Below are 60,948 nucleotides of genomic sequence, written 5' to 3'. Positions count from 1 at the left end.
GACAGTTCAGATCCCTCTGTCAGTTTTTCAGGCAGATCTGAACAGATGCCCTATGCATCTCTATGGGGCATCGGATGTCAGCGGAGACATGGCCGCTGACATCCAATCCTGTCCGTCAAATCCGGACGGATGGAAACCCTATTTTCCATCCGTCTGGCAGGTCGGATGAGAACGGACAAGGCAGTCTGTTCTTATCCGATTCCCCCATAGAGAAGAGCGGGGACCTGACAGCTCTGTCTCCGCACACAGCACGGAGACAGAGCTGCCATCCACCTGCTCAGCGGGGGGGGGGGGGATCAGCGGATCGATCCCCCGCTAAGAAAATTGGAGTCCGCCGACGGAGCAACAAGTGTGAAAAGGGCCTTACAGTTCAGAAAAGCAGCTACTGCTTCCTGGTGTTCCTCACTGGTAAGTGGGGCATCCAGCCTCCATTTCTGGGCAGCTGTTAAGGCTGGGAAGGATTGTGCCTTGTAAGTAGGCTTCACGTTCCCCCCCTGGGGAGAAAAGTACCAGGGAGGTAAAGAGTTCCATAAAAACAGGCCAGTTTCTGCATGTTCATGTCTGGTAAGTGAAATTACTTTCACTTTCAATAATAGTAAAGAGGACAAATAAAAGGGTGAATCTCCCTAATAAGGTCACAAAACGCAATCAAAACTGAAGGGGTTCTAATCCTTCTGCGGTCTATTCAAAAACAGAAACATTTTTTGGCTTTAGTTATACTTTAAGTCTCATTTCTCACTGAAGTCGTGTGGGATTCAAGATTCCTGTGTGCTTCCTGCACCGCATCACAATCAAATTTAGTACATGCTAACTGCTGCGGGTGTCAATGTTAAGGACAACCAAAAAACAAGTTGAAAAACAGTGCGATTGGCTGAATCGGATCGCACGAATGAACACCTGTGTGATCAGATTGCGGTGTGGCAAAAAAAAAAAAGTGCATGAACCTTTTTGAGGGCACAGTGTGATTTGAGCCATGCAAAATGAATGGGCTCAAATCACAATGCAGAGAATCAAATGTGATTTAAACAGGAATGCAGTGCAATTCCTCTCCAAATCACATGTGGTTCCCCGCACTGCTTCAGTGTGAACCAGCACTAAAGCAGAACTAAGGCCTTATTTTTAAAGTGCAAGGTAACATTTTCAGGAAAAGGTAACACCTTACACCACAATGTCTCTTCTCCAAGATGGCAGCAATAATCCTGATATAACTCCTCTAGGATAGATATATATATATATATATATATATATATATATATATATATATATATATATATATATATATATATATATATATATACACACACACACACACACACATATACATACGCTGGACGGGAAGTGTTTGGAGCAGAATTATAAAGTCCTGCTTCTGGAGACTGCAAGCAGACAGGCTTTTTATTGCAGGAAAAGGAGTTTCTCTTAACCACTTGCCGACTGCCGCACGACTATTTACGTCGGCAGTCAGCCCCTCACAGGCAGAGTAACGTAGGGCTACGTCGCTAGCCTGTGAGGGTTTTGGGAGCGAGCGTGTGCCACGGGAGGCGCGGTCATGGACCCCCCTGCAGGTGTGCCCGGCGGACCCGATGTCCTCCGGGCACTCGCGATCGTCCGTGACAGCGGGAGAAAGGCAGGCGGCTAATGTAAAACAAAGCCGCCTGTCAGTTCTCCCTGTGTAAGAATGATGATCAAACGGTTCTGCTATGTAGGACCGTTGATCACTGTTCTTACACATCAAGCCACAGCCAATCACAATTAGAAGCACACCCCTAGGACACACTTAACCCCTCCCTCGCCAATACAGTTAACTCCTTCACTGCCAGTGTCATTTTTACAGTAACAGTGCATATATATATATATATATATATATATATATATAGCACTGATTATTGTAGTAATGTCACTGATAACCCCAAAAGTGTCAAAAATGTCAGTCAAGGGTCCAATCTGTCCGCCGCAATTTCTCAGTCCTGGGAAAAAAAAAAAAAACACTCGCAGATCGCCGCCATTACGCGCTAAAAAAAAAAAAAAAAAAAAAACACAAAAATGACAAAAATCTTTCCCTTGGTTAGTAAACGCAATAACTTTTGCGCAAACCAATCAAAATACGCTTTTTGCGATTTTTTTTACCAAACATATGGTAAAAAAAAATTGGCCTAAAATGTTAAAAAAATTTAGATTTTTACATTTTTTTTGGGGAAATGCATATAAAAAAATGTGAAAAATAGTTATTTTTGCAAAATTGACGCTTTTTTTGTTTATAGCGCATGATAAAAAAAAAAAATAAATAAATAAAAGGGTCGCACAGGTGATCAAATACCACCAAAAGAAAGCTGTTTGTGGGAAAAAAAGGATGCCAAATTCGTTTGGGTACAGCGTTGCATGATTGCGCAATTGTCCGTTAAAGTCACGCAGTGCCGAATCGCAAAAAATAGGCCCTGATCAGGAAGGGGGTAAAATCTTCCGGGGCTTAAGTGGTTAAAGACTTACTATTACCAGTGGGAAGAAAAAAAAAAAAAAAAAACACATACACACTATGACAACACAGAAGCCAATCTGAATTGTTTTCATGTTTTATTGACATAGAAATAAAAGTTACTGGATGCTCCTCCATTGAATTACAACAGAAGCAAAATTTATGTGGACAAAACCAGCTGAAACATCAGGTCCGGTGTGAATACCATTCAAGATTACAGGAATCAACTTCACAAGTCCAACTTAGACCCTTCAGATTTTTGCTGGAAATGTGCCCGCTTCTCTTTGATCATCCCATCTCTCCACCTGCAACAAAATACACCGCAAAAGATTAGGAAACAGACACTGCTTTACAGGACCAGGAAATGCATGAATGTTAAAAGGATAAGTTCACCTTTTGGGAAAAAAAATTACAAATGCACAAATTTTTGCAGGAAAAAAAAAATGTGCATTTATTAGTTTTTGCCCTAAGGAGCCTGGAAGGCATTGACACCCGTGATCAATGGCTCAGTGGTGCAATGTCACTCCAGCAAACAAGACCTGCATACAGACTGTTTTTCATGCTGCATGGCTACTAAAATGAACTACAAGGCCGCTCATCAGCGACCTCACATTCCACTCAGAATTACAAGTAGTCAGCCACCACAAAGGCTGACGGAAGTTGAAGTTCGTGCATTCACAGGAAACTGAATAAATAATGCAGCCGAGTGGGCGGAGCCCTGCACAGCCACAATTTTCAAATAGGGAGTAGAAACCCTGCTCTCTGCCACAGGGATTTTTGGAGGGGAGGCTGCAGCTACTGGATAAAGTTACATCCTAAATATGGGTGGAACATAAGTTCCAAAAAGGGGACTTCTTAAAGCTTTTAATAAGGCTTACCTCTAGGTACTGTAAATATCTCCTAAACTTGCACCGTTTAGGAGATATTTACTTTTAATGCAGCCGATGACCTCATCGGAGCATGCGCTCTGAAGGAACGGCCACCCGTGCTGTTCCTTCAGAGCCCTGTGCCGTGAACGGTGGCTCCCGCGCGAGTGATGTAATCGCGTCTCCGGCCAATCAGATGGCCGGAGGACGCGAACCAGGGCGGCCGAACAGGTCGGCCTTCCTGTCGCTGAGTGGGCTTCGTTCTAAAGAATCTCATAATGAGCTAGTATGAGTACACGTATCAGTTTATTGTTACAAAGGAGGTAATGCTCTCCCTCCGGTGTGCGTGGCGATATGCAACATGTGTATCGCAATCAATGTTTTCATGCGTAGGCACCTCGACGCGTGAGTTTACGTTTGTATATAGGGGTACCCCAAATAAAAAAATTTGGAGAGTGGGGGTTTTATGTGCTCGGGTGCATGTCTCCCCTGTGCTCCACTGAATGTTTTGCAATCTAGATCGCATTGCAAAACCATTTCCCGGCTAAGCGAATCAGGGACACCGAGAGCTTGACCCAGAAACGACAGACAGCGCTTTCTGGGTCACAACAAGGGAAGGAGAGCAGATGCCGAGTACCAGGGGTGTGTGCGAGCAATCGGGCGGCAGTGGAGCCGCCCGAATGCTCTCACTTGACAGGCAGGAGTCTGCCTGTCAGTTTCACACATAATCCCAGTGAATGTATCGCATAAAGTCACCAGCTACAAAAACTAACTGCTGACTTACCACCTAGGGATCTAGCACTAGTCACCTGGGCCAAATCTTCACTGGTCTTTAGGTCCCTGGCGCCACCTTCTTGCTTGTGGTAAGCTGGCTATGACTTCAGCCCTCCACCATGCATGCAGAAGTCATGCAGCACTTGCTAAATGGACCTGCAATGTGTCCCAGGAGGTTGCGGGCAGGAAGAAGGGGATAGATACTTCTACTCTTCTGAGGTAGTTGACATTCCCCACCCAAGGGCCATGCATGACTGCACAGGGATGCACAGGTGTCCCATGCATTCCTGTGGAGGCAGTTGCATTCAATTTCACTCACACAGCTGTCAAATTGTGAGCAGCGTGTCTGTGCAGCTGCTGCGTCCCTATTGACATGAATGGGACTGCCTGCATGGGGATGCACGAACCACTATTGAATCCCTGAGAGGGTAAACACAGATCTTGCATGGGCATATGTTAAAGTTATCCCTTTGTGTACAAGGCCTGGGCCTGCTTCATTGATCCAAAGCTAAAGTCTCGTACACACGCAACGACTGTTGGCCGTAAATTTTCGGCCAACGTCCGATTGGCCGATTGTCGGCTTGTTAGTATAATTCCGACAACCGACTGCGACTTTTCGGCCAAACAAAATCTGGTGTGCAGGCTATAAAATTTTTGTTGGCCGTCAACAGAACGGCCGATTTTCCGTCAGTCAGTACAGATTTCGGCAGACAAAAATCAGATGAGCAAGACTGGGCATGCTCAGAGAAGAAAAAACACAGGGAAAGTAAACCAGCACATGACATCACTTCTGAAGTTGGTTGTTGTTGGCCGAGAAAATTTGTGTGCAGTCTAGACCACATTTCAACCAACACAACAACATTGGACAAAAGTCGACTGATCGGTCGGCCGATAATCGTTGCGTGTGTACGAGGCTTAAAAGTAGCCAGGAGAAAATCCAGGGACTTACCCAGGAGTTGGGGCACATGGACTTGTATACTTTTGAATACCACTGACATGGGTAGGGATCCTGTCCTTTGGAAGTCAAAGACTTCTCACATCGATGGAAATCTACAAAGAAAAAGGATCAAATTCAATATACAGATAAAAATTGCAGGTCCTCTTACTTGCAATGCAAAGATGAGCAAAAACAGCAAATGCAATACAATAGCATAAAAGAGCAACCAGACAGCAAACAGACCTGTATTGTGACCAATAACATTCCTGATTGGTTGCTGGTGTTACAGTGCTTTAGTGCAGGTCTCATTCATGCAGTGGAGCCATATGCACTAACTCCTCCCATGTGTCTGCGCTTTCACCCACTGCGTATGCGCAGACACACCATGTACCCTGCCAGTAAACTGGAAGAGATCTCATGCTGTGTCTGCCCATGTGCGAGATACTGCAAGATGCCTCCTGGGTTGAGTGAAGTAGAAAACCAAGGAGGCGGTTTGCAGGACTGTGTGCATGCGCAGGAAAGGAAAGTGTGATCAGTGCAGTCTTCAGCCAGCTTGGAGAAAGAAGAAGCAGTGGGGCATCATGCCATCCTAGGCAAAGATGCTGCGTTTCTCTAATAATGCACACAGTATAGGGAGACCCAAATCTAGTCCCTGAATAAAAGGGTGACTCCATAGGATGCTGCAAGAGTAAGGAGCCACCCTGAAACTGGAAACCCAGTTCAAAGATCACGGCACCAGCTTAACCTGGAAAATATTAAAAGATAAAAGGAAGCTGCATACTCAGTAAGTAATAAAATCAGCTGCTGAAAGTGCTTATAAATCTGAAGGGTTTAACCACTTAAGCCCCGGAAGATTTTACCCCCTTCCTGACCAGGGGGTATTTTGCGATTCGGCACTGCGTGAATTTAACGGACAATTGCGCAGTCGTGCGACGCTGTACCTAAACGAATTAGACGCCCTTTATTTCCCACAGAGCTTTCTTTTGGTGGTATTTGATCACCTGTGCGATTTTTTGATCATGCGCGATAAACAAAAAAAATAGCGTAAATTTTGCAAAAACAACAATATTATTCACATTTTTTTTTTATATGAAATTCCTCCCCAAAAAAAAAAAAAAATGTACAGATCAATTTTTTTTAACATTTTCGGTCAATTTGTTTTATGCTACACATGTTGGTAAAAATCGCAAAAAGCGTATTTTGATTGGTTTGCGCAAAAGTTATCGCGTTTACTAACAAAGGGAAAGATTTGTCATTTTTTTTTTTTTAACGCGTAATGGCGGCGATCTGCGATTTTTTTTGCGGTACTGCGACATTGGGGCGGACAGATCGAACCCTTGACTGACATTTTTGACACTTTTGGGGTTACCAGAGACATTACTACAGTAATCAGTGCTATACATATGCACTGTATGTAAAATGACACTGGCAGTGAAGGGGTTAACTTTTTTTGAGAGGGAGGGGTTATGTGTGTCCCTAGGGGCGTGATTCTAACTGTGATTGGCTGTGGCTTGAGGTGTAGGAACAGTGATCAACGGTCCTACATAGTAGAACCGTATGATCACTGTTCATACACAGGGGAGAATGACAGGCGGCTTGTTTACATCAGCCGCCTGACTTTCTTCCTCTCCACTCGACGATCGCGAGTGACCAGCGGACATCGGGTCCGCCGGTCACACGCGCGGGGGAGTCCGTGACCGCGCCTCCGGCGGCGCGCGCGCTCCCTAGACCCTCACAGGCTAGTGACGTAGTACTACGTCGCTTTGCCTGTGAGGGGCTGACCGCCGCGGTAAATAGTCGTGCGGCGGTCGGCAAGTGGTTAATATCACTTTAATTTTAAGACCCAGAACACAGTCGCCAATTCTTATCAAGTAGGAGAAGAAAATTACCCAGGTAGTTCTGGAAACAATGTTTTGTCTGGTTCTGATTAGGAAAACGGGCATCAAATGGTGCGGTCTTGTAGTTGTCAATCTTTGTACGAATGTTGTCTGCCATTTTGCCTGCTGAAACAGAGTAACAAATAATTAGACATCTGAAATCGAAAAGATTACTAACAGATCACTGTATACAAAAGCAGTATTAAACCCAAAACCAAACACGTCAAATTGCAGCTTACCAATCATTGGACGTGGTGGCTGCATTCGTTTTCTTTGCTTCCCCCCCCCCCCCCCCCATTTTCACTGTCCAGTTACACACCTCCTGTATTAGAGCCCCCACATCCTGTATTCGAGCCCCCACATTCGGGATGAAGGAGCATAGGGGGGGCACCCATGGACAGCAGCATTGCCAGTTTTGGGGGGAGGAGAAGTGTGTTAGATGTACTAGCAGAGTTACATACAATAACTCACAAACTAAACTCTAGCTCAGCTATGGCCAAACTATGGCCCTCCAGCTGTTCAGGAACTACAATTCCCATCATGCCTAGTTATGCCTGTAAATGTCAGATATTTACAATTTCTCATGGCAAATGTAGTTCCTGAACAGCTGGATGGCCATAGTTTGGACACCTCTGCGTCTAGCTAATACTTTCTAATCAATTACAGCAAACTGTTTTTTTATCCTTTTCGGATAAAGATTTTGCATAAAAAAAAAAAAAACCTGATGATTATAAGCACCCCTGGCAGTGGTAAATGGTTTGTCTCATCCCTGTAAAATGATACACTCTGCTGGAGAGCGTGTACCTCTGAAAAACAAGAGACTTACTTGTTGGATAACCCAAAAAAAAAAAAAAAAACACATGCCGGGATGTTACAACAAGCAAGTGTTGGAGATTGCCAATAACTCCTCTACCTTACATTCCCTAAAGTGCTTGTAAACCTCAGACATGAAATATGAACAAAGCATATCCCTCTATAGTGTGTACGTGTCTCAATCCAGAACACTAAAGCCCCGTACACACGTACCGATTGTCGGCCGTAAATATTCGGCCGCCGACAGATCGGCCGATTGTAGGCTTGTTAGTATGATGCTTCCGACAGCCGACAGCGCATTTTCAGCCGAACAGAATCTGTCGTGCAGACTTTAAAATTTTTGTTGGCCGTCACTAGAACGGCCGATTGTTCGCCAGTCAGTACAGATTTCGGCCGACAAACAGCAGATTAGCAAGACTGGGCATGCTCAGAAAAGAAAAAACACAAGGAAAGTTAACCATCACATGACATCACTTCTGCAGTCGGCTGTTGTTGGCCGACAAAATTCGTGTGCAGTCTTTTGCACTTTTCAACCGACAGGACAGCACCGGACAAAAGACGGCCGAATGTTCGGCCGACAATCGGTGCGTGTGTACGGGGCTTAAGTGTAATTTCTGTCTGCTGCCAGCATGAGTCACTTCTGACAAGTTATTCTGACACCAAGACAAAAAAAGGGGACTGAGGGATCTCCAGCTGATTGCCAGTCTTCGCTCTGTTCCTGTGTGAAGGGGGGTGCATCTCTTCCCCTCCAATCAGCTATGCAGAGTGCACCTTCAGCTCTCCGACCCTCCTTTTTCAGACCGCTCAGACAAGCTTTATAAAATTCTGGACTTTGATCGGATGTAGAGAAGACTTCAGATAAACAGGTACAACTTACATGTATATGATTGATTTCATCTCTGTATCACCTGAGGCCAGTTATGGCACTTTTCCACTGCAAGTACCGGCTCGGCTCCACTCGGCCCTGCTTGGTTTTCCACTGCATGGAACCGCACGGTACGGTGTTGGAACGGTTCGCTTTTCCACTAAAGTAAAGTGGGTGGGATAACAACGATTCTCTGACCAATCAGTGGCTAGTAGTGACAAACAGTCAAGGCTTCATGCAAAGGATTGTGGGATATGGTACCGGTACGGCCCTCTTGGAACCACAATGGAGGTGGTACTGTTTAAGTGAGCCGTACCGTTCGGTTCCATGCAGTGGAAAAGCACCGCCGTACCGTTCCAACACCGTACCACGCGCAAAAGTGTGCCGAACCGTTTGCAGTCGAAAAGCACCACCATTCCAGTACCAAACCGTTCCAACACTGTACCATGCAGTGGAAAAGCGAGCCGAACCGTTCGGTTCCATGTAGTGGAAAAGCGCTGCCGTACCCTTCCAACACCGTACCATGCGCAAAAGTGAGCCGAACCGTTCGGTTCCATGCAGTGGAAAAGTGCCACCGTACCGTACCAAACCGTTCCTACACCGTACCATGCAGTGGAAAAGCAGAAAAGCGAGCAAAACTGTTTGGTTCCACGCAGTGGAAAAGTGCCATTAGTTCACTGGGTATATGGAACGGTTTACAACCACTTTAAGGATAAACTTTTTATATAGCTGGATAGAAGTGTTAAGAGGTTAAAGTCTCTGCCATCGTGGAATTAATTGTGCATTACCAGGGGTGGCAACCTGAAGAGCCTCTGTCAGGTTTTTATTGCGGTGTCTCCATTAGGCAGATTCACTCTCCCCCAACTGTCTGGATCACCAATGTCACTAGGAATGAGGGTTAAATCCAACATTTTTGCCACTTGGAACGGGAGGCAATAAGATCTTTTATTGGGAACAACGGTCTAAGAAGGGGGGGGGGGGGGGGGTTCCCTCACTTGTCAGATATCCTCACTTCCTGGTGAGTCTACAGGACAGGAAGTGAAGAGAAGTCTCCCTAATGAGACACTGCAAACAAATAAAATCCTGACAGTAGTTTTGACCCCCCTCCTACCCTATGAAAAAAAAAAAAAAAAAAAAAAAAGGTTTTAGCTTTAGATCATCTTCCATCTTGATGGACAGCCTTGTTGGCCAATAGAAAATGTGCAAGAAGCTGAAAAAGGACAGGTACACTTTGGCACTTCCAAGTGAAGCTTTGTTTCAGAATGGCCTGGGGTCTGCTGCTAAAAGGCGGCTATTACAAAGCCATCCATAATTTAGCCCCCAGCTACATCACCAGCCAGCCTAGTCTCAAAATACCAACCTAATCACTCTTCATTCCTCTCTAGCTCCCTCATCACCTCCTCCCATGCTCGCCTCCAGGACTTTTCCAGAGCCTCTCCAATCCTATGGAACTCCTTACCTCAATCTGTCTGATTATCTCCTACTCTATTAGCTTTTAGACGATCGCTGAAAACCCTCCTCTTCAGAGAAGCCTATCCTACCAACCCCTAACAACTATACTTCCATTTTCTCCATCAGTTCATCCCCCACAGTTATTGCCTTCCGTTTCACTTGACCCTCCCTTCTAGATTGTAAGCTCTAAGGAGCAGGGCCCTCTAAATCCTCCTGTATTGAATTGTATTGTAACTGTATTGTCTTCCCTCATATCATGTAAAGCACTGCGCAAACTGTTGGCGCTATATAAACCCTGTATAATAATAATAGTATTAGAAGCTGCTCTAGATATGTGCACCTGTAGGCGTTATACCTGCTCTAGTTTTGTTGATATGACAGGTTCCCTTTAATAAGAATTTTTGCCCAAAACAAATAACAGCAGCGCTTATGACATTACCACGTTATCAAATGAAAGCCAACATCTGGTTGTGAAGTTGCCTTAGGACACCACAGATGGTTCCCATTGCAAGTGATCACATTATCCGCAGCAATGAGCAGGTCACCTGAGGTGACAGTCCGCATCGGGTCATGAGCAACATGGAAAACGACTCCAGTGAATTTGTCACTTTTCCTATATAGGGCAAGAGGGATGGGCCATCCTGACAGGAGACAGGCCCCCTTCCCGACAGGAGTAAGGCCCCCATCCCCATTGCAGGCTGTCCCCTCCCCAACAGGAGTAAGGCCCCCTTCCCCATTGGAGACAGCTTTTATCCCCCCAGAAGGGACACATCCCCTCTCCAGGAGACAGGCCACTCAAGACTCCTCCCCCCATCATGAGACAGCCCCCTTCCCCCTATAGCCACAAGACAGCCCCCTATCCCCCCCCCCCCAAAGACAAGCTACTCCTGGAATTCCCCTGCTCATCCCCACCCTTCCTTTCTTGGAGCCAGCCCCCCATCCCCCTAGAAGGACACAGGTTTACCCCTCCCCCTCCCCCTCATAGAATACAGGGTACTCCTCAGACACTTCTCCCATCAATAGACAGACCCTTTCCCCAGATAGGGGACAGGTCCACATCCCCCTTTACTGGCAGAGACCAGCCAAACCACCACTGCGCCTCCCCTCTTCATCCTCCTCCATTGGGTACAGCCCCTTTCCCTCAATAGGAGACAGGTCCCCGACAGCAACAGGCTTCCCCCCAGACTCCTCCCCCATGAAACAGGCCTCTCCCCCCCATAATGAGACAGTCCCCTTCCCTCATATAGCAATAGGCCACTCCCCAGATCCCTGCCCCATAGGACAGCCACATTCCCTCTTACAGCAACAGGCCTCTCCCCAGACTCTACCCCCCACAATAAGACAGCCCTCTTCCCCCATATAAGAATAAGCCACTCCCCAGACTCCTGCCCAATAAGACAGCCCCGTTCCCCCTCATTGCAACAGGCTTTTCCTCAGAGTCTTGCCCTCTGAGACAGCCCCCTTCCCATATAGCAATAGGCCACTCCCCAGACCCCTCCTCCAAAATAACAGCCCCCTTCCCATATAGAAATATGCCACTCCCCAGACTCCTCCTCCAAAATAACAGCCCCCTTACCATATAGCAATAGGCCACTCCCCAGACTCCTCCTCCAAAATAACAGCCCCCTTCCCATATAGCAATATGCCACTCCCCAGACGACTCCTCCAAAATAACAGCCCCCTTCTCCCTATAGCAACAGGCCACTCCCCAGACACCTCCTCCATAACAGCCCCCACCAACCTATAGCAACAGGCCACTCCCCAGACACCTCCTCCATAACAGCCCCCACCAACCTATAGCAACAGGCCACTCCCCAGTCTTCTCCTCCAAAAAGAGACAGCCCACATATAGCAACAGGCCTCTCCCCAATAATGAGACATCCCCCTTCCCCCTATAGCAACAGGCCACTCCCAAGACTCCTCCTCCATAACAGCCCCGACAAACCTATAGCAACAGGCCACTCCCAAGCCTACTCTGTAATAACAGCCCCCATCCCACTATAGCAACAGGCCACTCCCCAGACTCCTCCTCCATAACAGCTTCAACCAACCTATAGCAACAGGCCACTCCCCAGCCTACTCCATAATAACAGCCCCCATCCCACTATAGCAGCAGGCCTCTCCCCCAAAAAGAGACAGCCTACGTATAGCAACAGGCCCCTCCCCAATAATGAGACATCCCCCTTCCCCCTATAGCAAAAGGCCACTCCCAGACTCCTCCCCCCCCCACCAAGGCACAGCCACCTTCCCCCCACAAACAGGCTATTCCTGGGACACTGCCCCCCCCCCCCTTTTATCAGAGCAAGCCCCACTTTCTTACCCCTCATAGAACACAGGCTACTCCCTGGCCTCCTCCCACCCCATCAGAAAAATCCCCCTGCCCCCAATAAGTGACAGGTGACCCCCCCCCCTCCCAAGGTTGTCCCTCCCCCTCAAAGGCAGCAGGCTACATCCCAAACTCCAACACCATAGGAGACAGCCCCCTTCTCACAATAGACCCCCCCCCCCCAAAAAAAAAAGAGACAGCCCCCTCCTACCCATTCTCAGCATCCTAGGAAGGAGCAGAAGGTCACATGCTCTCCCATACCCGGAAGTACCGGCTATTTCCTGACCTCCAACAAACCCTCCACCACCAGGGGGCACTATGAAGAGAACGTCACTTCCTCCTGGATGGAAACCATGACAGCTCCATTATAATTTACACATTTCCTCTAATAAGCAAATCAATTGACTCCTCACTGACCCGGTGGGAGGGGGAAATCGGACGCCCTGCCTTCACTTGCAGCATGCTTGTCCAGGGTGAGTGTCTGGAGAACCAGCATGTGACACAGAAGTCTCCCTCAGTGGGGGGGGGGGGGGTGTTCTGTATAAAATGTCACCTGCCTGGTTGCTATGACAGCACAGCTAGTCAGGAATGGCAGCCCACCATAGACCTCCCTGTATACACACCATTATGTTAGTGACGAATATAAATATATTCGTAACGTATTCCCTCCCTACTATAGGCCTCAGTCCCCGTCCCTTCCTTCTATATTCCCCTCACAGCCCTCCACCTCCCCCGGCCTCTCACCTCAGCCTCACAGTCCGCACACCCCGCTTCAATGTCACTTCTCACAGAGACCGGAAGTGCAGCTAGAGCCCGCCGGAAAAGCGTCACGCTAAGCTAAGGGCACGGTAGAAGGGCACCGCACTTTACGTACGGACGTCCCTTACGTTACCCGTCTTGAACGTCCTCCCTCAGCTTGATCTGCAGTCAGAGCGTGCGCACGCGCGCCCCCGTGGTTTCTGATAGGCTGCGCGTCCGAGCTGGAGGCGGGGTTTGGCGCGGGCGGCGGCTCCTATTGGCCCGGGCGGGCTCTGTTACTAGGGCGAATAGATCAGGCGCCATTTTGTATGTGTGGAAAGTCACATCTTCTCTGAGGGCGAGGAGGGGCCGTGAGGGGAATGTCGGCCTCGGGCACTCCCCTGAGTGATTCCTCCGAGCCTCCTGGCTCCACACTGAAAGCAGGGGAATTATTTCCTGCAACGTTATAGGGGCAGGAGACATTTTTTTTAAGTCTAATAAAGATATTATTAAATGAAGTAAAGAAAAAAAATAAAGAGTTTAAAAAAAATAAAAGTTTTTTAAAAATAAAAATGTTAAAAGACCCCCAAACTCACTCACAAATCACACACAGGGTGCGCCTACGTAAAATAAATGTGCAACATGTCAGGTCTCATGCAGGCGGATGTAAAAATAATGCGTCTTTATCAGCCATTTATATTATTGATGTGAATGCGAGCGTATTCATGACAGAACAATAGATAAATGATATAGTATGTGCCGTACCTATAGTGCCAGGGGTGGGCAACCCGAACCCCTTCAATACCGGGCACCTTCACCCCCTTCCTCACCAGGCCTCACCATTTCCAGCTTTCAGCGCTGTCATACTTTGAATGACAATTACTGCGGTCATGCAACGCTACTCATATGACATTTTTATCATTTGTTTTCCACACAAATAGAGCTTTTTTTTTTTTGGTGGTATTTAACCACCGCTGGGGTTTTTATATTTCGCTAAACAAATCAAAAAAGACCAAAAATTCCGAAAAAAAAAAGTTTTTATTTTGTTTCTGTTAAAAAATTTTGTAAATAGGTAATTTTTCTCATTCACTGATGTGCGCTGATGAGGTGGCGCTGTTATGCAGCACTTATGGACACTGATAGGCGGCACGATGGGCACCTATAGTTAGCACTGATGGGCACTGATTGGCGGCACTAAAATGCAGCACTGATGGCCACTGATAGGCACTAGTATGCAGCACGGATCAGCACTGATAGACGGCACTAATATGCAGCACTGATAGGCAGCATTGATGAGCACTGATAGGTAGCACTATAATATGCAGCACTGAAGGACACTGATAGGCGGCACTAATATGCAGCACTAATGGGCACTGATAGGCGGCATCAATATGCAGCACTGATGGGCACTGATAGGCGGCATCAATATGCAGCACTGATGGGCACTGATAGGTGGCACTAATATGCAGCACTGAAGCGCATTAATAGGCAGCACTGATATGCAGAATTGATGGGCACTGATAGGCGGCATCAATATGCAGCACTGATGGGCGCTGATAAGCGGCATCAATATGCAGCACTGATGGGCACTGATAGGCGGCACTAATAGGCAGCACTGAAGGCCACTGATAGGTGGCACTAATATGCAGCACTAATGGGCACTGATAGGCGGCACTAATATGCAGCACTGAAGGGCACTGATAGGCCGCATTAATATGCAGCACTGAAGGGCACTGATAGGCGGCACTAATATGCAGCACTGAAGGGCACTGATAGGCCGCATTAATATGCAGCACTGAAGGGCACTGATAGGCGGCACTAATATGCAGCACTGAAGGGCACTGATAGGCGGCAATAATATGCAGCACTAATGGGCACTGATAGGCGGCTTCAATATGCAGCATGATGGGCACTGATAGGCGGCACTAATATGCAGCACTGAAAGGCACTGATAGACGGTACTAATATGCAGCACTGGAGCGCACTAATAGGCAGCACTGATATGCAGCATTGATGGGCACTGATCAGTGGCATTGATAGGCGGCACTCATGAGGAGACTCTGACAGGCATCATTGATGGGCACTGAAAGGCATCACTAATTGGAATCACTGGTAGGCACTAGTGGGCATCACTGGTGGGAATTAGGCCCCCTTTTGTTTTCGGTGGGTGCTGCTGACTGCCAATAGTGACCCATTTAAGTAAATAGGGCTCTTCTGCAACTGCATGCTTCTGCAGGGTCCAAGGGGTGAAATCAGGTGGTGAGAAAGCAACACAACGCTGCCTGCTTTAACCCCTTGTTTGCTGTTCTGCACAAGGTTGCAGTGCACTTGCAGGGCGGCCTTTATCACTTGCATGGGGCATGCTTGGCAGGTGCTACATCCACCAACTATGACAGGGCGTATAACTCCGGCTGCAGCATGTGTATACCCCTGGCCACTGCAGCTAAAGGGGGTGTGGTTGGGGTGGGGGTGATAAAAACACATCTTAACTATGGGCTTTTACCACCCCCCCAAAATGTACCCCTACTGTTCTGAGCCCCCTATAAGGCTGCTTTCACACTGATGTGCTGCAGTTTTCCTGGAGGAGGCATCGGCCTATGCGGCTCTTGCTCCCTACTACAGCTCTAACTTTTTCAAGCAGTCCCTCTGCATTCACATAAAAAAGCAGCGCTCAAAGTATAATACTCCAACAGTGTTCCTCCAGTGAGATGTAACAGACACTGTGAAAGGAATTCAGTAGGTCCACCACCAAGAGAAGCCACACATACAGCCTCTTACCAGATGTATATGGATAACAAAGCCTTCAAACAAGCATGTTTCAATCGTCTGGTCAGTGGATCCAGCCTCAAAGTATGTCCCAAGAAAAGTGAAAGAACAATCATTGCTCAGACATCCTTTAAAAACATTTATTATAACACCAGAAAAGCTGCAAACAAGGTACGTACTCACATTTTCTCTAGCAAATTGAGCATAAAAACATGGCAGGGATTTGATGTGGACTTGTTTCCAACCAAGAAAATGGCCGACCTCCAATGGTACCGAGCACCAGCATCGTGTGGCTCAGCTCCTCCCAACGCGTTTCGTCATATCTGACATCATCAGGGGCATCTGCATTGCACTCTGATGCTCTGGGATGGCGGATCAGCAAGCTCAGACAGCGATCTACCAGTCACCTGTCCGTGATCTACTGGTAGATGGCGATCTACAGGTTGCTGACCCCCCGCAATAGTGCAATGCAAATATATCAAATTATTATGTGTCACCACAAATTCAAAAAAATAAAATAAACAAAGAAATCCAAATATGAAGCCAAAAACTGTAAATTCAGCGATCCTTCAATTATGAAGGAATGACAGATGTGGATACCAAACGCCACCAAACTTTTTATTGATAAAGCACACAGCACCTCAGTGTGCAAAAGAGGGAGGCTTACCAAAATCATATGACCCCCCCAATTAAGAATGGTCAACCAGCGCTTGTGTATCAATCCAAGATATCCAGCTTTCCTCAAAACCGCATGTCAAACGATGGTACTGCTGTTGTTGTAATAGATCGCTGTGCATATATACTCAGTTGGACATAATATCATGAAAAAGAAAAAGACACGCTCTCCATAGTGTAATCCCAATTAAAACACTCACTTAATGTGGTAAATGCACTTACACTGAAGGGATGATAAACAGGCTCTTCATATCATATAAACAACTCATATTCCAGAATCCAATATGGCCATGGCAGGATCGCATATGCGTAGTGATGTGTGTTCCGTCTTTGCCCTACTAGTTTCGTCAAAGATGACGTTATCAGGAGCACGGGACACATGCTGCAACTCTTCCCTTTTATGGAGCTGTTCTGTATAAAAGGGAAGAGTGGCAGCATGTGTTGCGTGCTCCTGATGATGTCATCTTTTTTTTTTTAAGATTCTTTTTATTTAGGTTTAAGGGGTTGATAACATACAAAACAGAGCCTAAATGGGCATACCCATGCTCGCTAAACATTACAATAAAATAAGAACAGTGAAGAAACAAAACAAACAGTACACTCGGGCCATACAAGCAGAACAAATCACAGTACTCATAAAATAAGACTCAAGGTGGCAATATTCTAAAGGGAAGATTTACAGTATATCCATGCCACTACCCTAAAACTCAGCACCAGTCTAAGTTAGGGCATGTACAGAAAGCAAAAAGGCATATTTGCCATCATTACACCAACTACACAGGAAATTGACCATCGGCAAATGGGCATGGCAGAGTCACTGTTCTTATGTGGAGAATCTATCCATATATCCAAAGCTTTATGAAACTTTGTAGCACAGCCACAAGCTAAATAAGCTTTGTATAATGGTAAGGCTGAATTAACTAGGTGCTTCCAAAAATTCAATGAGGGGGCTGAGGGAGACTTTCATTTTAGAACAATTGCTTAGAAGACCCAAAAGAGCCCTTGGAGACCTACGATAAGCTAGGGAATCTACCAGACCCAACAGACACACATCAATCGTCAATGGCACCTGAATAGTAGTGACCAAGAAGATAGTACAGTCGTCCAGAAAGTCTGGATTAATGGACACTACTTGAAAATATGAATGAAGTCAGCTGAGTTTGATAAACACCTCCAGCGGGTAGCAGGGACTGATGGATAGAGTCTATGTAGTCGCACAAACTTGGTGCTGACTCTTAAATTGGATGAGTCTATCTCTAGCAGACACCAACTGGGAAAAGGAGTATTCCCACAAGGAATGACAACCAGGCACTTCATATCTTATAAACAACTCACATTCCAGAATCCAAGATGGCCAGGGCAGGATCGCATATGCGTAGTGGCGTGTGTTCCGTCTCTGTCCTACTAGTTTCGTCAAAGATGACGTCATCCACTGAGGGGCATACAATACTTAGACCTGATTTGTTTAGAGGGACAATTGCAGACCTTTGACAGCTTAAAGCAAGCCTCGATATGCCTAACGCATATCTATTTAGGTATCTCCAGCTCAGACATTCAAACACCTTCCAAACACAATTTGACGAACAGCCGGTTGCTCTATATACCTCGGACCTTGAAAATTTACTTAGGGATGAGTCCATGACTTAGCCCCTAATCACTATTTATACTATTTACTTCCCTCCATTCATATTGGGCTTGACTCCCTTAAGGCTAAGTTGCTCTCTAAACCTCTCTGAGCTGGATAAAGAAGACTGGGAGGGAATGTGGGAATACTCCTTTTCCCAGATGGTGTCTGCTAGAGATGGACTCATCCAATTTAAGAGTCAGCACCAAGTTTGTGCGACTACATAGACTCTATCCATCAGTCCCTGCTACCTGCTGGAGGTGTTTATCGAGCTCAGCTGACTTCATTCATATTTTCAAGTAGCGTCCATTAATCCAGACTTTCTGGACGTCTGTACTATCCTCTCGGTCACTACTATTCAAGTGCCATTGACGATTGATGTGTGTCTGTTGGGTCTGGTAGATTTCCTAGCTTATCGTAGGGCTCCAAGGGCTCTTTTGGGTCTTCTATTCTTTTATGCACGTAAAGCAGTTGTTTCTAAAATGAAAGTCTTCCTCAGCCCCCTCAATGAATTTTTGGAAGCACTTAGTTAATTTAGCCTTACCATTATACAAAGCTTATTTAGCTTGTGGCTGTGCTACAACGTTTCATAAAGCTTTGGATATATGGATAGATTCTCCACATACGAACAGTGACTCTGCCATGCCCATTTGCTGATGGTCAATTTCCTGTGTAGTTGGTGTAATGATGGCAAATATGCCTTTTTGTTTTCTGTACATGCCCTAACTTAGACTGGTGCTGAGTTTTAGGGTAGTGGCATGGATATACTGTAAATCTTCCCTTTAGAATATTGCCGCCCTGAGTCTTATTTTATGAGTACTGTGATTTGTTCTGCTTTTATGGTCTGAATGTACTGTTTGTTTTGTTTCTTCACTGTTCTTATTTTATTGTAATGTTTAGCGAGCATGGGTATGCCCATTTAGGCTCTGTTTTGTATGTTATCAACCCCTTAAACCTAAATAAAAAGAATCTTAAAAAAAAAAAAAGATGACATCATCAGGAGCACGGAACACATGCTGCCACTCTTCCCTTTTATACAGAACAGCTCCATAAAAGGGAAGAGTTGCAGCATGGTCCCGTGCTCCTGATGACGTCATCTTTGACGAAACTAGTAGGGCAGAGACGGAACACACATCACTACGCATATGCGATCCTGCCATGGCCATATTAGATTCTGGAATATGAGTTGTTTATACGATATGAAGTGCCTGTTTATCATCCCTTCAGTTGAAGTGCATTTACCACATTAAGTGAGTGTTTTAATTGGGATTACACTATGGAGAGCGTGCCTTTTTCTTTTTCATGATATTATGTCCAACTGAGTATATATGCACAGCGATCTATTACAACAACAGCAGTACCGTCGTTTGACATTCGGTTTTGAGGAAAGCTGGATATCTTAGATTGATACACAAGCGCTGGTTGACCACTCATAATTGGGGGTCATATGATTTTAAAAGCCATCCTCTGTTGCACACTGAGGTGCTGTGTGGTTTATCATTAGGAAGTTTGATGGTGTTTGGTATCCACATCTGTCATTTCCCTCATAATCGAAGAATCACTAAATTTACAGTTTTTGGCTTCACATTTGGATTTCTTTGTTTTATTTTTTTCAATTTGTGGTGACACATAATAATTTGATATATTTGCATTGCACTATTGTATTGAACATACTACTGAATTTATCTTAGCGCCGCACTATTGTTTTGTGAGGTTTATTATGCTATGTATTATGGTATTGGGCTAGCTGTTATGTTTTTAATATCCAATAGAACCCTAGTGCATTTGTTTAGCTCTTTTCAAGGTATTTTCATGCACTGTGTTCAGATCTACAAAAATATGAGAAAAAAATCCTTATTTGAGGTCCTCTGTGTGAACCATATTTTACACTATACGCATGTAAACATTTGTGCAAGAGTTGCCTGCGTCCTAGCAATGGAGGATGCCTGGTGGCAATGGCCGCCTGCTGTCAGGGTGCCAGGAAACAAGACCACACGAAGATGCAAGTAAAATAAAGCAATTTATTAGAGCAACAACAATAGACGCACAGCAAGAGTGATTAGCGAAATCAGGAACAGGCGGGGTCAAGTCATCCAAGCCGGCATCGAGAAGTGGGTAGTCCTTCAACGCCGGGGTTGAGTCTAGAGGCGAGTAGTCTGCTGATGCCGGGTTGACTGCCGATGCGGAATCGAGAGCCAGGAAAGTCGTCAGCCAAGCCAGGTCATGCACGGAAGAACACGGAGAACAGAAGACTGCTAGCAGTGATGCACCTTGGAGCACAAACACAAGGGCAAAGGACTGCAGGCCAACAGGTGATATATTTAGTCAGGTGTGCAACATCATCACTGAGCGATGCCCAGGCAGCAGGCAAGTGATGAAGCAAACAGAGTTTATAAAAGACAGCAGTATGCACATGTCCAAGATGGCTGCCAACAGGAAGGCAAGGTAAAGACCTTGACACCTGCATCCTAGCAACAGAAAATACCAGGCAGCAATAACTCTGGGGTCCTAGCAATGGAAGATGCCAGAAAGGAATAGCAATGGAGAACACTCGGCAGAAATATCTGTCCTAGCAATAGAAGATGCTAGACGGCAATAGCAACAGAAGGCATTGAGCGGCAACAGCAATGGAGGACACTAGGCATCAATAACAACAGAGGACGCTAGACAGCAATATAAACTGAGTCCAAGCAATGGAAGATTCTAGATGGCAATAGCAAAAAGGCATGCTAAGTGGCAATGGAGAACCCTAAATGGGAAAATCAATGGATGCTAGGCGCCAATAGCAACAGAGGACCCTAAGCAGCAATAGCAATGGAGCACACTATGTAGCAATAGCAATGGAGGATGCTAGGTGGCAATAGCAATGGAGGACACTGGGCATCAATACCAGTGGAGGGCGCCAGGCATCAATCTCAATGGAGACGCTAGGCAGTTATAGCTACCTGTGTCCTAGCAATGAAGGATACTAGGCGATAATGGCAACATAGAATGCTAGACAGCATTAGAAGCTGAGTTAAATTAATGGAAGATGCCAAACAGCAAAAGCAATGGAGGGTGCTAGGCAGGAGCAGCAAGGGAGGACATTGGGCATCAATACCAATGGAGGACGCCAGGAAGCAATCCCAATGGGAACAGAGGATGCTAGGTGGCAATAGGAACAGGGGACGCTAGGTGGCAATAGGAACAGGGGACGCTAGGTAGTAATAGGAACAGAGGGCGCTAGGTGGCAATAGGAACAGGGGACGCTAGGTGGCAATAGGAACAGAGGACGCTAGGTGGCAATAGGAACAGAGGACGCTAGGTGGCAATAGGAACAGAGGACACTAGGTGGCAATAGGAACAGAGGATGCTGGGTGGCAATAGGAACATAGGATGCTAGGTGGCAATAGGAACAGGGGACGCTAGGTGGCAATAGGAGCAGAGGACGCTAGGTGGCAATAGGAACAGAGGACGCTAGGTGGCAATAGGAACAGGGGACGCTAGGTGGCAATAGGAACAGAGGACGCTAGGTGGCAATAGGAACAGGGGACGCTAGGTGGCAATGGGAACAGAGGGCGCTAGGTGGCAATAGGAACAGAGGATGCAAGGTGGCAAAAGGAACAGAGGATGCTAGGTGGCAATAGGAACAGAGGGCGCTTGGTGTCAATAGGAACAGAGAATGCTAGGTGGCAAAAGGGACAGAGGATGCTAGGTGGCAAAAGGAACAGAGGACGCTAGGAGGTAATAGGAACAGAGGACGCTAGGTGGCAATAGGAACAGAGGACGCTAGGTGGCAATAGGAACAGAGGACGCTAGGTGGTAATAGGAACAGAGGACGCTAGGTGGCAATAGGAACAGAGGGCGCTAGGTGGCAATGGAAACAGAGGACGCTAGGTGGTAATGGGAACTGAGGACGCTAGGTGGTAATAGGAACAGAGGACGCTAGGTGGCAATAGGAACAGAAGACGCTAGGTGGTAATAGGAACAGAAGGCGCTAGGTGGCAATAGGAACAGAGGGCGCTAGGTGGCAATAGGAACAGAGGACGCTAGGTGGCAATAGGAACAGAGGGCGCTAGGTGGCAATAGCAAAAGAGGACGCTAGATGGCAATAGAAACAGAGGGCACTAGGTGGCAATAGGAACAGAGGACGCTAGGCGGCAATGGGAACAGAGGACGCTAGGTGGCAATAGGAACAGAGGACGCTAGGTGGCAATAGGAACAGAGGACGCTAGGTGGCAATAAGAACAGAGGACGCTAGGTGGCAATAGGAACAGAGGGCGCTAGGTGGCAATAGCAAAAGAGGACGCTAGATGGCAATAGAAACAGAGGGCACTAGGTGGCAATAGGAACAGAGGACGCTAGGCGGCAATGGGAACAGAGGACGCTAGGTGGCAATAGGAACAGAGGACGCTAGGTGGCAATAGGAACAGAGGACGCTAGGTGGCAATAGGAACAGAGGACGCTAGGTGGCAATAGGAACAGAGGACGCTAGGTGGCAATGGGAACATAGGACGCTAGGTGGAAATGGGAACATAGGACCTTAGGGGGCAATAGCAACAGAGGACGCTAGGTAGCAATAGTAATAGAGGGCGCTAGGTGGCAATAGGAACAGAGGGCTCTATGTGGCAATAGCATCAGAGGAGGCTAGGTTGCAATAGCAACAGAGGACGCTAGGTGGCAATGGGAACAGAGGGCGCTAGGTGGCAATAGGAACAGAGGGCGCTAGGCGGCAATGGGAACATAGGACGCTAGGTGGCAATGGGAACATAGGACGCTAGGTGGCAATAGCAACAGAGGACACTAGGTAGCAATAGCAACAGAGGACGCTAGGTAGCAATAGCAACAGAGGACGCTAGGTAGCAATAGGAACAGAAGGCGCTAGGTGGCAATAGGAACAGAGGGCTCTAGGTGGCAATAGCAACAAAGGACGCTAGGTGGCAATAGCAACAGAGGATGCTAGGTGGCAATGGGAACAGAGGATGTTAGGTGGCAATAGGAAAAGAGGACGCTAGGTGGCAAAAGCCACCTGTGCCCCAGCAATGAAGAACATTACACAGCAATGTTGGCCTGCGTCCTAGCACCCAATAGACCACATTGACCCTGCACACATGTAAACATTGCTCAGATGTTACATTCGCACAGCCTACATAGCAATTTTAGCACTGGATCTTGCTGCCAGTCTCTGCAGTTGCAATAACAATACACAAAACAAAAAATAGTGCAGCGCTCAATCAAATGATTTAATTCCAACACACAATGAAGGGAGAGTTATAATTGAAGAGCCATTGTTTATGGTCTAACTCTAGGTTGATGAGCTATGGAGGTTTTCATTGCATTGTTTAGGGACAATTTTGGATATCATAGCGCCTGCCAGCGGCGCCTAGCTGTGGATGACATCACAATCCCAGCAAGATCCCAGGAATGATGAGGATCCAAGATGCTTCTGTGCTGTTTTGGGGGTTGATTTTTCATGTGTTTTGAGATCCTTTTCATTTTGTGGGAACTCACTGGAAGGGTCATCATATCACCCTTTGATATCATGTAGAAGCCAGGGGTAAGGTAAGTATAATTAAAAATGTTTTTTTCGTACAAGTGTTTTTTTTTTATCACCATTATATGGTGATTTTATGTTAGGTCGGGGGGGGGGGGGCTGGTGTCATCAGGAGACATTTCTCTTTTAGTCTGCTTTAACCACTTCTGGACCGGAAGGATTTTCCCCCTTAATGACCAGGCCATTTTTTGCGATTCGGCACTGCGTTACTTTAACTGACAATTGCGCGGTCGTGCGACGCTGTACCCAAATAAAATTGATGTCCTTTTTTTCCCATAAATAGAGCTTTCTTTTGGCTTTATTTGATCCCCTCTGTGATTTTTATTTTTTGCGCTATAAACAAAAAAGAGAGCGACAATTCTCTGTATTTTTACTTTATACTATATAACATTTCCAATAAAAAAAAAATTAAAAATCAAATTTTTTCATCATTTTAGGCCAATTTGTATTTTGCTACATATTTTTGGTAAAAAAAAAAAAAAAAAGTAATAAGTGTATATCGCGTCTACAAACTAAGGGAAAGATTTATGTCATTTTTATTTATTTTTTACTAGTAATGGCAGCAATCTGCGATTTTTAGCGGGACTGCGACATTGCGGCGGACGGATCGGACACCTAACTGACATTTTTGACACTTTTGGGGGGGACCAGTGACATTACTACAGTTATCAGTGTTAAAAATATGCACTGTTACTAAACTAATGAGACTGGCAGCAAAGGGGTTAATACCAGGGGCGATCAAAAGTTTAAATGTGACCCTAGGGGGTGTTTTCTAACTGTGTGGGGGATGGGCTTATGTATTGAACACAGGGACCTGTGTTCCTAAATAGGAGCATCCCTGTGTTCATTGCTGACAGAACAGTGGTCTGCCGTGTTTACAACAGCAGACTGCTATTCTGTCTCCACGGGGAGCGTTCGTGGGTGACACTGTAACGAAATACAATTGATGCCCTTTTTTTCCCCACAAATAGAAGAGAAGAGGAGAGGAGAAAAGAGGAGAGGAGAGGAGAAAACAGAAGAAAAGAGAAAAGACAAGAGAGGAAAAGAAAAGAAAAAAGACAAGAGAGGAGAGGAGAAAAGAGAAGAGAGGTGAAGAAAAGGGAAAAGACAAGAGAGAAGAGAAGAGAAGAGAAGAGAAGAGAAGAGAAGAGAAGAGAAGAGAAGAGAAGAGAAGAGAAGAGAAGAGAAGAGAAGAGAAGAAAAGTGAAAAGACAAGAGATGAGAGGAGAGGAGAAAAGATAGGAGAGGAGAGGAGAAGAGAGGTGAAGAAAAGGAAAAAGACAAGAGAGGAGAGAAGAGAAGAGAAGAGAAGAGAAGAGAAGAGAAGAGAAGAGAAGAGAAGAGAAGAGAAGAGAAGAGAAGAGAAGAGAAGAGAAGAGAAGAGAAAAGAAGAGAGGTGAAGAAAAGATAAGAGACAACAGAGGAGAGGAGAGGAGAGGAGAGGAGAGAAGAGAAGATAGGAGAAGAAAAGAGAAAAGACAAGAGAGGAGAGGAGAAAAGAGAGGAGAAGAAAAGAGAAAAGACAAGAGAGGAGAGGTGAAAAGAGAAGAGAGGAGAAGAAAAGACAAGAGAGAAGAGGAGAGGAGAGAAGAAAAGAGTAGAGGAGAAAAGGTAAGGGAAAAGAAAACATAAGAGAGGAGGCAAGTAGAGACGAGAAGAGAAAAGACAACAGAAGAGAGAAGAGAGGAGAGAAGAAAATAGGAGAGGAGTAGAGAAAAGAAAAGACAAGAGAGGAGAGACGTGAAGAGAAGAGAAATAGATTTCATACAGACCAAATAAATTCTAACTGGCAGTGTTCTACTTCTGAGACAGCAGATGGCGCACAAGCACCATGATTATTGCTGCAGAAGTTTTAAATGGTTCCAACTAGTGCGAAATACAAAATCTGCCATTGCTGATTGCCTTCCACAAATACTGTTTGCCTGGCTGTCTCTGACTTGAGTATTTTGAGAAACACCGCCCCAAAACATGTATGCTGATCAGGAAGGTCGCAGTGAAGTTAGAATTCCTAACTTTACCAGCTGCTCTTTGGGTGGTACAGGGTCCCGGTGGGTGTACAGGGTCCCGGTGGGTGTACAGGGTCCCGGTGGGTGGTACAGGGTCCCGGTGGGTAGTACAGGGTCCCGGTGGGTGGTTCAGGGTCCCAGTGGGTAGTACAGGGTCCCGGTGGGTGGTACAGTGTCCCGGTGGGTAGTAAAGGGTCCTGGTGGGTGTACAGGGTCCCGGTGGGTGGTACAGGGTCCCAGTGGGTGTACAGGGTCCTGGTGGGTGGTACAGGGTCCCGGCGGGTGTACAGGGTCCTAATGGGTGGTACAGGGTCCCGGTGGGTGTACAGGGTCCCGGTGGGTGTACAGGGTCCCGGTGGGTGGTACAGGGTCCCGGTGGGTGGTTCAGGGTCCCGGTGGGTGGTTCAGGGTCCCAGTGGGTAGTACAGGGTCCCGGTGGGTGGTACAGGGTCCCGGTGGGTGTACAGGGTCCCCGGAGGGTGTACAGGGTCCCGGTGGGTGGTACAGGGTACCGGTGGGTAGTATAGGGTCCCGGTGGTCCTTAACAAACTCTACACTCCAGCCTCCAGGCTGTGCTGGCGCTGCAATACGGAGCCTGGCACATCTTTTGATATTGCTCCAAACTAAAACAATTCTGGATAGGAGTGAAGAGTGCGGTCTGACAACTCACCTCTGTTGACCTTGGCACCGACCCCTGGGATACCTTCTACACCTCAACCAGGTGCCGCTACACCGATACAAAATAATCGCTGACAGTCCACCTACTGAATGCTGCCCGGTAGACACGTGCAGAACAAAGAAAATTTGCTTTAATTCGGTATTTACATAAATTTGTTTAGTTAAATTACTTTAATCTGTTTTCAGGATTAGTTTCTTTTATTCGAGTTTGAATCGATTTGTATTTTCCGCAATCAGAAAATTTAAATCGATTTTATTTCCATTCGAGTTGCAATCAAATTGAATTCCATTCAAAACCAAATTTATTCTATCCGAAATTAGAATTTTGGAAGATAGTTATATTCTTTCTATTCCATTCTATTCTATTGTTTTTTTTTTTCTATTCCATTCTATTCTTTTCTTTTCCGTTCTTTTCTTTTCTATTATATTCTATTCTTTTCTATTCCATTTGAATTTTAATTTATTCTATTAGAATTTCAGAAAACAGTTATATTGTTATATTTATTCTACTTTATTGTTTATTCTATTCTATTGTTTATTTTATTCTATTTATTTTCTATTCTATTATTTTATTTTCTATTCTTTTCTATTCTATTTGAATTTGAATTTTTTTCTATTGGAAATTCGAATTTCAGGAGAAGGTTATATTCTTTCTATTTTATTCTATTCTATGCTATTCTTTTTTTTTATATTTTCCATTCTATTCTTTTTTTCTATTCTATTCTTTTCTATTGTATTCAAGTTCAAATGTATTCTATTTGAAATTCAACTCTCAGGAGATGGTTATATTCTTTCTATTTTATTCTATATTCTATTCTATTCCTTTATTTTCTATTCTATTTTATTCTGTTCTTTAATTTTCTATTCTATTTTGTTCTGTTTTGCTCTATTCTTTTCTATTCTATTATATTCTTTTATTTTCTATTCTATCCCTTTAATTTCTATTAAATTTTTTTCTATTCTTTTATTTTGTATTTTGTTCTGTTTTACTCTATTCTATTCTAATTTATTCTATTAGAATTTCTGGAAAAAAGTTATATTGTTATATTTATTCTATTCTATTGTTTATTCTATTCTTTACTTTTTTAGTTATATTATTTTCTTTTCTATTCTTTTCTGAATTTCTGAACTTTCTATTCTATTTGAATTTGAATTTGAATTCATTCTATTCAAAATTCGAATTTCAGGAGAAGGTTTTATTCTATTCTATGCTATTCTTTTTTTATATTCTATGTTTTCTAGTCTATTCTTTTTCTATTCTATTTTTTTCTATTGTATTCACATTTGAAATTCAAATTTAAGAAGATGGGTTTATTTTTTCTATTTTATTCTATATTCTATTCTATTCCTTTATTTTCTATTCTATTTTATTCTGTTCTTTAATTTTCTATTCTATTTTGTTCTGTTTTACTCTATGCTTTTCTATTCTATTCTTTTATTTTCAATTTTTCCCTTATTTTCTATATAATTTTTTCTATTCTTTTATTTTGTATTCTGTTTTGTTTTACTCTAGTCTATTTTATTTTTTATTCTATTCACTCTATTCTATTCTATTATTTCTTATTATATTTCTTCATTTTCTATTCTATTTTATTCTCTTTGGAAATTCAAATTTGATTAGAAAACTATTCCAATTTGAAAACTATTCCAATTTGATTTGAAAACTATTCAAATCCGATTAGAAAACTATTAAAATTTGATTTTCGTCCGAAATTTTCAAAATTGTTTAAATTTGTTACTCTTGTAATTCAGAACTTTGGATACATCCGAATTTCCAAATAATTAAAAATGAATATGAATTTCCAGTCGGAACGAAACGAACCGCATATGTCTACGGCATGTCTACGGCCCGAGCATGCAACCCCAAATTATAGAGTCAAACCTCTCCCCTGACCCTAACCCTGACAATAAAGAAGATGAATTTAGAGATACCTGGATGCCATGGACTATGACTGGCACTCCTTCCTTTTCCCCTTGACATAGGGGCCCTGTTCTAGCACTCATACTGCATAGCATTCTGCTTTTTCTGGAATTCCAGACAAAGGGAACATTTATTAGGGTATTGCTTAGGTACAATTAACATTTCTAGGTGTTCCATATAAAAGAACCGATCTCCATTCCCAGTCGATGCCTCATCAGGGGCAACGCGTCAGGGTGAGAAGCCTGCACCATCACCACCCGTGGTTCGCGCTGCAGAGCAGCCACAATTGAATTTTCATTCGCCCATTTATTAAACTTAAAGCGGAGTTGCACCCAAAAGTGGAACTTCCGCTTTAGGGAGTCCTGACCCCCTGACATGCCACATTTGGCATGTCATTTTTTTTGGGGGGTAGCGGGTACCTAGTTTTGACAGGTACCCGCTCCCACTTCCGCTCGGAGCGCCGCGGCGCCCTGAGCGGAAGTTCTCCTCTTCCCCTCCCTCCCTGCAATCTTCTGGGACATGTCAAAGGTCCCAGAAGATTGCCGGCCAATCACGGCGCGCAGCGCAACTCGCACATGCGCAGTGGGTACCCGGCTGTGAAGCCGCAAACTGTCACAGCCGGGTGCCCACAGCAGTGATGCCGGCGCCGAGGGAGAGGATCGAGGCTTCGGGCGGCCGCATCACTGGACCGTTGGACAGGTGAGTGAATGGCTGGAACTCCGCTTTAACTGTAAGTGTTCTACCTTTTTTTAATAAAGTCGTTTAAGAGGTAATGCACTATTGCCTGTTCCATTCTTTTTTGGGCACGATCTGTCACTGAGTGTGAGTGGTATAGGAGAGAGACCAACCCCCATACAGAAACAGGAGTCAGAACAAGATTTACAAGAAAATTCACTGCCTGCTATTCTGGATAGTTTGCCTGATGATTTGGAGAACATTATCACTCACCATCTGACCTGTGAAATACTTGCCTTTGGTAAGAGTTTTGATATACCACATATCGGGTGGAAGAGTGAAAGGTTGGGACTTCATATCTATTACACTGGCTGGTGTCATCTTCTCAAGTGTTTTATTATGTTGAGTTGGTAAGGGGATTACCTCTCTTTTCTTTACACGTGAGTGCCAAGAGGGATTTGGTGTTTGCACGTCCTCTTCTTCACCATCATTCACCATCAAGAAGATTTCAGCCTTTTTTTCATTTTGGACTTGTTTTGGACTGCACATATTTCCATAGCATGTTTTTGTTCACATTGTGCGCCATTTATAATATCTGTGTATATTTATATTTATTAGGTATTTTGTTCATTGTGTTTTCCCTTTTGGTTCAACACACATTGCTCACATCTAGTGCACCCATTTTTTGCACATCACACGTTTACTTTATCAAGGTTAACCACTTGCAGACTGCCGCACGACTATCTACGTCGGCGGTCAGCCCCTCACAGGCAAAGTAACGTAGGTCTACGTCGCTAGCCTGTGAGGGTCTAGGGAGCGAGCGCGCGCCGCCAGAGGCGCGCTCCCGCTCCCGCGTGGTCACGGACCCCCCCGCGCGTGTGACCGGCGGACCCGATGTCCACCGGTCACTCTGCGATCGCCGCTGCAGAGGGAGAAAGTCAGGCAGCTTGTGTAAACAAGCCGCCTGTCATTCCCCCCTGTGTAGAAACTGTGATCACACGGTTCTACTATGTAGAACCGTTGATCACTGTTTCTACAGCTCAACAGACAGCCAATCACAGTTAGAATCACACCCCTAGGGACACACACAGCCCCTCCCTCTCAAATAAAGTTAACCCCTTCACTACCAGTGTAATTTTGCAGTAACAGTGCATATGTATAGCACTGATTACTGCAGTAATGTCACTGGTAACCCCAAAAGTGTCAAAAATGTCAGTCAAGGGTCCGATCTGTCCGCCGCAATGTCACAGTCCCGCAAAAAAAATCGCAGATCGCCGCCATTACACGTTAAAAAAAAACAACAAAAATGACAAAAATCTTTCCCTTTGTTAGTAAACGCGATAACTTTTGCGCAAACCAATCAAAATACGCTTTTTGCGATTTTTTTTACCAAACATATGTAGCATAAAACAAATTGGCCGAAAATGTTAAAAAATTTTGATTTTTACATTTTTTTTTTGGGGAATTTCATATAAAAAAATGTGAAAAATATTGTTATTTTTGCAAAATTGACGCTCTTTTTTTGTTTATAGCGCATGATCAAAAAATCGCACAGGTGATCAAATACCACCAAAAGAAAGCTCTGTTTGTGGGAAAAAAAGGACGTCAAATTAGTTTAGGTATAGCGTCGCACGACCGCGCAATTGTCCGTTAAAGTCACGCAGTGCCGAATCGCAAAATACCCCCTGGTCAGGAAGGGGGTAAAATTTTCCGGGGCTTAAGTGGTTAAAGTTTCGGTTGCTGCTGGAGATTCATTTTTTGTTTGCGCACCTCATTCTTCAACATTTATTAGGGTATTGCTTAGGTACAATTAACATTTCTAGGCGTTCAATATAAAAGACTAAATTTAGATGCTGCTCAGGTAGAGAGGTAAAGTCCAACTAGACTGCTGTGAGTGCAGGTAGGGACAGGGAGCTCGTCCTATCTGCAAGCTGCAGCAATGAAGGAAGGAAGGAAAAGGAAAAGATCCATAAGCCGCATGGGGGGGCATGCTCGTAATGAGACGATGGATGGTGTCCTGGGGTATTTCCCCCCAGATCTGCACCAGGGCATCAGTGAGCTCCTGAACAGACTGAGGTGCAACCTGGCAGGAAACATAATGTCCCAGAGTTATTCTATTTGATTTGGGTCAGGCAAGCGTGGGGGCCATTCAATGGTATCAATTCCTTCATCCTCCAGGAACTGGCTGCATACTCTGGCCACATGAGGCCGGACATTGTCACGTACCATAAGGAACCCAGGACCCGCTGCTGTCTGACAATGGGTCCAAGGATTTCATCCCAATACCTAATGGTAGTCAAGGTGCCATTGTCTAGCCTGCAGAGGTCTGTGCTTCCCTCCATGGATATTCCTCCCCATACCATCACTGACCCACCACTAAACCGGTCATGCTAAACGATGTTACAGGCAGCATAACGTTCTCCACGGCTTCTCCAGACCCTTTCACGTCTGTCACATGTGCTCAGGGTGAACCTGCTCTCATCTGTGAAAAGCACAGGGCGCCAGTGGTGGAGCTGCCAATTCTGGTGTTCAATAGCATGTGTCGGCCGCAACACACAAGCTCCACGGGCAGCGCGGGTTGAAGTGTGTGTTATGGCCGCCACACGCGCCGGCGGCGTTCAATCTGGATCCATTCCTCTCCCCACATAGGATTTTTATCCATCTATCCTAGGCAGGGGCAGACTGGCAACTTTCAGCCCAGGGGGCAAGTAGAAACCAAAGGCCCATGGTGCAGCGACTCAACCCCCACTCTTCCTCTTCCCGTCCTCCTCCTTACCCCCATTCCAAGCTGAAGCCCTGCTCCAGGTACTCTCTATTCACCGGCTGAATCTGGGTTCCCAACCTGGCCAGCAGGGGACAGTTGGGCGGGGGCTGGGGCAGCTCGGTTGGGGAGGAGAGTCTCAGGTGGGGCATGGAACCTGCCTCTGCTCAGACACTGTTTACACCATCCATGCTGGGGAGGGAGGCCTGCGCTCTTTCCTTGTCTTCATCCCGCACTCAGTAGGTCAGTGGCAGAGTCTTTTCATTTCTCTTCGCTAGGAATCCTTTAGGCATGTCTGTGGCAGAAGCGGTGCAGCCTTTTTACAGGACATCAGAGTGGCCCAGGGGGCATTTGCCCCCCTGCCCCCTTGCCCAGTCCCCTCCTGATCCTAGGGGTCCTAATATCCCACGAGAGAGAGAGAGTGACAATGGTGACTATCAGTCCATTTGATGTACTCACTGGGGACTTTATCAACGTCCTCGCTGGCAACCAGGACTATGTGGTCCCACTTGTATTTTATCCTTCAATCCTTCATTGTGAATAAACTATTTTTATTTTTACCCTTCGCTGACTGTGTATGGATGTTGGGTTCTCCCCAATAAATACCAATACTGTGCGCTATCCACGTTTTATTTACAATGTTTTGCATCTACATCCCATGCCAGGGATTGGCGGCATTGTTAGTGGTGGATTTATCATAGTGACCATTGGTTCATTTGATTATTTTTCCAAAAAAAGGGGCTTTTTGAATCCCAAGCGCCGGGATTGTATACAATTTTCTAAAAAAAAAAATGAAATCTGCATCAAGTGACGCGGGTTATCTTTTCACTTTCCAACAATCACATTCACGCTTCGCATGCTCCAGCTATATTTAGCGATGTACGGGGAGGTCAGGCAAAGGACACGGAGTTCGGTATAAGTGCGCCAACTGTCAGTCGTAGAGCTTGCTATGCAGAAAATGCCAGTCCTGCTAATATAGGCTGAGGATCAGAGCGTGTGATACAACATTGATTGCAAAGTACTTGTCACCTTCCCATGTATGGAATCCAGTGTTCCCCAGGGAAGGTGCAGCATTTTATACATTCTCTAGTTATCATCATATATGCACTTAAAAGGACTCAAAATGCAAAAAAACACTTTCGCTGCCAGAGCCGATTTTACTTTGCTTATTTTTTTTTTTTTTGCAAACGATTAGAAAAATTCTTTTAGGCCTGAAGATTAGGAAAAACCCCCAAACATTATATATTCCCTAAAAGCAGGCACCCTAGGGTATAAAATAGGTATAGTTCTAGTTTTCTGTGGTACACAATAACGACGCCTCAATGGCTTATGAAATGCAAAATTTTAGTACAAAGTAGTGATTGACCGATATCGTTTTTTCATTGCCGATACCGATATTTTGGTCATCGCGTCCGATATGGGCCGATATTTATGTACATTTAAAAACATTTTTTTTTTTTTTACTTGACAGGTACTCTTGTGGGGGGATCTGGGGGTCTAAAAGACCCCAAACCCCTCCTCTGCACTTAAAAGCATTCAAAATGCCAAGTTTGGCTGTTTTGAATGCTTAATTTCTTTTTAATCTGGCGCGGAGTACCCAGAAGTGATGTCATAACATCACTTTTGGGTTTTTGCATGGAGACCCAATCAGAGCTGAATGCGCCTTTAATCGGGTCTTCGGTGGCCGTGCAGGCTGGTTGCCCGGGTATCCCTGTGGGACAGGAGACCCGGGTGAGCCGCGGAAGGCGGCGGGAGGGAGGGGGACGTCCCTTTCCGCTCCTTGTAAGCGGCTTCTTAACTGGGGTACTGGTACCGGGGTGATGCCTCTAGCTGCAGGCATCACTCCGGTACAAGCACTTTCCCGAAATATCAGCAATATCGGTCACCTTGGTGGCCGATCCCAATATACCAGGGAAAGTGCATATCGGCCCTCGATATATCGGCTTTGCCAATAAGTCCCTAGTACAAAGTACGCAAAAAGTAAAGAGTAACTCCACTTTTGTTGAGAACAAAAACATTCCCCTCTGGGTGATCTCTGTACATTACAAGGATTTTTAACAAACTTTGTTGCAGATTCATAACTTTTATTATTCTGAAGAAATCATTGTTTGTTCCTCTGTGCTGAGTGGGTCTAATGGGAGTGGTTTCATAATTATCTATCAACTGTGGCAGCTGCAGGGCTCTAATGAGGAAATCTGCTGGGTCTGCATCCCTTTAGACGTGTTCCTATTGGGAGTATCTCACCAAAAATGACATTCTTATTGCAGGGGATGCCAGAAATCTGACTTGTATCTTAGTACAGACTTCTGGGAAAATCGGTGAGCCAATCACACAAGCAGGAAATTATGTTTCTGGGGGGTGTGGTCAGTATACATTCTGTGTACAGAACAGCTCCAGGCGGTCATATTGCATTGCATTTCCAGAAAATTTCAACAGCTGCAGATTGAACAGGAAAGGGAATTTTTAATAACATTCAATTACAATATGATTTGTGTTGCAATTGTATACGCTATATTGTTACCCTTTAATTTTAGGGCACACAAATGCAATATTTTGGCTAATTTGTTTAAAAATATAAAAAAGGTGAGGTTACGCAGAATAAACAGATACCCACAATTTAAAGGCTTAAGGTGATACTAAAGTTTTATTATTTTGTTTAAAAATAATAAACATGTTATACTTACCACCTCTGTGTAGTTGGTTTTGCATAGAGCAGCCCGATTCCTCCTGTAATCGGGTCCCTCGCTGGCACTCCTGGCCCCTCCCTCCTTCTGAGTGCCCCCACAGCAAGCAGATCGCTATGGGGGCACCCGGGCCCAGCTGCTGCTCTGTGTGTCCGCTCAGACACAGAGCCATGGCCCCGCCCCCTCTCTCTCTTTATTGGCTCACTGACTTTCATTGACACCAATGGTGCCCACTGCTGTCTCAGCCAATGAGGAGGGAGAGTCCGGGATAGCGGCGCCTCCTGTGTAACATCGCTGGACTGGAATAGGGTTCAGGCAAGTATTAGGGGGGCTGAGGGGGGCTGCTGCACACAGAAGGTTTTTTTTTATCTTAATGCAGAGAATGCATTAGTATAGAAAGCCTTCCTTCTTTAGAACCTCTTTAAAACTGCATGCACCCATAAAATGCCAACAGATTTCGATACCCTATATCAGTGATGGCGAACCTTGGCATCCCAGGTGTTTTGGAATTACATTTCCTATGATGCTAAACTACACTGCAGAGTGCATGAGCATCATGGGAAATGTAGTTCTAAAACATCTGGGGTGCCATCACTGCCCTATATTTTCCATAGGCGACGCTTTTAAAGTCCCTACAGGTCATCAGTTTAGAGTCAACCATGAACGATGGACCTGGAATTATTGCTCACACTCCAGCATGCACGGTGATATGTGACATGTGTCTCGCAATCAATACTTTCATGCATAGGTGCCCCTCATGCATGTATTTACAGTCGCCTTCTCTCCAATGATGCTAATGGAGCACAGATCATGCTCCATTAGCTTCTTCCTAGGTCACACTGGCTAGGGGGAGTGGAACCAGGACCCAGAAGTGATGTTTTACATGTCGCTTCCAGGTCATTAGTAAGAAGGGAAGATCAGAGAACAGTGGCTAGTGCTATACTGGTCCTGTCTCTGCTGATAGGTGTTTGGAGCCTGGGAAATGTAGCGGGAGCACGCTCAGGGGGCAGCAGTTAAAGCGGCATTTGGAAGAGATCCAGGCGGCTGCACAGGCTTCCATTTGATACCCCCACCCCCAGCCACCAGTAATGTTTGACCACGGCAGTGGCAGTAAAAATGTTAAAGGATGTGCCAAGGCAATACCCAGATTTACCCACAAACCTCCCACTACCCCACTAGATTTTGGATTTTTATTTCCTGTTTCAAGAAATAGGCATATCCCCAGAACTACATCTCCCAAGAGTTCTTTCTCCATACACAGTGCATAGGAAAGCTCTCAAGAGTCAAGGCAGCAGAATTGTTTTACTGAGAAAGAAAGCATTGTATAGATATTTCAGTCACCATTTTCAAACACACTTACAGTATCTCATAAAAGTGAGTACACCCCTCACATTTTTGTAAATATTTTATCATATATTTTCATGTGACAACACTGAAGAAATGACACTTTGCTACAATGTAAAGTAGTGAGTGTACAGCTTGTATAACAGTGTAAATTTGCTGTCCCCTCAAAATAACTCAACTCACAGCCATTAATGTCTAAACCGCTGGCAACAAAAGTGAGTACACCCCTAACTGATAATGTCCAAATTGGCCCAAAGTGTCAATATTTTGTGTGGCCACCATTATTTTCCAGCACTGCCTTAACCCTCTTGGGCATGGAGTTCACCAGAGCTTCACAGGTTACCACTGGAGTCCTCTTCCCCTCCTCCATGATGACATCACTGAGCTGGTGGATGTTAAGAGACCTTGCACTCCTCCACCTTCCATTTGAGGATGCCCCACAGATGCACAGGGTTTAGGTCTGGAGACATGCTTGGCCAGTCCATCACCTTAACCCTCAGCTTCTTTAGTAAGGCAGTGGTCATCTTGGAGGTGTGTTTGGGGTCGTTATCATGTTGTAATACTGCCCTGCAGCCCAGTCTCTGAAGGGAGGGGATCATGCTCTGCTTCAGTATGTCACAGTACATGTTGGCTTTCATGGTTCCTTCAATGAACTGTAGCTCCCCAGTGCCGGCAGCACTCATGCAGCCCCAGACAATGACACTCCCACCACCATGCTTGACGTTGACTATAGGCAAGACACACTTGTCTTTGTACTCCTCACCTGGTTGACACCACACACGCTCGGCTTGACACCATCTGAACCAAATACTGTAAGTTTATCTTGGTCTCATCAGACCACAGGACATGGCTCCAGTAATCCATGTCCTTAGTCTGCTTGTCTTCAGCACACTGTTTGGATTAACCCCCTCCCATCCGCGCTACAGCCTATATACGGCTGCAGCGCGGACTTGAATTTTCGGGAGGCCGTTTTTAAACGGCCTCCAGTGACACGCCCCCCGCGCGCTCCCGCGAGTGCGCATCGGGGAGAATCTGTGTCGGCCGTGTCCCTTGGACACGGCCGATCACAGATCGTGGTGAATGGCCAATCACAGCGGCCATTCACCACGTGATCAAGCCGTCCAATGAGAGATGATCTCATATGTAAACATATGAGATCATCTCTCATCGCCGGCGCTCCTTCCTCACACAGACACTGCAGTGTGAGGAAGGAGGGGGAGCCGACAGCCACTGGGGACACAGAGAAATGTAATCAGGGCACTGATCACCAGTGCCCTGATTACTGAAACACCGCCATCAGTGCCCCCATCAATGCCCACAATCAGTGCCTATAGTGCTGCCAGTCAGTGCCCATCAGTGCCTGCTCATCTAGGCACTGATGAGCACTGACTGGCAGCACTATGGGCACTGAGTGTGGGCACTGATGGTGCTGCCCATCAGTGCTCATCAGTGCTGCCCATCAGTGCTCATCAGTGTCCATCAGTGCTATCCGCCAGTGCCTATCAGTGCCGCCTATCAGTGCCCATCAGTGCCGCCCGTCAGTGCCGCCTCTCAGTGCCCAGCAGTGCCACCTCTCAGTGCCACCTCTCAGTGCCCAGCAGTGCCGCCTATCAGTGCCGCCTATCAGTGCCGCCTATCAGTGCTCATCAGTGCGGCATATTAGTACCTCCTCATCAGTGCCCATAAGTGCCACCTCATCAGTGCCCATAAGTGCCACCTCATCAGTGCCCATCAGTGCAGCCTATCAGTGCCCATCAGTGCAGCCTCATCAGCGCACATCAGTGAGGGAGAAAAATTTATTTTCAAAATTTACTCGCAGAAAATAAGAAAAACTTTTTTTTTTTCAAAATTTTCTGTCTTTTTTCTTTTTTTTTGTAAAAAATAAAAAACCCAGAGGTGATTACATACCACCAAAAGAAAGCTCTATTTGTGTGAAAAAAATGATAAAAATTTCATATGGGTACAGTGTAGCATGACCGCGCAATTGTCATTCAAAGTGTGCGAGCGCTGAAAGCTGAAAATTGGCCTGGATGGGAAGGGTGTTTAAGTGCACAGAAGGCAAGTGGTTAAAGTTGTACATTGCAGCCAAAGCAAATAATAGATGTTCTTTTATCTTTGAATATTCACAAATTTTCCCCAAAGAATAGCATTGTAAACCCAATGGGGTTGAGTTACTAAAACTGGAGAGTGCAAAATCTGGGGCAGCTGTGCATGATAGCCAATCAGCTTCTAACATCAACTAAATTAAGCTTTGACAAAAAAAAAACCTGGAAGCTGATTGGTTTCTATGCAGAGATGCATCAGATTTTGCACTCTCCAGTCTTAGTAAATCAACCCCAATATATGCAATGTGTTTGCCTTTCTTTCTTTTTTTTTTTTTTTTTTTTTTTTTTGATACTTTGGCTGTAGTAAGAGTGTGTTTGCCTGCTGCAGTCAAAAAAAAAAAGGATCTGGAGAAGAGTAATAGTTTCATCATAAATAATTTCAAGTGGAAATATAAAAGGAACTTGGGGAAAATATTAAAATGTGTCTAAGACAAACTTTATCCAAACTTTATAAAAGCCAATTAGCTTTTAAATTTCCATTTTCCAAGTTGTGTGCAAAAAAAAAAAAAAATGAAAAATAGAAGTTGATTGGGTGCTATAAGACAATGGCACAAGTTGAGATATAATTTGTCTCAGACACTTTGTATCAATTCAACCTCCCCCCCCCCCCCCCCCCATGAGTGCCAGTGTAGAAGAAGGATGCAATGACACATTTGCAGATGTAACCATGGATTATACTGTAGAGCAGCCTTTTTCAACCGGGGTGCCTTGAGATTTCTTCAGGGGTGCCTTGGCAAAATGCCTAAAAATGTATTAAAAATTGTATACAAGCCAGCAGGTGGATGAAGCCTTTTAGTTACACAAAGCCACAGGTTTTCATTATGCACCATTACGACTTTCCTAGACACTGGCATCTTAACAACCAAAGATGTCATCAGGTAAAAAGGAGGATATCTGTTGCCTCCGCAGCATCCTTGTTTGACCCTCCTGTTCCCCTCTCCCTCAGTACTGTGGTGACATTAGCTGACTGATGGAGAGAAATTGAGGGAGAAGGGAAACATTAGAATACTAGTCAGTACCAGTGTGCTAAAAGTGTATTAGCTTTGGAAGAATAAATCATCTCTAACATTGGGTGCCCTACATGTGGATGTTGCTGCAGTAAAATGGAATGTTTTTTTACATTTCAGAATGAGGTGCCTCTGGAGTGTCCATTATTTAAAAGGGTGCCTTGAGATCGCCTATATCTTTAAAGGGTGCCTCGACTGAAAAAAGGTTGAGAAACACTGCTGTAGAGCATGAAATGAACATAAGGAACACATAGTGTTCAACAATAAAATGTTCAAAAATAAAAAGGTGGGACTTTGTATGAGGTGTGGCCAGTTAACACATGATGTTCTAATGGTAGTACATATACATTTGCAGGTAAGCATAAAAAAGGCATATGATAAAATATCATGTGTTTATTAACATGTAAAACAGCAGTTAGCCTAGGTACAATAGAATCATAATGAAAAATGACAAAGGTAGACCAACAAGCATAAAGTTTGTACAACATGATAATTGGATGCATGCTAAGATGATATTGAATGTACATGGCCTCTTCAGCTCGACGCGTATCGTGAAAAACGTTTCACTTCATCAGGAGCAGGCACAATTGGACTCTACGGAAACATATAGAGTAAATGACATAGCATCCAATAAAGGGATGTAATGGGAAATATATAAGGACATTAACTTACTGTTGGGATATTAACTGTCAGTGAGGCCGTTGTGGCACCCATAAGAACGTCTGGAAGGGAACTGAGGGAGCAAGAAAAGATCTGCGCAAGGCCAGAGGCGCAAAGTCCATGGACATAGGGTGAATTGCCAAATTGGTTCTCAGGCTGGGTGGTCAAATGTGGCTCTATTAAAAGATATTAAAGTAATAGTATAAGTAGCGATCATAGGGGGTGTGTAAATGAAAATAGGCCAGAGACCACGTGTATGGAAGAGTGAACCAAGATTGTATAGCAAAACACCGAATGTGCGAGTAAGTGGGGTGTTGAGACAGTAAGGAAAACCTCACAGTCCAGAAAGATAATAACATGATATGCAATACAAAAAGAAAAGAAAAGTGACTCACCAGCAAAGTGCTGATAAAGAAAAGAAAAACCAGATGACAAGGTGACCAAGAAAATATAGAAAAATATAGAAAAAAGGGGCAAACAGGCAAATTGAATGACCAGCATGATATAATGGTGAGGATAATATAAATGAGTGCAAAAATATGGACCTGTGCAATGGCTACAGCAGCGGAGATAGCTCCCAGCGTCACACCTTATACTGTAGATTTTGAGTTATAAAAGAACTGGAAACAGGAGGACCAGCAATAAGCACTATCAGCCACCAGAGGGCGCCATAGTCCAGAAAAAAAATGGGAATTATTGGTATGGAAAACTGAGGTCAAATGGGAGGTCACCTGAGAGATACATAATTCACAAATGTAATGAATAAAGGAATGTGACAATTTGTTCATATAGCATGATGGTGTATGTATGAACTCTGCACAGTACCACTTCTCTTGTTCTTTATACTGTTGTAATTCTCAGTATCTTTTTTTATTTTGCTTGCAAAGACATTGCACAGTAGCACTTCCTTTGTTCTGTCTGCTGGGTGTAAAATCTCTGTATCTATTCTCTCTGCACAGTAACACTTCTCCTGTCCTGTATGCCGCAAGTAATTCTCAGTATTTATTCTTATTCTGTATGTAAGGACTCTGCACAGTAGCACTTCTCTTGGCCTGTATGCCGGGTGTAATTCTCAGTATCTGTTCTTATTCTGTATGTTTAGACTGCACAGTACCAATTCTCTTGTCCTGTATGCCGGGTTTTATTATCAGTATCTGTTCTTATTCTGTATGTATGGACTCTACACAGTACCACTTCTCTTGTCCTGTATGCCGGGTGTAATTCTCGGTATCTGTTCTTATTCTGTATGTATGGACTCTGCACAGTACCAATTCTCTTGTCCTGTATGCCAGGTTTTATTATCAGTATCTGTTCTTATTCTGTATGTATAAACTCTGCACAGTACCACTTCTCGTGGCCTGTATGCCGGGTGTAATTCTCAGTATCTGTTCTTATTCTGTATGTATGGACTCTGCACAGTACCACTTCTCTTGGCCTGTATGCCGGGTGTAATTCTCGGTATCTGTTCTTATTCTGTATGTATGGACTCTGCACAGTACCATGTCTCTTGTCCTGTATGCAGGGTTTAATGTTAAGTATCTGTTCTTATTCTGTATGCATTCACTATGCACAGTACCACTTCTCTTGGCCTGTATGCCGGGTGTAATTGTCATTATCTGTTCTTATTCTGTATGTAAATACTCTGCACAGTACCACTTCTCTTGTACTGTATGCCGGGTGTAATTCTCAGTATCTGTTCTTATTTTGTATGTATGGACTCTGCACAGTACCACTTCTCTTGTCCTGTATGGTGGGAGTAATTCTCGGTATCTGTTCTCATTCTGTATTTATGATCTCAGCACAGAACCACTTCTCTTGTTCTGTACTCAAGGTAGTGTAATTCTCAGTATTTGCTCTTGTTCCATATGTAAGACACAGTAGCACTTCTCTTGCCTTGTACACTGGTGGTAATTCTCAGTATCTGTTTCTATCTTCATCGATTGACTCTGCACAACTTCCGCTATAGAGCAGGGACTGGGGGGCCTTTTTTCGACTAGTTGGCTCTGCCCCCCTACCCCCTATTGTCATAGCTGCCCTCAGTGTCGGCCCGTCCATTAGAGGCGCAGGGGTGCCGCCCCCCTATCCATGCGTCCGGCCCCCTAATCTACATGCAGGGCACCGGACGCATGGATTCCAATGGGGTTTTTTTTTATTGAAGCACGTGATTGGAGCCAGAGGCTCTAATAGGCTTCAAAAAAGGGTGGGCTCGGGGCGGCGCAGAGCACTGCTCCCTGAGCCCACCCAGCTGTGTGACAATAATAAATGAATATTCGCTATTGCCACACTGATTCTCCTCCTGGCCAATCAGGAAGCGGGTCCTGAGACCCATTTCCCGATTGGCTGAAAGGGGAAACCATGCTATTGGCCAAGGAGGCGGAAGGTGGAGGAGACGCAGGGGAAGCCGCCACTGCTGCCGCTGCCTGCCCAGGGGGAGTGAGCCGGCGATGGGTGGGGTTAGGGTGTGCCCGCTGGAGCTGGTGTGGTACGGGGTCGGGGTATGATGTGGTCCATCTGCCGCCACCCCCCCAGCCCATGGAACACCAGCCGCCACTGGATCACAGTACTGGCCTGCTATGCACAGCCCTGGTACCATGTAATTGCTGTGACCAATCACAGCAATCACATATCAGTTGTCAAGTGGGGTGGGGGAAAAAAGCAGCGCCACCTCAGTGCAGTAGTAAAAGTGATTTATTACATAAAAGCATTTACAAGACTCACACAAAGGAGTTGATGGATCAGCAAATTGGATAGTTCATCTGCAACACTTCAGGGATGATTGTTAGGTGAACTGGGGAAGCCGCTGGTCCGGGCTGTGTCGGTGAATTCCGACACTTCCTGTGTCTGGCAGCGTTCCAGTATCCTTTCGTCACATCCGGTGACCCACTTGTCCATCTAGCTCTGTTTGGAGCCTGCAGCCACCACATCCATCTATTCCTAAGAAATCAGTGACTGAACTATATGTACATCATCTTACAGAGACTGAACATTCCCATGGTCATACAATCTGAGGCATGCACCCAATGTACATGACTTTCACTAGCGCTGGTCAAAACGTTTTATCATACCTTGTTTCACATATCAGTTGTCAACAATGGCTTTAATTCATAGCCACTGTGTGTACTATTGTGATCTCTGTGATTGGTCACAGGGATCACATGGTACAGGGGCCAATCACAGCATTCCAGTAGTGTAGTAGATGTGCCTGTACCATGTATGATCAGGCAATAAAACCTGACCATTATGTGCCTGTACCATGTGATCCCTGTGATTGGTGACAGGGAATCACATGGTACAGGGGCCAATCACAGCGGACCTGTGCCGTGTGATAGCTGTGGTCAATCAGAGCATCACAGTAGTAAGGAAGGTTTCATAAATGAAAAGTGATCAGCATTGTAATAAGAAATCAGAGTGTAAAAAGAAACAAAACCTGATCATCATGTGCCTGATCATTATGTGCCTGTACCATGTATGATCAGGCAATAAAACCTAATCATCATGTGCCTGTACCATGTGATCCATGTGATTGGCCACTGGGATCACATGGTACAGGGGCCAATCACAGCGGACCTGTGCCGTGTGATAGCTGTGGTCAATCACAGCATCACAGTAGTAAGCAAGGTTTTATAAATGAAAAGGCGATCATCATTGTAATAAGAAATCAGAGTCTAAAAAGAAACAAAACCTGATCATCATGTGCCTGTACCATGTCCATGTATGATCAGGCAACAAAACCTGATCATCATGTGCCTGTACCATGTGATCCCTGTGATTGGTGACTGGGAATCATATGGTACAGGGGCCAATCACAGCGGACCTGTGCCGTGTGATAGCTGTGGTCAATCACAGCATCACAGTAGTAAGGAAGGTTTCATAAGTGAAAAGTGATCAGCATTGTAATAAGAAATCAGAGTGTAAAAAGAAACAAAACCTGATCATCATGTGCCTGTACCATGTCCATGTATGATCAGGCAACAAAACCTGATCATCATGTGCCTGTACCATGTGATCCCTGTGATTGGTCACTGGGATCACATGGTACAGGGGCCAATCACAGCGGACCTGTGCCGTGTGATAGCTGTGGTCAATCACAGCATCACAGTAGTAAGCAAGGTTTCATAAATGAAAAGGCTATCATCGTTGTAATAAGAAATCAGAGTGTAAAAAGAAACAAAACCTGATCATCTTCCCAGAGAAGTATGTGTCACTATGGTGACACTGTACTGCTCTAGTGACAGCAAAAAAAAAAAATGTTTAAAAAATTGATCAACGCCACAACTGTCATATGATCAAGCTGCTCTGGTGACAGTATGTAAAAAAAAAAATATTGAAAATAAAACACATTTTTTTAATTTCTCCATTTTCCATAAAATTGTGACCAAAATGTTTTACTTCAAATAAACCCACCATGCCTCTTACTAAACACCTTGGGGTGTCTTTCTTCCACAAAGGGGTCATTTAGGGTATTTGTGTACTTTCCTGACATTTTAGGACCTCGAGAATTTTGGAGATAGGTCGTCAATACATCAGGAGTGATTAATTTTCAAATATATAAATATATATATATATATATACCATAGATTGTAACTTTCACACAGATTAAATAATATACACTGGTACATGGATTAGGGTTACTGTTACCAAAGAAATGTAGCAGAATACATTTTGGCCTAAATTTATAAAGAAAGTTTTTTTTTTTTAACCACTTGCCGACTGCCTAACGCCGATCTACGTCGGCAGTCAGCCCCTCACAGGCAAAGTGACGTAGGGCTACGTCACTAGCTTGTGAGGGTCTAGGGAGCGAGCGCGCGCCCCCGGAGGCGCGGTCACGGACCCCCCTGCGCGTGTGACCGGCGGACCCGATGTCCGCCGGTCACTCTGCGATCGGCGGGGGAGAGGGAGAAAGTCAGGCGGCTTGTGTAAACAAGCTGCCTGTCATTCTCCCCTGTGTAGGAAGGATGATCATACGGTTCTACTATGTAGAACCGTTGATCACTCTTCATACATCTGAAGCCACAGCCAATCACAGTAGAAAGCACGCCCCTAGGGACACACATAGCCCCTCCCTTTCAAAAAAAGTTAACCCCTTCACTGCCAGTGTATTTTTACAGTAACAGTGCATATGTATAGCACTGATTACTGTAGAAATGTCACTGGTAACCCCAAAAGTGTCAAAAATGTCAGTCAAGGGTCCGATCTGTCCGCCGCAATGTCGCAGTACCGCAAAAAAAATCGCAGATCGCCGCCATTACGCGTTTAAAAAAAACAACAAAAATGACAAAAATCTTTCCCTTTGTTAGTAAACGCGATAATTTTTGCGCAAACCAATCAAAATATGCTTTTTGCGATTTTTTTTACCAAACATATGTAGCATAAAACAAATTGGCCCGAAAATGTTAAAAAATTTTGATTTTTACATTTTTTTTGGGGGGGAATTTCATATAAAAAAAATGTGAAAAATATTGCTATTTTTGCAAAATTTACGCTCTTTTTTTGTTTATAGCGCGTGATCAAAAAATCACACAGGTGATCAAATACCACCAAAAGAAAGCTCTGTTTGTGGGAAAAAAAGGACGCCAAATTCGTTTAGATACAGCGTCGCATGACCGCGCAATTGTCCGTTAAAGTCACAAGTGCCGAATCGCAAAATACCCCCTGGTCAGGAAGGGGGTAAAATCTTCCGGGGCTTAAGTGGTTAATTATATCTTAGAAGTTAAGAAAAACATGTTTTTTTTTTTAATTTTCAGTATTTTTCAATTTTTATAGCTAAAAACAAATAAATAAAAAAAATTTAAAACCCCAGTGGTGATTAAATACCACCATAAGTGCCGGTTCACACTGAAGCAGCACGACTTCGGGGGCGACCTGTGAAGTCGCGTGCACCGCGACTTCGGCGCGACTTGCACTTATTTCATATAATGGAAGTCAATGCAAGTCGCTCCAGGTCGCCCCGAAGTAGTACAGGAACCTTTTTCTAAGTCAGAGCGACTTGTGTCGCTCCTATTAGAACGGTTCCTGTAGCACACAATGGACCGCGACGGACCGTGACTTGCCAGGCTGACAAGTCGCCTGACAAGTCCTGGTAGTGTCAATGGAGCCTAAGAAATCTATATCTGTCTCCAAAAAAATTATAAGAATGTAATTTGGTTACAGTGTTGCATGAGTAATTTCCATTCAAAGTGTGATTAAAATCTGAAAATTGGCCTGGGCAGGAAGGGGATGAAAGTGTCCGGTTTTTGAAGTGGTTAAACTAAGAAGGACTGTCCTGCCCCAGCCAAGGTGACCTTGATAGCATCAGAATGTGTGTTCTCTCGATTGGGACTCCACTCAACGGTCAGTCAAGGAGTTCATGTGTGAACCGGTTATACATAGCATCAAGACAGACAGACTTGTGCTAGATGTGTCAAAGGTGAAGTGTTATAAATACAGCCTTCGAAGTATGAAGCAGTTCCTGGCATCCCTCCCTCTTTGTGACCCGCTAAGTGACAGACAGAGCGTGCCAAGAACATTCTATAACCGGAGAGGGCCTGCTATGTCTCCTCCGCCAGCGAAGACCTGCGGAGAACATTGTCATCACAGTGTCTAAACTTTGAAAGATCAAATTGATTTGGAGATCAAATCTCTCCTCGTCTCTAGAAGTAGCATGGCTAAGGGCAGAGGCGTAACTAGAACCTTCAGGGCCCCGGTGCAAGAAACCATGAAGGGCCCCCTGGACTCCTGGCCAGGGCCCTTCCTTTCAAGCCTGCGGTTCTTCCCACTGATCCTGGGGCCCTTTACTCTCTTTGCGAGGCCCTTTATTACGGTCCCACAGCGGGATCCTTTCATAAGTTCTGCAGTGGGCCCCCTTCCTGCCATCTTGGGGCCTCCCCACGGTGGTGGAATGCCAGGGCCCGGTTGCAGGTGTGACCTTTGCGATCCTGGAAGTTCACCCATTGGTGTCAGTAGTTTTTATTTTTTGGTATTTTAATTGTATTATTTTTTATCATTTTATTTTATTTTTTTACAGTGTCACTGACTATGACTCTGTCCATTCAGAAAAGGAAGGAGCTGGTAAATTACATATTTACCGACCCCTTCCTGGTTCTCTATTGTGACACATCTACTGCAGCAGCCGGCGGGAGATTGGAGGGGGGGGGCAGCACAGTGGGGGGTGGGACCAGGGGAGCACACAGGGGCCCAGAGACAGCAGAACACAAGTGAACTGGATAGGAGGAGTGGCGGGGGCAGCATACAGAGGAACCAATCTCCTCCATTTTCCTCCTGCAGCTACTGGAGGAAAAAGGAGGAAAGTGATTTCTCTAAATGCTGCCCCCGCCTCCCCTCCTATCCAGGTTTACAGGGGAGCCTCACAGGCCCCAGGAGCATGGGGCCCGGTTGCAATTGCAACCCCTGCAACCCCTGTAGTTACGCCCCTGGCTAAGGGCTTTATCTTTCTGGCATACTGTCACGCACCTGATCCGAAGCCGGAGTATAGAGAGGGCACTCCCTTGCGGCTAGGTGCAGAGCACCCCTGGAGGTGGAACAGGGAGTGCTGTGCCCGAAGGAGCAAGGGTTGCCGGCTGGGATGGCCAGATGGAGGCAGGAACCACTGGTTGTGAAGTCCAAGCAAGTCTGGGACACTTGGCAAGCCAGGCAGACACAAGGTAGAAACAGGAACAAGCTGGGTTATCCACAGGGATGCGGGGTAAGCGAAGTCAGGAGCCAAGCCGGGTCAAGTACTGGAGAAGGCAGAGAAAGTCCAGAAACATGCCAAGAGGTCAGGAGCCAGGGGTTCAAGAGAAGCAAGGTCAAAGCAATCCGGGTCGGCAACAGGAGGTCAAGATCAGTAAATAACAAGGCACAAGGAACACAGGAGGCTGACGATCATCCAGCAGCTAGTAACTGTAGCTGCTGGCTTTAAATAGGCCGTTTGGCGCCAAGCGCCATTACGCATTGGTGCCCGCACATTCCTGACTGCGTTTGCCCGGAATTGGCCGCGCATGCGCATTCGCGCCAATGTGCGAATCCGGTGATTGGCCAAAATGTTGGTAGTTCTCTGACACATACCTTTTGAGGAGCTACTAAGCCTGGTGAACCGTCACAGAGATCTTTCTCCAGCTTTTCTCCATTAGAGGAAAATTATCATTTGAAAAGTTGATAAGACCCTTTTGGAGGTCTGTTTGGCAGCTTCCCTACTTTCAAGTCAGGCTTGAACAGGAATCTGACTTTTTGGCTGCATTCCTTTTTAGGGTAACTTGGATTTAGGAAGGGATAAGCTTGTGAGCCAACAACTGGAAAGTGTAATCAGACAGGTTAAAATGGGATGAGCTTAAAGATGAACTGAAACGTCGAAGGCAAGCAGAAGGTCAAAGGACTTGTCATCAGTATTGCCTGTAGGCTCCGTGCAGCTGATCTTTCCCCCATTACTGATATATCATAGATTGTTCTACTCCAGCCTTTATCAACCCTTTTTACCTCAGAAGAACCCTTGAAATAATTTTTAGGTCTTAGGGAACCTCTGCTAAAACCAATTCATTGAAGGTCAGTGAGCCCCTTACATTGGTGGTTATTGGAAAGAATGCCCCTTATATTGGTGGTTATTGGAAAGAATGCCCCTTATATTGGTGGTTATTGGAAAGAATGCCCCTTACATTGGCAGTCAGTTTAGGGAATGCTCCTTACAATGGTGGAAGAATGCTTCTTGCATTGGTGGTCAGTAGGAAGAATGTCCCTTAAAATGGGGGCCAGTGGAAAAATGTCCCTTACATGGGTGGTCATTGGAAAGAATGCTCTTCACATTGAGGGTCATTGAAAAGTATGATTCTCACATTGGTGATCAGTGGGAGGAATGCTCATCACATTGATGGTCATTGGAATTAATGCTCCTTACATGGATGGTTGTTGGAAAGAATGCTCCTTACATTGGTGGTCAGTGGGAAAAATGCTCCTTACTCCTTACATTGGCAGTCAGTGGGAAAAATGCTCCTCACATTGATGATCATTGGAAATAATGCTCCTCACATTGATGGTCATTGGAAGGAATACTCATTACATTGGCGGTCAGTGGGAAAAATGCTCCTTACTCCTTACATTGGTGGTCATTTGGAAAGAATGCTCCTCACATTGATGGTCATTGGAAGGAATGATCCTTACATTGGTGGTCAGTGGGAGAAATGCTCCTTACTCCTTACATTGGTGGTCATTTGGAAAGAATGCTCCTCACATTGATGGTCATTGGAAAGAATGCTCCTCACATTGATGGTCATTGTAAGAAATGATTCTTTTTATTTTAAATATTTTTTTTATTGAGTTTTTCACATACAGTAAATAAGCAACGTACATAAACATATGAAAAGCATATTTGCAATGCGATTGACGTACATTGAAGTATAAAGATAAACGTCTATAAGGACTGCTAGTATCACAGTGCTTGCAAGGACCCACAATATAGGATGAACTTTCGTATCTTGAACAATAATACATTGAAACCGTATGAACCTGTTTGTCCAGGGAAGGAGGAGAGGGGGCACGTATCTGTCATTTGCAACCTCTATAGTGGTCAACGCCACCGGGAGGGACGCCCCGTAAGGGAACACACTGCGTCCTCCCTTCAAACGCCCACTCCCTCTCCCCCCCCCCCAGGACCCCAGCAACTTTAACAATTCTGCAGATAAACATCAGAAATCATTGGGGGCCATGATACCCTACATAAGTGGTCCATATGGACCACCTGGAGTGAAATTGTTGTAGCTTGAAGGCCTGTAAGGCCAGGGTCTTCTCATACACACACGACTCCCCTACTATTTGGATAACCTCCCTCCGAGTTGGGGGGTCGGCACACTTCCATTTACGTGCTATGGACAACCTAGCAGCGAACAAGATATTTTGGACCACCGTCCTATATTGGGGTGGGTATTTGTCCATATTCACACCCAAAATCGCCTGTTCAACTGAAATTTTGTTAAGTATCCCGGTGACTTCCGCTATCAATGTGGAGATGGAGGCCCAGAAGCTTCTCAGGGAAATGCACGTCCACAAAACATGAAGTAGAGTGCCAACCTGCCCGCACTGTCTCCAGCATAAATTAGATGTTTCTGGATAGAATTTAGCAATGGTGTAAGGTGTCTTGTACCACCTAAGGTGAATTTTTAGCAATCCCTCCCTAAAGTTGGAGCATTTGGTATGGGTAAGCGTATGTTTATAGGCTCTCAACCATTGCTCCTCCGTAAAAACCTGACCAATTTCGCCCTCCCATTTTATGTGATATGTGTTTTTTTGGAAGGTTTTCTTGTTGTGCAGGGAGATGTAGAATTTACCTATACCTTTCTGCCGCGCATTAGCTCCAAAACAGAGGGTATAGATCTGTTCCGGGAAAAGAATATGTGTCGATGACATAGATGAAATCAAGTGTGAAACCCGGATAAGTGTGAGGTATTCCTTGGCAAATGATGGAAATTTGTCGCACCATAAGGAAAAGGAAAAACCCTGGGGACTCTGTACAATGTCTCGGATTGTCCTAAGTCCAAAAGAGGACCAATGCGCCACGTTTAAGTCTGGGGAGAGGAAGGAGAGAGCAGTCAGAGGCACAGGAATTTCCACCCTCCCAGCTTGCACGGTGCTATGTGTGTAAAAGTATTGCCACGCCAGTACTGTAGCTGAGATGGTGGGATGGCCCGTACGAAAACTACATTTAGAAAAGGGGATACTGAGTATGAGATCAGCAAGAGAGCCCTGTATTACCTCCGACTGCTCAATCTGTCTCCAAGTGGGTGCCTGAGTCGGATGCAGCCAATAGAGGGACTGGGAAAGGATAGCAGCCATATGGTAGTCCCGTATATCCGGAATCCCCATACCTCCCACCGTGGGATGTTGGACCAAGTATCTATGGGCGCAACGAGGCTTCTTCCCGTCCCATATGAATTTGGATACCAAAGACTGAACCGTACGGTAAAACGATAAGGGGATTTTAATGGGGAGAGCTCTTAGTAGGTATAAAAGTTTTGGAAACGTCAGCATTTTGAACGCTGCAGTCCTTCCTGACCATGACAGATAGTACTTGCCCAATCTAGTCAGTTCGTGCGTTAAAGTGTCAAGGAAAGGGGCAAAATTGGCCTTGAAGAGATCCCCAATCCTGTTTGTGAGCTTGATACCTAGATAGTCAATGTGACCACTACCCCACTTAAATGGAACTATTCTCTGAATATGTTGTGTGAGATCAGCTGACACGTGAACGCCCAACATGTTCGATTTGGTTTCATTAACCTTGTAGTATGAGACAGAACCAAATTCCCTGAGAACCTCCTGGGCCGCTGGTAATGATGATAAGGGAGAGGTCAGAGATAAAATAACATCGTCCGCAAACAACGATATCTTGTTGGAGGAACCTCTAATGTCTATACCCCGAATACCTGGATGAGTTCTGATGCGTTCCGCAAATGGCTCCATCAGGAGAACAAACACCAAAGGTGACAGTGGGCACCCCTGGCGGGTACCGTTTGTTATTGCAAATTTTGTGGAGAACAGACCCTCTGTATAGACATATGCCGAAGGAGCCGTGTACAAGGCCAACACAGCATTCAGTATCTCACCCACCATGCCGAAGCGTTGTAGAACTTTTCGCAGATATCCCCAGTGTATCCTGTCAAAGGCCTTCTCGGCGTCAAGGGACAGGAACACTGTAGGAGTATGAGTAGATTCGGCATGGTGGATGAGATTCAACATCCTTCTTGTGGCATCGGTCGCTTGGCGGCCCGCGACAAACCCCACCTGGTCTTGCCGAATGAGGTTTGGTAGAAACTTGGAAATGCGGGTGGCCAATATTTTCGCGTAGACCTTCAGGTCCACATTGAGTAAAGATATGGGCCTGAAATTCTTCGCACAATCCGGGGGTTTCCCCGGTTTGGGTAGTGTTACTACTGTAGCCTCCAGCATCTCTGGAGGAAAGGAAGCAGAGGAGGCAGCCCTGTGAAACACCCTTCGCAATCTAGGGACCAGAAGATGCATGTATTTTTTGTAGTACTCCGAAGAGAACCCGTCAGGGCCCGGAGCCTTGTTAAGGGGCAAGGATTGGATCGCCCTATTGACTTCTAAGTCGGTGATCGGGAGATTTAGTTCCGCCACTTCTGCCGGTCTTAATGCAGGAAGGGAGACCGAATCCAAGAAATTGTCAATGATCTCAGGAGATGGTTGGGGTGTGGACTGGTCATCCTTTAAGTTATAAAGCGAGCCATAATAGTGGCTGAAGGCGTCGGCAATGTCTTTAGGATTCGTTAAAGACAGTCCGGAAGAATGATGCGTCAATTTAGAGATACGTTGACGAGCATGAATGTCCTTCACATGGGTAGCTAACAATTTACCGGCTTTGTTGCCATGCGCATAAAAGTTTGCCTTAAGCCTACGAACATTAGCTTGATGTTGTCCAATCAAGAGAGAACGTAGGTCATTTTGAGCTTGAGTCAACTGGTTACTAACGTCTGGGAGTGGGTTTGTTTTATTGGTCTGTTCTAGGTTTCGGATCAGGTTCAACAGATCCTCCATACGCTGCCTCCTCTGCCTCCGTATAGCGGCACTCTTAGACATCAAGACACCTCGCATAAATGCCTTATGGGCATTCCAGATACTGGAAGGGCACACCTCCCCACTGTCATTAAACTTGAAGAATTCCTCCAGGGCCGCATGGACCTCAGAGGAAGTCCCCGGGTCAGAGAAAATATGAACATCATTTTTCCATCTGTTGGCCCTCGTTGTAAAAGCCCGGGGACCGACAGTTATGGAAACAGGAGCGTGGTCCGACCACGTTATTTGGCCTATAGAAGAGTCCACAATTTTTTGTAGTAAGAATTTGTCGGTGAAGAACATGTCTATGCGGGAGTAAGAACAGTGAACCTTTGAAAAGAACGAATAGTCCTTCTCTGTAGAATGGTAGCAGCGCCATACATCCTGCAAGCCTGTGGCCGACAGGAAGCCCGCAAGATCTGGTCTGCGGGGACATTTCCGGGGTCCCCCAGAAACGTCTTGACGTAGGTTTGCGACCAAGTTCATGTCCCCCCCAAGGATCACGTGGCCCCTGATATCCACCTTGAGACGTTTCCAAAGTTTACGCAGATAGGTAAGTTGTTTCACATTTGGGGCGTACACATTAATGATGGAGTACACAATATTGTTGAGTTCACAGTGTAAAAGAATGAAACGGCCATCTGGATCCGATATATGGGAGATATACTTGTAGGCCACAGAGTCCTTTATAAGAATGGCCACACCCCCCTTTTTCTTGGGGCCATTGGCAAAGTATGCATGAGGAAATTGTTTGTTCGTGAGTCTAGGGGGAGCTGCAGCACAAAAATGGGTCTCTTGGATGAGCATAACATCACATCCCTGGGACTTGATCTCCCTCCATAACATATGACGTTTACCAGGGCTATTCAATCCATGCACATTCAGGGAGGTTAGTTTGAAGGCCATGGTGAAGTGGTATAGTAGAGTTCGTTGGTAGGAGACCAGTTGTAGGGACTATGTCACTACCAAGGAAGGGCAAAAAGAAAGTGTATAAAACCTTACCCGAGATCGCAGAGTCCGGGACAGTGCAAGGTCGTGGCCGACTGGAGGGGTCCGCGTGTGTTGAGAAGTTAACGGTTGGAACTTGAGAGGGTATGGCTGATGAAGCACTCGTTGCTGTGTGTCACAGGTAATGTACAAAAAGAGAGAAACAATAATAAAAAAAGGTAACAAAACAATCCACCAATGACAGTCGTGACAATCAAGTAGGTATTACTGCAATGCCAAGTTCTCTAAGCAAAACAATATGGATATGGCACTGGGCGCAGGAACTCTAACTGCGCCAAACTGTGTTTAAAAAAGGACGATAACCAAGTGGAAATCTGAGCAGTTATCCAACTGCTAACACGGGGAAACTGGCAAAAAAGGAAAAAAATGAAAAAAAAACAAAACACCATTCGTAGCCGAACAGAACATTCGGAGACTGTAGATCAGGCAGTTAGAACATCAGAGGGTCATCTGATATATAGCTGGAAGGGCCTTGTCAGCCCGGCGTCTCATCTCGGTGGGGAGGTTGTCGGAACCTTGTCAGGAGAATGATCTCCAGGGGGGGTATCATCCTCCAAAATCCCCCACTGGCGCAGAAGCTCAATTCCACGTTCAAGAGAAGAGATCTTGAATTCCCTGTCCCCTCTCGTAACAATGAGGGTGGCAGGGTAGTTCCAGCGATATTGGATGTGGTGATTCCTGAGAGGTTTAGTAATAGTCACAAGGTTTCTCCTGCGGTTCATGGTGTGGGCCGATAAATCTGCGTAAAAGGACAGGCCTTGCATGCCAGCTGGGAGATCTACCGCCTTTCTTACTCTCGCCATCAGTTGTTCTTTCACAGTATAAAAGTGAATTCTTGCAATGGCGTCCCGTGGGTATGCGGCGGGGATATGCTTAGGCTTCGGAAGCCTGTGTATCCTATCAATGGCCAAGTCTCCCAAGGTTGCATCAGGAAGGATTTCCTGCATAAGGGTGGTGAGGAACGCTGCCAGGTCGGGAGGTTTAATAGATTCAGGGATCCCCCTGATTTTCACATTGTTTCTCCTGGAGCGATCCTCGAGATCCGCCACTTTTGATTTTAGCCACTCCAAGTCATCGTCATGGTCATTATGAGCATCCACCATGCTATTGAACGTGTCCGCAAATTCACCCATTTTGTTCTCAATGGTGGAGACTCGATCAGCGACAGCAGCGACAGCTGTGTTGCAGCGGGACACCAGTTGCAGCATATCAGAGTGGATTGCAGACCGTAGGGATAGCATCATCTCCTTAAACATGGATGCCATCACGGGATGGTCCCCTGCAGGGATGGCTGCAATGGAGTCTTGAAACTCCAGGGTGTCATCAACTGTGATGCCGGGGCTGGAGAGCGGCCTATCATGGAAAGTCTTTTGCTTGGATTTGGCAGGGCTGGAAGGTTGTGATTCTGCAGCCGCCTGTGGGGAGAGTCCCGTGGGGTCAGCCTGGGTGCCCGAGAGATGTCTCGGCTGATGCAAATCAGTCCGGTGTGACTGGTGGGGTTGCTTATGAGAGGAGTGTGGCGGGCCGGCGCCATCTTGGCTGCGCGGCCTGGTGTTGGGGGAGAAGAAGTCGATCATCTTACCCGGCTTGTGTCTATCTTTCCGCTTGGGTGGCATGTTCCAGTGATGCCCGGGGTTGCCAGGAGTGCAGATGGACTATTTTGGAGTGACCCTCTCCGTGGAAATTGCTCCGAACGATCTGCTTAGCAAGGAGCTGTTAGCTCACGCTGCCATCTGCCTTGCTAGCCGGCTCCGCCCCCCGGTCGTAAGAAATGATTCTTACATTGGTGGTCAGTGGGAAAAATGCTCCTTCCATTGATCATTGGAAGCAATGCTCCTTACATTGGTGGTCAGTGGGAAGAATGCTCCTCACATTGATGGTCATTGGAAGGAATGATTCTTATATTGGTGGTCAGTGGGAAAAATGCTCCTTACTCCCTACATTGGTGTTCATTGCAAAGAATACTTCTTGCATTGGTGGTCAGTGGGAAGAATGCCCCCTACATTGGTGATCAGTAGGAAGAATGCTCCTTACATTGGTGGTCAGTGGAAAGAATGCTCCTTACATTGGTGGTCAGTGGGAAGAATGCCCCTTACATTGGTGGTCAGTGGGAAGAATGCCCCTTACATTGGTGGTCAGTGGGAAGAATGCCCCTTACATTGGTGGTCAGTGGGAAGAATGCCCCTTACATTGGCAGTTCGTATGGTGAGACTAGCAGTTAGAGGCTGCAGTGGTTTAGATTATCTCAACTATGAGACATACAGCTATGATGACACTTAAGGCACAGGCAGTGAAATTAAGTCAAACGGTACATTTTGCAGGGTACTCCTTCGGTACAAATAACATTTCTATAGGTGTCCTATAAGACAGCAAATCTCCTTTTTTTTTTAGTTCACTTTTAAGCCGTCTACTAAACAAGCCTCAAATAACCATATTCATACTATGTTCCCCTTTTTGACACACAGCAGTGATTATCACAGCGGCTGATCTAGTTGGTCAACATTTACGTTCTGAAACCCTGAAAAAGGGTGATTTAGTAACTCCCAAAATGCATTGGTTATCTATCACTAATAATAAGCCAAGTATTCAAACATAGGAGGATTTACTAAACTGGAGAGTACAAAATCTGGTTCAGCTCGGCATTAAAAACCAATAAGCTTCCAGGTTTTCTTGTCAAAGCTTAACCAATTAAATACCGAGCACTTTTACCCCCTTCCTGCCCATGCAACACTGTACCCAAACTAAGTTTTTATCATTTTGTTCACAGAACTAGAGCTTTCTTTTGGTGGTATTTAACCTCTTAAGGACCACCCGCCACAGTTTTACTCCAGCAGGCTGGCCCTCCTGCACGAACTGATGCAGCTCTACGTCGGTCGCGCGCCTGCAGCAAGGGGGTGAGCGCGGACCGACACCCCCACTCGGGCAGCAGGGACTCCGATGCAGCGGGCAGGCGGCTCCGATTGCCGCCGGCCACCCGCGATCGCTCCCCGCTGAGAGAGAAGGACGGTCAGCTGTTGTAAACACAGCCGACCGTTCTTCTCTCTGGAATGATCACAGAGCGCCTGTGATCCTTCTATATAGGATCACATGTTGCTATTGTAATTCCACAAGCCCTGCCCCCATACAGTGAGGAACACTCCCATAGGCTTACATTTAAGCCCTTGATCACCTACTGTGTTAACCCCTTCCCTGCCAGTGTCATTATTACACTAACAGTGCATATTTTTAGCACTGATTACTGTAGTAATGTCACTGGTCCCCCCCAAAAGTGTCAAAAATGTCAGTTGGGAGTCCGATCTGTCCGCCGCAATGTCGCAGTCCCGCTAAAAATTGCAGATAGCCGCCATTACTAGCATAAAAAAAAATTTCATAAATCATTCCCGTAGTTAGTAGACGCGATAACTTTTACGCAAACTAATCAAAATACGCTTAATGCATAGTTACATATATAGTTACATAGTAGGTGAGGTTGAATAAAGACATATAATAGTCCATCCAGTTCAACCTGTGTAGGTGTGTGTGGCTGTAATCATCTCACATAGCCCTTAATGTCCTGATCCTGGAAATGTAAGTCTAAGAGTCTATTGAAAGCCACCATACTACCCGCAGAAACCACCTCTTGTGGTAGACAATTCCACAATCTTGTAGCCCTAACAGTAAAGAACCCTCCTCGTTGCCTGAGGTTAAAATGCTTCTCCTCTAATCGCATTGTATGTCCTCGAGTCCTCATGCAATCCCTTCGAATGAACAGCTTTTTTTCTAAGCTGAGCTCCCCATTAAGATATTTATAAATTGCTATCATGTCCCCCCTCAGACGTCTCTTCTCCAGGGAGAATAAATCGAGCGATTGCAGACGCTCTTTATAATTAAGGTCCTCCAACCCCCTAATCAGTTTAGTTGCCCTTCTCTGGACTCTCTCCAGCTCCAACACATCCCTCCTGAGGACTGGCGACCAGAACTGGACAGAATACTCTTTTTACCAAAAATATGTAGCAGAAAACAATTTGGCCTACAATGTTAAAACATTTTGATTTTTAAAAATGTATTTTTGGAAATGTTATATAGCAAGTGAAAAACATTTTTTTGTAGAATTGTCGCTCTTTTTTTGTTTATAGCGCAAAAAAAAAAAAAAAATCGCACCAAAAGAAAGCTCTATTTGTGGGAAAAAAAGGGAAAAATAACGACAGCAATTTTATTTGGGTACAGCGTCGCACGACCGTGCAATTGTCCGTTAAAATAACGCAGTGCCAAATCTCAAAAAATGGCCTGGTCATTAAGGGTGCAAATCCTTCCGGTCCAGAAGTGGTTAATCACTGCTGGATTTTTCATTTTTTGCTAAATAAATAAAAAAAAGACTGAAAATTTTGCGTTTTATTATTTTCGTTTAAAATTTTGCAAATAAATAGTTGTTCTTCATAAATTTAGACCAATGCATATATTCTGCTAAATTTCTTTGGTAAAAATAACCCAAATCAGTGTATATTAGTTATGCTGTAGAAAGGTTATATGTCCACAAACTATGGTATATACTATATATCTGAAAAGTGATCAATCCCAATGTACTGACAGCTCTCATTTCTTGAGGCCCAAAAATGTCAGGACAGTACAAATACCCCCCAAATTACCCCTTTTTGGAAATTAGACAGTCCAAGGTATTTATATTAAGAGGCATGTCATATCTTTCTGGAAAATAAAGGAATTACAAAAAAATAATAATTTTTTAAATACATACTGTCACCAGTGCAGTACAGCGTCATCATAAAACTGGTGTGGCAGGGATCAGAAATACTGTCTGGTGACAGTACGAAAAAAAAACAATATATTCATTTTTTTAAATTTTTTTAAATGTTTTCAATTTTTTATTACTATTTCTTTTGATACAATTATTTTTAACACACTGTGACCAGAGCAATATAATGTTACAATAGTAACATTGTACTACTCTGGGGAAGTGATCAGGATTTGTTTTCTTTTTTGTTTACACATTATGATTGCTTATAGCAGTGAATTTCATTGCTATAAGCAAGCATTTTACTGAATAAAATTGATTCAGTTTGTTTTGTTGTGATTAGCAGTGATTGGCCAGAGCTAATCACATGATACAGATGGGCTGCGATTGGCCCTGTCTGTACCATGTGATCACTGTGAACAATCACAGCTAGCAACACAATTGTACACGATGGATGGCATGAAAGGAAGCCATCCATCGTTTACAATTGTGTTCTGCTCTGCTGTGATTGGTCACAGTGATCACATGGTACCGGCAGCGAGCCAGTACACTGATCCGGTGACAAAATGTGCTGCAGTGTGGCCCCGTATCGACAAAAGTCCCGGCCGGCTGTCATTTTGCTATAGGATGGGTGGGAACTGGTTAAATAAAGCTGAAGTCTGACGTTAGAAGCTGATTGGTTACTATGCACAGCTGCACCAGATTATGAGTTCTTCAGTTTTAGTAAATCTCCCCTATACGGTCCAATTTGTTGCATGAGGATGAGATCAGCTCCCCCTTGTTGCCTACTGTCCCTCACACTACACAGATCAGACCAGGAGTTCATCTATCGACTTTCTAACTTTCCCACAGAGATTCACAGGAAGGATACTGGCTACTCCAGCTAGCTCCAAATCATAGTCTGTAGGGTTCAATACTAAGTTGGCCCACCCTTTGCAGCTATAACAGCTTCAACTCTTCTGGGAAGGCTGTCCACAAGGTTTAGGAGTGTGTCTATGGGAATGTTTGACCATTCTTCCAGAAGAGCATTTGTGAGGTCAGGCGAAGGCCTGGCTCGCAGTCTTCCCTCTAATTCATCCCAAAGGTGTTCTATTGGGTTGAAGTCAGGACAGTCAAGTTCCTCCACCCCAAACTCGCTCATCCATGTCTTTATGGACCTTGCTTTGTGTATTGGTCTAAATCATTTGTTGGAGGGGGGATTATGGTGTGGGGTTGTTTTTCAGGGGTTTGGCTTGGCCCCTTTAGTTCCAGTGAAGGGAACTCCTAAGGCACGTATGTCAAACACAAGGCCCGCGGGTCGAATGTGGCCCTCCAGGCCTTGTCATGTGGCCCTCACATCCAGTTTTACAGCTGGAACATGACTGGAACCCCATTCTGCCACCTCCTGCTCTCAACCTCTGCTCCGTGGGGAAGCTTCATGGGGGAAGGGGTTGGGGGTTACAAAACTCAGTGCATCCCTCGTAACGTCCTCCTGAACCATGCACTCTGTACGTAGCACACACCTGAACCCTGCACTCTGTACAAAGTGAACTCCTGAACCCTGCACTCTGTATGTAGTGCAACTCCTGAACCCTGCACTCTGTATGTAGTGCACCCCAGATACAACCGGCCCTTTGAAGACAACCCTACTGCTGATGCGGCCCACGATTAAATTGAGTTTGACACCCCTGTCCTAAGGCATCAGCATATCAAGACATTTTGGACAATTTTATGCTCCCAACTTTGTGGGAACTTTTTGGAAACAGTTTGGGGATGGCCCCTTCCTGTTCCAACATGACTGCGCACCAGTGCACAAAGCAAGGTCCATAAAGACATGGATGAGCGGGTTTGGGTTGGAGGAACTTAACTGGCCTGCACAGAGTCCTGACCTCAATCCGATAGAACTAGAGCAGGGACTGTGAGCCAGGCCTTCTCATTCAACACCAGTGCCTGTCCTCACAAATGAGCTTCTGGAAGAATGGTCAAACATTCCCAAAGACACTCCTAAACCTTGTGGACAGCCTTCCCAGAAGAGTTGAAGCTGATATAGCTGCAAAGGGTGGGCCAACTCAATATTGAACCCTACGGACTAAGACTGGGATGCCACTAAAGTTCATGTGTGTAAAGGCAGGCGTCCCAACACTTATGACAGTATAGTGTACATCAAATGATTCCCGGGATCAGCCAAAGGACATCTGTTCACAGTTTTACCAGTTGGATTGTCCACACTTGTACAACTGTCCCTTTGTTGGCCTCTAGAATACCGCCCAGCAACTGCTAGAGGGGTTTTGAGGTTTTTTTCAGGAACAACAGGTTGTATCAGAAGACTTCTAAATCATTTCATGTGTCTCCCGAACGGCCATGCAGCTGTTGCTACACAATTTGTTTACCTCTGTTTATCCCGTAAACAGGACCACACTGTCCAACCATAAACACTGGGATTGCACCATTATTCCGAGGATGCCCAAAGGCTACCGCCGTCTTTACCTTCTCAGATTTCATCTCGCTTTTCTACTGGAAGAGTTACCAACTGACCCTATCAAGGTGGGAAATCTCTACCCCCCACCCCCCACCCCCCTGTACATTTTATCAGGATTATTAACCACTTCAGCGCTGGAAGGTTTTACCCCCCTAATGACCAGGCCATTTTTTGCGATTCGGCACTGCGTTAATTTAACTGACATTTGCGCGGTGGTGCGACGATGTACTGAAATACAAATGATGTCCTTCTTTTCCCACAAACAGAGCTTTCTTTTGGTGGTATTTGATCACCTCTGCGGTTTTTCGTTTTTGCGCAATAAACAAAAAAATAGCGCCAATTTTGAAAAAACGCCAATATTTTCTAGATTCTGCTATAAAACATTCCCAATAAAAAAATTTAAAAAAATCAATTTTTTTTTATCAGGTTAGGCCAATTTGTATTCTGCTACATATTTTTGGTAAAAAAAAAAAACATCCCAAAAAGCGTATAATAATTGGTCTGCGCAAAAGTTATAGCGTTTACAAACTACGGGATAGATTTATGGACTTTTTATTTTTTTTATTAGTAAGGCTCACATTTAACCCCTTGATCACCCACAGTGTTAACCCCTTCCCTGCCAGTGTCATTATTACATTAACAGTGCATATTTTTAGCACTGA

General features: G+C 45.2%; 1 protein-coding gene across 3 annotated transcripts; it reads right to left on the bottom strand.

Moving 5' to 3' along the window:
- Positions 1 to 2,549: 2,549 nt before the first annotated feature.
- COX6B1 (cytochrome c oxidase subunit 6B1) lies at positions 2,550 to 13,281 on the bottom strand. Of its 3 annotated transcripts, none has more exons than XM_082273743.1 (4): positions 13,134 to 13,281; positions 6,940 to 7,053; positions 5,063 to 5,163; positions 2,550 to 2,778 (listed from the first exon to the last, which is right to left on the bottom strand). In XM_082273743.1, the coding sequence occupies exons 2-4, from the start codon at positions 7,043 to 7,045 to the stop codon at positions 2,725 to 2,727; spliced, it is 261 nt and encodes an 86-aa protein (XP_082129869.1). In that variant the 5' UTR covers positions 7,046 to 7,053; positions 13,134 to 13,281; the 3' UTR covers positions 2,550 to 2,724. The 3 variants fall into 3 exon arrangements, with proteins under 3 accessions (XP_082129869.1, XP_082129868.1, XP_082129870.1); XM_082273742.1 differs by having other exon boundaries at positions 13,128 to 13,276; XM_082273744.1 differs by having other exon boundaries at positions 6,940 to 7,050; positions 13,134 to 13,273.
- Positions 13,282 to 60,948: the final 47,667 nt, after the last annotated feature.

This window comes from Pelophylax lessonae (genome assembly GCF_965119305.1).
Source record: "Pelophylax lessonae genome assembly, chromosome: 12".
NCBI classification, from domain to species: domain Eukaryota; kingdom Metazoa; phylum Chordata; class Amphibia; order Anura; family Ranidae; genus Pelophylax; species Pelophylax lessonae.
This window is presented reverse-complemented; position numbering and strand designations above follow the sequence as displayed.

Coding starts and splice junctions, on each gene's coding strand:
- COX6B1 (XM_082273743.1), bottom strand. CDS start 7,045: ATGGCAGACAACATTCGTACAAAGATTGACAACTACAAGACCGCACCA. Junction 5,164..6,939: donor TTGTTTCCAGAACTACCTGG/GTAATTTTCTTC, acceptor TTTTCTTTGTAG/ATTTCCATCGATGTGAGAAG. Junction 2,779..5,062: donor CCATGTGCCCCAACTCCTGG/GTAAGTCCCTGG, acceptor ATTTTGTTGCAG/GTGGAGAGATGGGATGATCA.